The 64,808-nt window shown below is 40.8% G+C and overlaps 1 protein-coding gene across 3 annotated transcripts; it reads right to left on the bottom strand.

The window, feature by feature from the left end:
* Positions 1-15,903: 15,903 nt before the first annotated feature.
* Positions 15,904-63,233, bottom strand: ZNF420 (zinc finger protein 420). 3 transcript variants are annotated; one of them, XM_030942997.1, is made up of 6 exons: positions 63,078-63,233; positions 61,239-61,282; positions 42,679-42,767; positions 40,365-40,491; positions 17,389-19,167; positions 15,904-16,157 (listed from the first exon to the last, which is right to left on the bottom strand). In XM_030942997.1, the coding sequence occupies exons 3-6, from the start codon at positions 42,685-42,687 to the stop codon at positions 16,135-16,137; spliced, it is 1,938 nt and encodes a 645-aa protein (XP_030798857.1). In that variant the 5' UTR covers positions 42,688-42,767; positions 61,239-61,282; positions 63,078-63,233; the 3' UTR covers positions 15,904-16,134. The 3 variants fall into 3 exon arrangements, with proteins under 3 accessions (XP_030798857.1, XP_010383964.2, XP_010383963.2); XM_010385662.2 differs by lacking the exon at positions 15,904-16,157 and adding an exon at positions 33,234-33,318 and having other exon boundaries at positions 16,463-19,167; positions 63,078-63,230; XM_010385661.2 differs by lacking the exon at positions 15,904-16,157 and having other exon boundaries at positions 16,463-19,167.
* Positions 63,234-64,808: the final 1,575 nt, after the last annotated feature.

Below are 64,808 nucleotides of genomic sequence, written 5' to 3'. Positions count from 1 at the left end.
AGACCTTTTGATATATAGTAGAGACAGGGTTTGTACTAAAAATACCAAAAAATACAAAAATTTAGCTGGGCATGGTGGCACACAACTGTAGTCCTAGTTACTCAGGAGGCTGAGGCAGGAGAATCGCTTGAACCCGAGAGGCAGAGGTTACAGTGAGCCGAGATCCCACCACTGCACTCCAGCCTGGGCTACAGAGCAAGACTCTGTCTTAAAAAAACAAACAAAAAAAAGTAATTAAAATGACTCTGCTGAGTTTGTGTGTAAGGCAGGTGGAAGAGTCCTTGATTGTAAACATAAGCTTATGGTTCTGGGAATTGGCAGTCAGCTGCAGTCACTCAATGGAAGGCCGCAGTGCGGAATGTCGGGAATATGGGGCCAGCGTCCCAGGTCTCACCCAGGTGCTGTAATTTAAAGCTGTCTCTTCTGGCTTTGGAACAATATTGCAGAAGAATAAAAGTGATTCCACGCAGTCTCCAGTTTGGCCAAGAAGAAAAATGATTCATCTACAGGTGGGATGAGGGTCTCCCTCAATGGGAACTGAAAACTTCAAAGTAAAAGTAAAGAAGCTTCCAGAACCAAGGGTAGCTCCGGGCTTTCGGTTGCTGAAGCTTTGTAGCCAGGAACCCTATTCACCTGTATGACATATGTGATGGTTGTGGTTAACATCACACATGTCAAAGGAGAGGAGTATCCTTTGGAGGGTGCTATGAACTAAACTGTGTCCCCCCAAAATTCAGAGGTTGAAGCCCTAACCCTCAATGTGGCTATTTTGGAGATAGAGCTTTTAGGAGGTAATTGAAGTTAATTAAGGTCATAAGGGTGGGATCCTCATCTGATAGAATTGGTGGTCTTACAAAAATAGGAAGAGGGGCTCTCTCTCTTTTTTCTCTCTGTCTCCTGCATCTAGGAAAAGCCATATGAGGACGTAGCAAGAAGGCAGCCATCTGCAAGCCAGGAAGAGAGCCCGCACCAAAAGTGGACCATGCTGGCACCTTATCTTGGACTTTCCAGCTTCCAGAACTGTGAGAAAATTAATTTTTGTTGTTTAAGCCGCTGAGTATATGCAATTTTGTTATGGCAACCCAAGTTAAGATAGAGGAAACATTGATTAGGTAGGACCCAATGGAGCTACCCTTTTTACCTTCCCTTCGTGGGCCACTAAGTACTGATATGGATATGTTAACTTTAAGAAAAACCACAGTATTTTTTTCTTTCTTTCTTTCTTTCTTTTTTTTTTTTTTTTTTTTTTTTTTTTTTTTTTTTTTTTTGAGATGGAGTCTCACTCTGTTGCCCAGGCTGGAGAGCAGTGGTGTGATCTCGGCTCACTGTAACCTCTGCCTCTCAGGTTCAAGCGATTCTCCTGCCTTAGCCTCCCGAGTAGCTGGGATTACAGGTGCATGCCACCAGGTCTGGCTAATTTTTTTGTATTTTTAGTAGACATGAGGTTTCACATGTTGAAACTGTCTTGAACTCCTGACCTCAAATCATCCACCCACCCTGGCCTCCCCAAATGCTGGGATTACAGGCATAAGCCACCGTGCCTGGCCACACACTATTTAAATTTAAAAAACAGAGGAGACTTTATTTTTTATAAAGGGTTACAGCCAGCAAAGTGGCCGTCCACAGACTGGGAAGTGTACCTCTGGCCACGACCAGAAATAGGCATTCCGAAGGAGGAAGTGTTGGGGCAGGAGCCTGATGCTGAACAGGTTGACTAAACATACATATTCAACATATTATGCATTTGTCAAAACTCAGCAAATGGTACACTTAAGATTTATGCATTTTGTTGCATGCAAATTATACATAAGAAACATACAACAATCATTAAAAGACAGAGACTGTCAAAGTGCATGTAAAAATAAGACCCAATTATTTGTTGTCTACAAAAAAAACTCATTTAATTGCTTTTCTCTTTTTTTCCCCAAGTTTTATTTTGGATTGAACAGGTACATGTGCAAGTTTGCTAGATGAGTATATTGTGTGATGCTGAGGTTTGGGGTACACATGATCCTGTCACTCAGGTAGTAAGTTTACTACCTAATAGGTAGTTTTTCAGCCCATATCCTCCTTTCTCTCTCCCGCCTCTAGTCATCCCCAGGGACTATTGGGCCCATCTTTATGTCCAGGTGCACTCAATGCTTAGCTCCCACTTATAAGTGAAAACATGTGGTGTTTGGTTTTCGGTTGCCACGTTAATTAGCTTATGATAATGGCCTCCAACTGGATCAATGTTGCTGCAAAGGACATGATTCACTCTTTGCTGTGGCTGTGTAGTATTCCATGGTATGTATGTAACACATTTTCTGTATCCAGTTCACTATTGGTGGGCACCTAGGTTAATTCCTTGTCTTTGCTATTGTGAATAGCACTGCAGTGAAGATGAACATATGAGTGCATGTGTCTTTTGGAAGAGCAATTTATTTTTCCTTTGTGTATATACCCGGGAATGGGGTTGTCAGGTCAAATAGTAGTTCTAGGTTCTTTGAGAAATCTCCAAACTGCTTTCCACAGTGGCTGAACTAAATTTACATTCCCACTAACAGTGTATACGCATGCCCTCTTCTGCACAGCCTTGTCATCACCTGTTACCTTTTTTACAATCGCCATTCTGACTGGTGTGAGATGGTATCTCATTGTGGTTTTGATTTGCATTTCTCTAATGATTAGTGATGATGAACATTTTTTCATGTTTGTTGGACACATGTATGTCTTCCTTTGAGAAGTGTCCGTTCATGTCCTTTGCCCATTTTTAAATTGATTTATTTGTTTTTTGTTTGATTTGTTTAGGTTCCTTATAGATTCTGAATGTTAGATCTTTGTTACATGCATAGTTTGTTAATATTTTCTCTCATTCTGTAAGTTGTCTGTTTACTTTGTTAATAGTTTCTTTTGCTATGCAGAAGATCTTTAGTTTTATTAAGTCCCATTTGTCAATTTTTGTTTTTGCTGCAATTGCTTTTGAGGACTTAGCCATAAGTTCTTTGCCAAAGCCAGTGTTGAGGAGGGTATTTCCTATGTTTTATTCTAGGATTTTCATAGAGTGAGGTCTTTTTTATTTTCTTTCTTTTTTTCTTTTTCTCATCCTGTCACCCAGGCTGGAGTGCAGTGGCATGATCTTGGCTTACTGCAACTTTTGCCTCCTAGATTCAAACCATTCTCCTGCCTCAGCCTCCTGAGCAGCTGGGATTACATGCACCCACCATCACGCCCAGCTAATTTTTGTGTTTTTAGTAAAGACGGAGTTTCACCATGTTGGCCAGGCTGGTCTCGAACACCTGACCTCAGGTGCTCAGCCCGCCTTGGCCTCCCAAAGTGCTGGGATTATAGCTGTGAGCCACCGCGCCTGGCCTGAGGTCTTACATTTAATCTTTAGTCCACCTCAAATTAATTTTTGTACATTTTGAAAGGTAAGAGTCCAGTTTCATTCTTTTGCATATGTCTAGCCAGTTATCCCAGCATTGTTTATTGAATAGGGAATTCTGCTTTGCTTATTTTTGTCAACTTTGTCAAAGATCAGATGGCTGTAGGTGTGTGGCTTTATATCTTGGTTCTCTATCCTGTTCCATTGGTGTATGTGGGTTTGTGAGTTTTGTTTTATTTATTAATTACCAGTACCATGCTGTTTTGGTTACTGTAGCTTTATAGTAGTTTGAAGTTGGGTAATGTGATGCCTCCAGATTTGTTCTTTCTGTTTAGAATTGCTTTGGTTATTTGGCCTCTTTTTGGTTCTGTATAAATTTTAGAGTAGTTTTTTCTATTTCTGTGGAAAATGACAGTATTTTGATAGGAGTAGCATTGACTGTAGACTTCTTTGGCCAGTTAACTGGCTAGAACACATTTTATGAACAAAATAGATATATCAGTAAAGAAATAGAAAACATAAAAAAAGAGAAACTCTGGAGTACAAAAGCTGAAATGAAAAAGTCTCAAGGAGTTCAAAGGCAGATTTGAGCAGGCAGAAGAATGAATGAGCAAGTTTGAAGATATGAAAATTAAAATAATAAAGTCTGAGGAATAGAAAAAAAAAAGAGTGAAAAAAGTGAATAGACCTTAAGAGACCTTTGGGACACCATCATATAGACCAATATTTGCATTTTGGGAGTCAGTACTGTCTAAGGCAATCTACATATATTTTATGGAGAAATAGAAAAATTTATCATAAAATTCATATGGAATCTGAAAGGACCCCGAATAGCTAAAACAACCTTGAGAAAGAATGAGGTTGGAAGGCTCACATCTCCTGATTAAAAACTTACTACAATGCTACAGTAACCAAAACAGTGTAGTACTGGCAAACAAAAAGACATATAAACCAATGGAATAGGCCGGGTGCGGTGGCTCAAGCCTGTAATCCCAGCACTTTGGGAGGCCGAGACGGGCGGATCATGAGGTCAGGAGATCGAGACCATCCTGGCTAATACGGTGAAACCCCGTCTCTACTAAAAAATACAAAAAACTAGCCGGGCGACGAGGCGGGCGCCTGTAGTCCCAGCTACACGGGAGGCTGAGACAGGAGAATGGCGTGAACCCGGGAGGTGGAGCTTGCAGTGAGCTGAGAGCCGGCCACTGCACTCCAGCCTGGGCGGCAGAGCAAGACTCCGTCTCAAAAAAAAAAAAAAAAAAAAAAACCAATGGAATAATAGAGATCTCAGCAATAAACCCTCACATATACGGTCAAATGATTTTTTGGCAAGGGTGTCAAGACCATTCATTTCCCTCACTGGGGAAAAAAACAGCCTTCTGAACAAAAGTGTTTGGAAAAACTAGATACCAACATGCAGAAGCATGACTTTAGATCCTTACCTAACACCCTATACAAAAAATAACTCAAAGTAGAACAAATACCTAAATGTAACAGCTTAAACTATATAACCCTTAGAAGAAAACATAGGGCAAAAGCTTCAAGACGTTAGATTTGGTTCTTGGATATGACACAAAAAGCACAGGCAACAAAAGAAAAAAATAGAAAAATTGGCCTTCATTAAAATGGAAAACTTTTGTGCATCAGAGGATACTATCATTAGAGTAATATGGCAACCCACAAAGATGGAAACCAATCTACACCATTTGGAACCAGCCATGACCAGTCAGAACCAGCATTAACCAATTATGGTCATTCCAAACTGGTTGCCGCCAGTCAGAGCCAGGCTTAACCATTTGCAGTCAGTTGAAATTAATCCAAACCGATTGGAACCAGCCAAGACCAGTCACAATTAGCTCAAAATGTTTCTGACTTGGCTAGGTGTGGTGGCTCACACCTGTAATCCCAGCACTTTGGGAGGCCGAGGTGTGTGAATCACAAGGTTAGGAGTTCGAGTCCAGTCTGGCCAACATAGTGAAACTCCTTCTCTACTAAAAATACAGAAAGATTAGCTGGGCATGGGGGTGGGCACCTGTAATCTCAGCTACTAGGGAGGCTGAGGCAAGGAGAATTGCTTGAACCTGGGAGGCGGAGGTTGCAATGAGCCAAGATTGTGCCACTGTACTCCAGCCTGGGCAACAGTATGAGACTCCATCTCAAAAAAGATATGTTTCTGGCTTATAAAAACTAGTCAAAACCAGTGCTCAAAATTGTACAATTATTAGCAAACAGCAGGAGTTATGTTTGGGTCCCATTAGTTAATGCACAAAAGCCAATCAGTGAGACGAGTATTGCCAGGGAAGTAGGCTTATTATTTCCCAGGTGACATCAGCCTGTGAGATGGGAGCCAAATCTCAAATTCGTCCCTCCTCCTTGATTAAAGTTAAGGGTTTAAATAGCCCAGAATAAAAACAGGAGGGGAAAGAAGAGGAGTTGGTCAACAAGCAGCAAATATATTTCATTGTACAAATACAAGTTTCTCAAGCTTCAGTTTTATGGACATCCAGCTTGTTGGAAAATTGGGCTGGTTTCACAATGAAAGAGTGAAAAGTATTCCAAGTCTAAGGGAATGTAGAAGGTCTCCTTTAATCTACAATAGTGAAACTTTCTTCAAAGGGTTTTGAGTGTTTCTTGCTTGTGTGTCTAGATGTCTCTGATTTTGTAAGAAATATGTCAAAAAGAAACTGACAAGGCCTACATGATGCTATAGATTCTACACTGAAGTGATCAAAACCTGTTGAGGCTTGTTATACTCCATCTATACCAATTGTGGCTGGTTGAAATCAGTGTAAACCTTTCAGAACTGGCCAAGAGTAGTCAGAGCTGGCATATGCAGATGTTGGCTGGTCAAAACAGGTGCAAGCTGGTCAAGGTTAATTATAGCCCCTCTAAAGTGGTTGTAGCCAGCTGAAACCATTCTAAGTTGGTTGGAACCAGCTGTGACAAATTGGAAGTGGCATAATTGGTGCTTATTTTTTCAAGCCAGTTGTAGCCACTCAGAGCCAGTATCAGTCATTTTTGGATAGAGGAACTGATCTAAACTGGTCAGAACTGGCAAGACCATTCAGAATAGGCATGAACTGATTTTGCCCAATCAAAACTGCTTCAGGCTGGTCAAGGCCGGTAATACCCAGTACCAACCAGTTTTGACCAGTTGGAACTGGTCTAAGTTGGTCAGAACCAGCTTAGACTGATCACAATTGGCATAAAACAATTCCAGCTTGTGAAAACCAGTAAAAACAGGTGCTCAAAATTGTACAATGAAAGAGTGAAAAAGATTCTAAGGTCTAAGGGAAAATATGGAAGGTCCTCTTTCATCTACAATAATGATAATTCCCATGTAGGTTGTGAGTGGTTCTTGTTTGTGTGCTCAAGTTCTAATATTTCTCATGTCCCTCATTTGGTAAGAACTCTCTTATAAAAAATGACAAGGGTTACATGAAGATATAGATGATATAAGAAAGTGGTCAAAACCTGTTGAGGCCATTTTTACTGGGCATTAAACAGTTGTGGCCAGTTGAAATGAGTCTAATGTGATCAAAACCAACAAAGACCAGAACTGGCATAAACTGGTTTTGGTCAGTCAAAACAGGCCCAAGCTGGTCAAATTCACTATAGTCACACTAAACAGGTTCTGGTCAGTTGAAGCCATTCTAAACCAGTCAGAACCAGTCATGAAAAACTAGAACTGGCATAAACCAACATTTATTGGTCCAAACTGGCTGTAGCTGGTTTGTAAACTTTGTATATGTGTGTGTGTGTGTGTATTTGTGTGGGATGTGTTTGTGTGTGTGTCTTCTCTTTGTGGTATCTGGTGGGATAAATGTGCCTTGTGCACTGGAGGAGGTTTCTTTCAAGTCTGGATTCCTTCTGGTGTACCTCTCCTTGCGTTTCTGCTTGGGCTGTGTGTAATATTTTCTGTGTGGCTCCAGCTTGTGTTTTGTTAAGGCCCGGGGTAGGAGGGGGCCTGCCTGGCACCAGGAGGAATAAAAATAACCTTGTCTCTGGAGAGGCCAACTTTTCTAAAATAAGGTGACAATACCACATCCAACAACAGAAACCTCACAGGAACACGTTTTCCATGAGCAGAAGTAGTGTAGTCAGATGTCAGAGAAGATGCTTCTAACTCCATTCTTCCTTTCCCTTAATAGTCACATCAAAAGTCACCATGATTGAAGACTGAGAAGAACACAATAACGTGCGAACAATCTCTTTAAATCAAACTGCAGCCTTTCTGGCTAGGTCACAAGTTTTGCACTCATTCCTGCATCCACATGGCAGTGGCAGTAATTTCCCCTACATCGCCTCTGTTCTCTTACGATGCCCTCTATCTTTTATTGTCTTCCATATTTCTGATGGGTCTAGATGTTTTTGGTCTGGCTCAATCTTATCAACAAAAAATATTTCCCAGTTCACCAAGGACAATATTCTAGGGGATCCTTTTCATGAGTGTTTCCTTCTCCGCACATCTTTAATTATTGGGCAGGTGTGATGATCATGGAGCTCTAGGTTTTCACAGCTTTCACCAAATAAAAAACAAAAAAACAAAAAGATACCTTCTTGCAATATCCAACCAGATGACTGCATGATTCACATAGGATGAGAGGTAACACCCATGGCTGGCCTTTGCCTTCTAATTAAGGTTGTCTTTCATTTTTTTCACTCTTGAGGGGTATCTAACTCCCCTGTTCCTGGATGTGACTGCTTTCCAGCACTGAATCCTTTGGCTGCCACTTATTTTTTTTATTTAATAAAAGGGGCTGGGGATTGGCTGGATGCAGGTGAGGCTGTGTTAGGGGTCCCCCGTGTTGGAGTTGGGCATGGGTACACTTGGCAGAAACCTCATGGGTCTTGTGGCAAGAATCCCCAAAGGTGGTTTGGACTCCAGCACAGGCCCTTTTTCAGTCTCAGAAGTCCTTTGTTTCTTCTTTGTTTTCTTTTTAAAATTTTTTTTATTTTCTCAAATGTCTATTTTTCAAAAAAAAATTTTTTTATTATTATTATACTTTAAGTTCTAGGGTACATCTGCACAATGTGCAGGTTTGTTACATATGTATACATGTGCCATGTTGGTGTGCTGCACCCATTAACTCATCATTTACATCAGGTATATCTCCTAATGCTATCCCCCCCCTCCTCCCCACAATAGGCCCTGGTGTGTGATGTTCCCCTTCCTGTCTCCAAGTGATCTCATTGTTCAATTCCCACCTATGAGTGAGAACATGCAGTGTTTGGTTTTCTCTTCTTGTGATAGTTTGCTGAGAATGACGGTTTCCAGCTGCATCCATGTCCCTACAAAGGACACAAACTCATCCTTTTTTTTTTTTTTTTTTTTTTTTTTTTTTGAGACGGAGTCTTGCTCTGCCACCCAGGCTGGAGTGCAGTGGCCGGCTCTCAGCTCACTGCAAGCTCCGCCTCCCGGGTTCACGCCATTCTCCTGTCTCAGCCTCCCGAGTAGCTGGGACTACAGGCGCCCGCCTCGTCGCCCGGCTAGTTTTTTGTATTTTTTAGTAGAGACGGGGTTTCACCGTATTAGCCAGGATGGTCTCGATCTCCTGACCTCATGATCCGCCCGTCTCGGCCTCCCAAAGTGCTGGGATTACAGGCTTGAGCCACCGAAACTCATCCTTTTTTATGGCTGCATAGTATTCCATAGTGTATATGTGCCACATTTTATTAATCCAGTCTGTCACTGGTAGACATTTGGGTTGATTCCAAGTCTTTGCTATTGTGAATAGTGCTGCAATAAACATACATGTGCATGTGTCTTTATAGCAGCATGACTTATAATCCTTTGGGTATATACCCAGTAATGGGATGGCTGGATCAAATGGTATTTCTAGTTCTAGATCCTTGAGGAATCGCCACACTGTTTTCCACAATGGTTGAACTAGTTTACAGTCCCACTAACAGTGTAAAAGTGTTCCTATTTCTCCACATCCTCTCCAGCACCTGTTGTTTCCTGATTTTTTAAATGATTGCTATTCTAACTGGTGTGAGATGGTATCTCATTGTGGTTTTGATTTGCATTTCTCTGATGGCAAGTGACGATGAGCATTTTTTCATGTGCCTGTTGGCTGTACGAATGTCTTCTTTTGAGAAGTGTCTGTTCATATCCTTTGCCCACTTTTTGATGGGGCTGTTTGTTTTTTTCTTGTAAATTTGTTTGAGTTCTTTGTAGGTTCTGGATATTAGCCCTTTGTCAGATGAGTAGATTGCAAAAATTTTCTCCCATTCTGTAGGTTGCCTTTTCACTCTGATGGTAGTTTCTTTTGCTGTGCAGAAGCTCTTTAGTTTAATTAGATCCCACTTGTCAATTTTGGCTTTTGTTGCCATTGCTTTTGGTGTTTTAGACATGAAGTCCTTGCCCATGCCTATGTCCTGAATGGTATTACCTAGGTTTTCTTCTAGGGTTTTTATGGTTTAAGGTCTAACATTTAAGTCTCTAATCCATCTTGAATTAATTTTCGTATAAGGAGTAAGGAAAGGATCCAGTTTCAGCTTTCTACTTATGGCTAGCCAATTTTCCCAGCACCATTTATTAAATAGGGAATCCTTTTCCCATTTCTTGTTTTTGTCAGGTTTGTCAAAGATCAGATGGCTGTAGATGTGTGGTATTATTTCTGAGGGCTCTGTTCTGTTCCATTGGTCTATATCTCTGTTTTGGTACCAGTACCATGCTGTTTTGGTTACTGTAGCCTTGTAGTATAGTTTGAAGTCAGGTATCGTGATGCCTCCAGCTTTGTTCTTTTGGCTTAGGATTGTCTTAGCAAGGCAGGGTCTTTTTTGGTTCCATATGAACTTTAAAGCATTTTTTTTCAATTCTATGAAGAAAGTCATTGGTAGCTTAATGGGGATGGCATTGAATCTATAAATTACCTTGGGCAGTATGGCCATTTTCACAATATTGATTCTTCCTATCCATGAGCATGGTATGTTCTTCCATTTGTTTGTGTCCTCTTTTATTTCACTGAGCAGTGGTTTGTAGTTCTCCTTGAAGAGGTCCCTTACATCCCTTGTAAGTTGGATTCCTAGGTATTTTATTCTCTTTGAAGCTATTGTGAATGGGAGTTCATTCATGATTTGGCTTTCTGTTTGTCTGTTACTGGTGTATAAGAATGCTTGTGATTTTTGCACATTGATTTTGTATCCTGAGACTTTGCTGAAGTTGCTTGTCAGCTTAAAGAGATTTTGGGCAGAGACGATGAGGTTTTCTAAATATACAATCATGTCATCTGCAAACAGGGACAATTTGACTTCTTCTTTTCCTAACTGAATACCCTTTATTTCTTTCTCTTGCCTGATTGCCCTAGCCAGAACTTCCAACACTATGTTGAATAGGAGTGGTGAGAGAGGGCATCCCTGTCTTGTGCCAGTTTTCAAAGGGAATGCTTCCAGTTTTTGCCCATTCAGTATGATATTGGCTGTGGGTTTGTCATAAATAGCTATTATTATTTTGAGATACGTTCCATCAATACCCCATTTATTGAGGGTTTTTAGCATGAAGGGCTGTTGAATTTTGTCAAAGGCCTTTTCTGCATCTATTGAGATAATCATGTGGTTTTTGTCTTTGGTTCTGTTTATATGCTGGATTATGTTTATTGATTTGCCTATGTTGAACCATCCTTGCATCCCAGGGATGAAGCCCACTTGATCATGGTGGATAAGCTTTTTGATGTGCTGCTGGATTTGGTTTGCCAGTATTTTATTGGGGATATTTGCATCGGTGTTCATCAGTGATATTGGTCTAAAATTCTCTTTTTTTGTTGTGTCTCTGCCAGGCTTTGGTATCAGGATGATGTTGGTCTTATAAAATGAGTTAGGGAGGATTCCCTCTTTTTCTATTGGTTGGAATAGTTTCAGAAGAAATGCTTGATTGGAATCGTTTCAGAAGGAATGGTACCAGCTCCTTCTTGTACCTCTGGTAGAATTCAGCTATGAATCCGTCTGGTCCTGGACTTTTTTTGGTTGGTAAGCTATTAATTATTGCCTCAATTTCAGAGCCTACTATTGGTCTATTCAGGGATTCAACTTCTTCCTGGTTTAGTCTTGGGAGAGTGTAATACAAACTACCATCGGAGAATACTATAAACACCTCTATGCAAATAAACTAGAAAACCTAGAAGGAATGGATAATTTACTGGACACTTACACTCTCTTCTTTGCTTTCTTGGAGGTCTTCAGTGCCCCTTGATAGCATGCCTGGACACCACTGTCTGTCCTGGTATTACCCCAGCTGCCTCAGAGACACACTCCTAACCCATCTTCCCCTATGGAATGATAGTTCCAGGTGTGGTTGCCTTTGCCCCACCTTGCATTTGTCCTCATTTCCATATTTCCTGGACAGTAGTGAGAAGTGGGAGCCCCTGGGCTTTGAGGCCAGAGCAGGGCCCCGCTAGGGCCAGGTTGAAGGGAGGCAGTGAGCTCATGGGTCAGTGAATTTTTTGCTGATACCTTCCTTGGGGAACTCAGGTGTCTATGTGCCCCAACAGCCCCCTCTACACCTCACCAGATTTTATTCTCACCCCCATCTGACCCAATTTCTGCCCACACCATCCAATCCAGAATCAGATCCAAAGAGGATTAAGGAGTGCCCATCTCCTGTCCTGAAGCTCTTCCTCCACCAGGAACTCAGAAAGAATTCCAGTGAAGTGGGGGTTGAGGACAGGATGGTTAGGACAGGTCTTCTGTCCCGCACAACCTCTTTTCCTCCACCAGCGGAGCAGGAGCCCTCTGTGGCAGTTCATTGGCGTTGGGCTCTGGCTTGTCTTTTCCAGGGGTTCAACAGGATGGTCTTGGGATTCTAGGCATCGTGGAGGGCTGAAAAGGCTGAAGAAACATCAAGGGGAGCCCCAGAAATGCACTGTGGGATCCCAGCCTCAGGCCCACCTAGACGGTGTGTGAGTGAGTCTCCCCAAAAGTTGTCCCTCCTGTCACCTTGAGGACTGGCCTGTCTGTGTCTCAAGGCTGCTCTCTTCCTGGAGGGACTTCCTCACAGACAGCAGAACCCTGCAGCCTCAGGAGCTGCCTGAGTGTTTCTGTGTCACTGTTGTATGTCTGTGTGTGTGAATGTACTTTTGTGTTTTTGTGTGTCTATGTGTGGTGTCTAGTGAAATAGTCTTCATTTTGTGTTTGTTCCCAGTTCCGTATGGCAGTTGGCTGTGATTTATCATGGGTGAGCGCTAGCCTGTTCCATGACCTCCATCTTTTTTTGTCTTCCCTATTTCTGATGGGTCTAGATTTTTGTCAGGCTCAATCTTATCAACAAAAATCATTTTTTCCAGTACATCAGGGACAACATTCTTGGGGATCCACTTCCATAGTGCTTCTTTCTCCACATTTATTTGTTAATGATTGGGCAGGTGTGATTATTATGGAGTTGTGGGTTTCCATTCCTTTTACCAACAAGCTGACTCTGTCTCTGTGCCTGTTCAGATGGCTTCATTAGTCACAAGATGATTATCCAGCCATAGTCAGTCTTGTCATTCTCATAAACATTGTGTTTAATTTCATCGACATTTTTCTTTTCCTTTTTGAGTGATATGCACTTTTTCCCCTTTGTGACTGCACTGGGGTCAAGCCTTTTCAGGTCTGCAGTTCTTCTATTTAACCTACTCCTGTATTTCTGTTTGACCCTCGGCTTGTGATTTTTTTTCCATTATGGTTCCTGGTTGGGTATTTTAGAGCTTGCATTATTTGCCGTTTGCCTCTGATTTAAAGGGGAGTCCAAAAGGCATATCTTAAGCCCTAATTTTGACCTTTAATGGAGTGTCCAAGGCAACCCAGTTGTGGTTATTCAAACCTGAGTAAGGGAAGTAGCAGCCAGCTCTTTTTCTAGCACCAACTCCACCTTTCTCCTTGCTTCTGTGTGAGCCTGGTGTCTGGAAGTTCAAACTGATCCTCCAACAGCATACGTATGTGGCACTAGCAGTGAAATTGCGTCTCAGTGATCTCTGTGGTTGCCCTGGATGAGTCCCTGCAGCAATGGATCCAGGAACTCTGCAGCTGTATACTGGGTTTAGGTTCTGGCCTATTTCCTTCAGGAGGTCAAGCAGAAGTTGCAGGGATTCTAGGTATTGAGGAAGCTGACCAGGCTGACAAAACTTCAGAAGCAAAGGATACACCATGGGATCCTTCCCTCAGACCGATCTGAGGGTGTGCATGTGACTCTCCTGCAGTGTTTCCACTGTTACCTGGAGGCTGGGCTAACATGTGTGCCTGTGGCTTGCTGTGTCCCTCATGCAGTGTTCTCTATACTCATCCTCAACTATCTTTTCAAGCTTTTGCTTCTGTCACTCCAAAGTCAATCCACCAGAAATCAAGAAAAAAAACCTGTGTTCTTCTCAAGGTTACTGATACGGAAAATGATAGCCATTTTCAATAGCCATTTCAAACCTCGTGTTGTATAATCAGTCTGCCAAAGCTATCTGATACCTGTTGATTCTCCTTCAATTCACTTTTATTTGGCTTTTGTGATTCCACAGTTTCTCGGTTTTCCTCTATTATTGGTTCTCCTTCTTAGCTTTTTTTTTTTTTTTCTTGACAGTCTTGCTCTGTAGCCCAGGCTGGAGTACAGTGGTGCAATCTTGGCTCACTGCAAGCTCTGCCTCCCGGGTTCACACCATTCTCCTGCCTCAGCCTCCCAAGTAGCTGGGACTACAGGCACCCACCACCATGCCTGGCTAACTTTTTGTAGTTTTTTTAGTAGAGACGGGGTTTCACTGTGTTAGCCAGGATGGTCTCGATCTCCTGACCTCGTGATCCGCCCACCTTGGCCTCCCAAAGTACTGGGATTACAGGCGTGAGCCCCCACGCCCGGCTCTTAGTTTCTTTTTTTTTTTTGAGACGGAGTCTTGCTCTGTCGCCCAGGCTGTTCTCAGCTCACTGCAAGCTCCGCCTCCCGGGTTCACGTCATTCTCCTGCCTCAGCCTCCCGAGTAGCTGGGACTACAGGCGCCCGCCACCTCGCCCGGCTAGTTTTTTGTATTTTTAGTAGAGACGGGGTTTCACCATGTTAGCCAGGATGGTCTCGATCTCCTGACCTCATGATCTGCCTGTCTCGGCCTCCCAAAGTGCTGGGATTACAGGCTTGAGCCACCGCGCCCGGCCGGCTCTTAGTTTCTTTAGTGTTGTTCTTTTATTTTGAACTCTTAATGTTTGAATGCTCCATGATTCAGTCCTTGCTGTTCTTTACCTTTTCTATACTAAAATCCTTAATCATTTAAATGAATATGGGCAATACCTACTAAAGTAATATAATATCAATTTTGGTATATCTCATACATCAAGTGCCTATTCCCTACTGCCATTTTTGTGTCTTAAAAGACATCTAAAGATTCAACATATTCAAAGTTGAACTCTCAATCTTCCCCTAAAACCCTGCTGGAACTGAAGTTTTCCCCATCTTGGTTGAAGAAAACCTTGTATTCCCAGATGCTCAAGACTAAAACCTTTGAGTTAAAGTCACCCTGGACTTGTCTCTTTTACTTCTAGCCCTTAAACAAATCTTGCTTGCTGTCACATTTACTATATACCTAGAATACAACCAATAACCACTATACCCATTGTTACCTCTTCTTCCTAAGCCATGACATCCTCTTTCATCTGAGCTACTACAATCTCCTCCTCGATTTTTTTTTCAACAGCCGTGTTTCCCTCAAAATAAAGTATCTTTACAATGGCTTGCACGCTTGGCAAGATATGGCTCTCTGTTCTCTCTCTGTTCTACTCTAGCAACCATCCCTTTGCACAGTGTTCTTCAATAACTTCCCCAATTTTCCTAAAACACTTCAGCATAGTTCCATTGTAGGACCTCTCTCATCTGCCTGGAGTCACCACACTCCTTCAAGTCTTGGCTCAAGTCTATCCTTCTTGATGGTCTACCTTGATCTCTGTATTTCACAAAGCAACCTAAATGATCATATCCCTCCATCTTTTGAATGACTTTCCCCCCATAACACTTATGTTCTAATGTATTTTGTATGTATGATTATCTCCTCCTGTTAGAATTGTTCACTGACAAATATCCAAAACACCTAAGATAGTGGCTGGAATATATTAAGTACCTAATAACTGACTACCTTTAGAGCAATAGGCTACAGTGAGGAAAGCGTAACCATGCTTACTAGAAGACTGCCTTTGTATGCATTGGCACTGGTCTAATTTCTTGTTCAGGTTGTCACATTAAATCATTGTAAGTGGATTAAGGGTAGAGGACTGAGGGCCTGCCATCATAGATAACATCTTACCAAAGCAATATTGCTTTCAATTGCTGCTAGTGGGCTGCCTAGGTCTACTCTCAATTTATCTCGTTCACAAGACATTACTGAAAGCAGCAAGAAACATGTAACACACATATTCTGAATCACTTCTAGCATTTCTTCTAACATTACAGCATCGACTTGATATAAAGCATGCTTGTAAGAGTGGGAGGCAGTGACAAAATGTCCTATTACAAGGATCTTCCAATTCCTAGTTTAATTTGGGCAGTTCCTCATTCTCAATGGCCCTAAGTCAATACCCCATTTGAGATTTCTTTTACCCATAGCATCCCACTTCCAGGTACAAAATTTTATTTCCTTGAGAATTTTTATTGTCAATAACAGAACTACAATAGCATCAACAAATAAGAAGTTTAATTTCATTTAAAGAAACACAGGAGGCAAGCAGACCAGAGCTAGTATGGCTGTTTCACAAAGTCATCTGGGTTGCAGACTCCTTCTGTATTTCTGCTCCATGATCCATAACACCCAGATACCATTCTCAAAGTCCTCATGACAGTGTCAGAGCTCCAGCTTAGATGTCCACATTGTAGGCAGGGAAAAAAGACAGGAAAAATGGATTTCATAAATCTCCTACTCATATAAATACCACTTCTATCTTGTTGACCTGCAAGAAAGGCTGAGATAGTTTTTCAGCCCAGAATTTTGTTAATAAAAAAGAGAAAAAAAAAAAAATAAAAAAAATAAAAAAGAGAAAATAGATATAGGGTAGGAAAAAAGCAGTCTCTATCACAAACTCTCATCATTTTTCATTGCAAAATAGTCTGTAATATCAGTTATTATTTTGTTTACTTCAAAAGCAATACATTCAAGTTTTAAAAAATTTCGTAGATTAGACTTTGGATCTTAGACTTTGTTAAAAATCACTTCACACCTTGCCCCAATTCTCTAACAGCTGTGCTCAATAATCACTGATTAAATCCCCTTTTTTTTTTTTTTTTTTTTTACAGTATGAATTTCCTCTTATAGCACTAATGGATGAGATTTAAATGACAGCTTTCTCACATTCATTATGGCATACAGTACTTTCCACCCAAGTTATCTAGGATGTGTTGATAAAAGATTTCTCAATATTCATTAAACTCATAAGTGCTGTCCTCTCATGCAAATTCTCTAAAATAACACTAGTGAAAATGGTAGCTAATATTTGTGGTATGCTATGTTCAAGGCACCATTCTAAGAGCTTTTACATGTAATAACTTAATACTTCCAAGACTCTTATAATAAAGGTAATATACTTAGGTCTATCTTAGAATGATTAAACCAAGGTAGAGGTTAAGTATCATGATCCATATAACAAAAAGATCAACTAGTAGAGCTAATAATGTTGAAAAAGATATTTGTTTTCAATATGGCTAAAGGGCTTCCTACATTTACTATATTAAAACTATTCTCCAATTTGCTAATGTGTAATAGGTTTCCAGTAATGATAGGTTTTTCTATATGAATGACACTAACATTTTTTCTCTCACATAAATTCTCTGATGCTGTGCTTTATGAGGCAAATACATGCCCATATTCACATTTGTGAGAATTCTTTGCTGATAACAACCAGAGAACCTCTTCATAGTGATCTCAAAGAATCAGACAATTCACATGTAAACTTGAGAGCCACGACTAACGTCAATCCCACATTCCTTATATTCAAAAGATTTCTCACTGATATGAATTCTCTGATGTTGAGTTAGCTGTGAACCACGAGTAAAGGCCTTCCCACATTCCTTACATTGATATGGTTTCTCACCAGTATGAATTCTCTGATGCCGAGAAAGATGTGAGCTCTGAGTAAAGGCCTTTCGACATTCTCTGCATTCATAGGGCTTCTCACCAGTATGGATTCTCTGATGTAGAGTAAGCTGAGAGCCATGACTAAAGGCCTTGCCACACTCCTTGCATTCATAGGGTTTTTCTCCAGTGTGAATTCGCTGATGTTGAGTCAACTGTGAACCACGAATAAAGGCTTTCCCACATTCCTTACATTGATACGGTTTCTCACCAGTATGAATTCTCTGATGTTGTATAAGTAGTAAGCCACGCGCAAAGGCCTTTCCACATTCATTACACACATAGGGTTTCTCACCAGTGTGAAGTCTTTGATGTTGGGAAAGATGTGAACTCTGAGTAAAGGCCATTCTACATTCTTTACATTCATAAGGTTTCTCACCAGTATGGATTCTCTGATGTTGAGTAAGCTGTGAGCCACGAATAAAAGATTTCCCGCATTCCTTACATTCATAGGGTTTCTCACCTGTGTGAATTCGCTCATGTTGAGTAAGTTCTGAGCCACGACTAAAGGTTTTTCCACATTCTTTACATTCATAGGGTTTCTCACCAGTATGAATCCTCTGGTGTCGTGTAAGGAGTGAGCCACGATTAAATGCCTTTCCACATTCCTTACAGTGATAGGGTTTCTCACCAGTATGTATTCTCTGATGTTGAGTAAGTTGCGAGCCATGACTAAACATCTTTCCACATTCCTTACATTCATAGGGCTTTTCATTGGTGTGAATTCTCTGGTGCTGAGTAAGTTGTGAGCCACGGATAAACGCCTTCCCACATTCTTCACATTTATAGGGTTTTTCACCAGTATGAATCCTCTGATGTTGCATAAGTAGTGAGCCCCGAATAAAGGCCTTTCCACATTCCTTACATTCATAGGGTTTTTCTCCATTATGAATTTTCTGATGTTGAGAAAGCTGTGAGCCACAAATAAAAGCTTTCCCACATTCCTTACATTCGTAGGGTTTCTCACCGGTATGAATTCTCTTATGCAGAATAAGTTGTGAGAGCTGAGTAAAGACCTTCCTACATTCTTTACATTCATAGAGCTTTTCACCAGTATGCAGTCTCTGGTGTAGTGTAAGTTGTGAGTTCTGAGTAAAGGCCTTCCCACATTCTTTACATTCGTAAGGTTTCTCACCAGTATGAACTTTCTGATGTCGGGTAAGTTGTGAGCTACGAATAAAGGCTTTCCCACATTCTTCACATTTATATGGTTTTTCACCAGTATGAATTCTATGATGTAAAATAAGTTGTGAGCTTTGAGTAAAGGCCTTCCCACATTCCTTGCATGCATAGGGTTTCTCACCAGTATGAAGTCTCTGATGAAGACTGAGTTGTGAATCACGACTAAAGGCCTTCCCGCATTGCTTACATTCATAGGGTTTTTCACCAGTATGAATACTTTGATGTTGTGTTAGGTGTGAGGCTCGTCTGAAAGCTTTCCCACATTCCTTACATTTATAGGGTTTCTCAGTAGAATGACATCTTGAATGTTGAGATAAGTAAGTATGCTGGTTGAAAATGGACATTTTGTCATATATGATCATCCCTTGCCTGAAATATTCCTTCTGATTTTCTTGTTGCTTCTCCATCTTGCCTTTGGCTTCCAAATAATCCCTGGATTTGGACTCTTCAAGATCACAGTTTTCAAGTCTGTCGTTCATTTCCCATTGGGATAATTCTGTTTCATAAGTGTTCTTTTCTGGAGATAAGTCCTTACTTGCACACCTTGAAGGCAAGTCTGAAAGATGAGAGAATAAAAAAATTGAGAAATATAACTTCTATAGCAAATACAAATAATAGGAAAATAATACCCATAAGAAATAACAGACACACGAGTTTCTTTCAAATATTACTACGAACCATGATACCTACCTTTCACATCACAATGTACTATATACATACAGTTTCATAAAACAGTACCTCCCCTGCTTTCTATTCTGTTCTGCAATATTTCTACTTTTTTCAATTTCTCTCTCTCATACACAGACAAAACCCACTAAACTGATTTCATGGTACAGTAATGTTCCTATCTAGAATTAAAAAAAAATTAGCTTAGAAGGATCTCATATATTAATATATGAAAAGGGCATCTGAGAGATTAGAGAATAATGAAAACTCACCTGAGAAGATAAGGGAAGAGATTAAGAAAAATTTTAAAGTGAGTAGTTCCCAAGCTTTGGTGGGGATCAAAATCACCTGGGGAGCATGCTAAAATTACAGCTGTCCAACATACACCAGACTAACTGCTAATGAATCAGAAAAAGATCCTGGAGATCTCTACTTTTAATACTTCCTATTAACTGATTCAGATTCAGACCATGATTTTCTGTATCTGCGTAATACTTTTTAGTAGCTTCCATGTTAAACTTAATATAAAATCCAAACTCTTCAATGACTTTGACTTATTTCTCCTTCCATAGTCTTGTCCTTGCTTACGTATCTGTTGAGCCTTCTCAGCTGTGCTCCTTATTTGCCAGAAAATCTAGCTTCCTTTCAACTCTGAAAAAGTCAGACCTTTTTCAATTAAAAGGCAGCCAGAGCCTATTCCATTCCTTTGAACTGCTCTGGATGAGACTACACAAATGCTCTTTCTCATTCTTCAGGTCTCAGTTTAATAATCAGTCCCTAAATCTTAACCATTCATTTCTTGTAATTTAGGTAACTTAGATCAACCTTCTAGATGACAGCAATTACACAAATTGAACAAATTATAAAATGCACCTGAGTGAAGGCACTGGCACGTTAATATAAGAATAAAGAGTGGGCGGCTAAAAGTTGAAAAATATGAGAAGTCAAAGAGATGAGCCCAACACTTGGGTCCATGTTTCCACTTAGAGAAGTCTTACAATTCTAGAAAAAGCACTTAAGGGGGAGAAACTAAGCAGTGTTTTGGACTGTGTCACAGGGCTGGGCAACAATAACTGGAGGACAGGGCCTGCCATAAATGTTTTATACTTTGGGCTGGGAACCCTGAGGACTACACTGAGGAATAAAGGAGAAACAGCAGACCAATCTGGACAGAGTCTGAAGTCAGAATCATCTTTGAATCGTCTCAAATTCAAAAATTTGGATTAAGGTGATTCAAGACTGTTTGCCATAGCAAACTTAAATCTTTATGGATTTTGTATAATGTTATCCAAGGACTGAAATTTTGTAACTTTTCTTTGTGATGTCTAGCACTCAATAAAAACCAGTGAATGAAAGCATAAGACAACTGAAAAACAGAAGAAAAAACAAACAAAAGAAACTTTGACCTATAAGGACTCAAATCATGTATCCACCCACCATCATACTTCTGTCGCTCCTAAATACCCTTGTCCTGTTCTCCTCTGTAATGATCCCTTCATACCACCCTAGTGGTATATGCCTAGAAACCAGTAATCTGTGGTTTCCCTATAACTTCCTTATAGATAGAAACAAAAGCACCTCCATACTAAATCTATGATCCTATGTGCCTCTCCAATTGCTCTTTAGCTCTCCCTATCCCTTTCAAATAGGACACTAAGTTACTTTTGTTTACTTATCCTTACTTCACAGTTTCCTTTGTTCCTTCATGCCTTGCCTCATGTCTTCTCTTATTTGCTTGTCTATTCAAGGACAATTCTGTGTGTTCTGGGAAGAATACATCCTAGAGTTCCCAATCACTACTACAGGTCTAAAACATAATGAAAGGGTTCTATAATCTCATGGAATGTTGGAGAGAAAAAAGGCAATTATTCAGGCCAGGCGCAGTGGCTCATGCCTGTAATCCCAGCACTTTGGGAAGCCAAGGCAGGTGGATCATTTGAGGTCAGGAGTTTGAGACCAACCTGGCCAACATGGTGAAACCTTGTCTCTACTAAAAATACAAAAAGTTAGCCAGGCATGGTGGTGGGTGCCTGTAATCCCAGCTACTCAGGAGGCTGAGACAGGAGAATCGCTTGAACCTGGGAGGTGGAGGTTGCAGTGAGCTGAGATCTGGCCACTGCACTCTGGTCTGGGTGACAGTGTGAGACTTCATCTCAAAAAAAAACAAACAAAATACAAAATCAGCTGGGTGTGGTGGCAGGTGCCTGTAATCCCAATTACTTGGGAGGTTGAGGCAGGAGAATCACTTTAACCAGGGAGGCGGAGGTTACAGTGAGGCAAGATCTCACCACTGCACTCCAGCCTGGGCAACAGAGTGAGACTCCTTCTCCCAAAAAAAAAAAAAAAAAAGAAAAGAAAAGAAATTATCCAATATAAGGGAAGGAGTCTGCAGTGATAAAGAATATTTCAGTTGGAAATACAAATCAAGAAACAGAACACAAAAAAATCTCAGACACTGTTGCTAAGAATGCAAAACACTGTAACTCTGGTAAAAAAAAAAAAAAAAAAAAAAAAAAGAGTGTGGTAGTTTCTTATAAACATACATATAGCATATGATACAGTTGTCATATTAGTAGATATTTACACTTATGCTCACACAAACATCTATATGTCAAAGATTATAACCACTTTATTCAGAAGTGTCCCAAACTGGAACTACCAGATGTCCCTCAAAAGGCGAATGAATCAACAAACTTTGGCACTTCCAGATATTGGAACATTACTCAGCAATAACAAAAACAAAGTATTGATTCATGCAACATTACTCAACAATAACAAAAAATTACTGATCCATGCAACAATATGGATAAATCTTAAATATATTTTGCTAAGTGAAAAACACCTTATTTTGATTCTATTTATATGACATTCTTGAAAAAGCAAAACTATATAGATGGAATTTGGTGAGTACGTTTCATAGGCTGGGGATGGGGAAAGGGGAGGGGTTGACAATGAAAGGAGAAAGCATGAGGGAATTTAGGGATGGTTAATAGAACTGTAGTATATTATGACTGTGATAGTAGGTAGATACACTTGGTATCTGAATGGTATATCAGATTTCCAAACAAACACCAATAACTGGTGGATAAATATGACAAACACCCTTTTAAAAATATAGACAAGATTAAGGCTGGGCACAGTGGCTCATGCCTGTAATACCAGCACTTTGGGAGGCTGAAGCGGGCGGACCACGCGGTCAGGAGATTGAGACCATCTTGGCTAACAGGTGAAACCCCGTCTCTACTAAAAATACACACACACACAAATTAGCCAGGCGTGGTGGTGGGCACCTGTAGTCCCAGATACTCGGGAGGCTGAGGCAGGAGAATCACTTGAACCTGGGAGGTAGAGGTTGCAATGAGCCAAGATTGCGCCACTGCACTCCAGCCTGGGTGACAGAGCGAGACTCCATCTCAAAGACAAGGTTAAAAGAAAATAGTCCGGGCGCGGTGGCTCAAGCCTGTAATCCCAGCACTTTGGGAGGCCGAGACGGGTGGATCACGAGGTCAGGAGATTGAGACCATCCTGGCTAACATGGTGAAACCCCGTCTCTACTAAAAAAGAAATACAAAAAACTAGCCAGGCGAGGTGGCGGGCGCCTGTAGTCCCAGCTATTCAGGAGGCTGAGGCAGGAGAATGGCGTGAACCTGGGAGGCGGAGCTTGCAGTGAGCTGAGATCCGGCCACTGCACTCCAGCCCGGGAGACAGAGCGAGACTCCGTCTCAAAAAAAAAAAACAAAAAAGAAAATAAAGAAGATCAAGCAATGAAGTGAGAGCCGGAAACTGGAGAGGTGAACATGCTCTGAAGTTAGAGCCTTCATGTCCTACCCTTGGGACATTTGCTGGTTTCAATAGCCTAAGGTTGTATCTTAGTGTTCTGAAAAAAATTCAAGAGACAAGCCCTTCACCCACAAAAGGGCAGGGGTTAGAAATAAACTACTTTACAACATTGGAACCTATTCAAGGCCTAAAGTTCAGAGACAGGACAAAATCCATCTGACCTCAGTCTTGGCCATTTTTTAAAAAATTGACTTTTACTCTGAGTTGGGGAGCCAACACTAATAAATACAAAGATATTTAATGAGAAAGTGCAGAAGCTAGATGGATAGAAATTAGGTGGCTACAACAATAATGCACCTTGCTCAGACCAGATGATCATGGAGGTAAGGGTGGAGGAAGTGAGGTATCATTAGATAGTGGATATATTTTGAAGGTATACTAAAGAGGATTTGTTGGGGGAATGGACATGTAACATGAAAAGAGAAGACAAGGAAGACTATGCATGTTTTGCCTGAAAGGCTGGAACAATGGAAGTGCTACTTACTGAGAGTTCCTGACTGTGATAGGGGCAGATCTGGGAGAGAATGTGAAGAGTCTGGTTTTGAACTATTAGATATCAAATGAAGAGTTCAATAGACACATATGTACAAGCATGTGACTAGGGAGGTGTTTGGATTACAGATATAAGTTTGAAAGTCATCACGAAATAACATTTAAAGCTACAAGATTTGATGAAGTCACCCAGGGCATACCTTTATATACAAAACAGAAGGGGAAGGATGAAAAAGAGAAGTTTGAGGATTGAACCCTGGGTCACTTCAGGTAGATGAGAAGGAAACAGCAATGGAGACTAAGGAGCAGTAGCCAATGAGGAAGGAGAAAAATTAAGACAGCACAGAACCCCAGAAGCCATGTGAAAAAAGTGTTTTAAGAAGGAATGATCGGTTATGTCAAATGCTGAGAGATGAGGTGAAATGGTGCAGTCTTTTTTTTTTTTTTTTTTTTTTTGAGATGGAGTCTTGCTCTGTCGCCCAGGCTGGAGTGCAGTGGTGTGATCTCCGCTCACTGCAAGCTCCGCCACCTCCCAGGTTCATGCCATTCTCCTGCCTCAGCCTCCCAAGAAGCTGGGACTACAGGCGCCCGCCACCACGCCCGGCTAATTTTTTTTTGTGTGTGTGTGTTTTTAGTAGAGACAGGGTTTCACCATGTTTGCCAGGATGGTCTTGATCTCCTGACCTTGTTATCTGCCCACCTTGGCCTCCCAAAGTGCTGGGATTACAGGTGTGAGCCACCGCCCCCGGCCTCTTTATTTTTTTTTAAATGGAGTCCTCTGTCGCCCAGGCTGGAGTGCAACGGTGTGATCTCAGCTCACTGTAACCTCCACCTCCTGGATTCAAGTGATTCTCTTGCCTCAGCCTCCACAGTAGCTGGGAATCCATGCGTGTGATCACACCTGGCTTTTTTTTTTTTTTTTGTATTTTTAATAGAGATAGGGTTTTGCCATGTTGGTCAAGCTGAGGTCTTGAACTCCTGACCTCAGGTGATCCCCCTGCCTTGGCCTCCCAAAGTGCTGGGATTACAGGTGTGAGCCACTGTGCTCGGCCTAAATGGTGCTTCCTAAATTAAAAATGGCTTTATTAGCAATATGGAGATTACTGGCAATCTTCACAAAAATAGTTTTGGCAGAATAATGGGAGCAAGTTCTGACTGAACCAGATTCAAAAGAATGAGATAAGAGCTAGAGTTAGGGAATATGGAAAATTCTTTTGTATTTTTCTGTAAAAAGTAGCAAAGAAATGGAGCTATATCAAGAGGAAAATGTGTGTCAAAAGATTTTTGTTTTTTTTTCCTTTTAAGATAGAGGAAATTATGGCATGTTTGTATGCTGATGAAAATTATTGTAAAAGATATGGACAAGTTCATGTTAGAGGAGACAAAGGGCAATTGCTTCAACAGTGTCAAAATATGAGAAGGAATGGAATTCAGTATACAAGTGAGGGTACTGGGCTTAAGTAAAGGCACAAAAAGGTTACATGTCAATAGGAAAAGAGGTCGAATGAATATAGATGAAGGTAGGCAAACAGACAAGGAAGCAGGAATCTTTCTTCTCTTCTGCTAGCTTCAGTTTTCTCAGTGAAATCAGCTCAGGGACATCATCTAAGAGCCAGGCAAGAGAATAAATAGTCACGACCATTATGTAACTAACAACTTAGCTCCTAAATAAACAAAAACTAGCAGACATACAAAGAAATTAATTACAATCATAGTAGAGAATAGAATATAAACAGACCAAAAATAAAAACAAGGAAGACTATAACATAATTAATAATATAGGTAGAGAAAACTGACATAAAATGTTTTCAATTATCACATTAGCATAAAACTAAAAATTATAAAAACATAGAAAAAACGTATAATCCTAGAATTAACTAAAACACTTCCATATGATGTTTGTTATAGATGGAAATAAAAATAAAATTTTAAAACAATTTAGAACTAAATAGCAAAAGAAACTTTGTGTGAAATTCCATGAAATCAGCTAAAATTGTACCCAGGGAAATTTACAGTCTTAAGTGCATTTATTAAAAAACAAGAAATATTATAGTTAAAAACAAGAGAATTAAGATTTCACCTCAAGAAGAAGTGAGCAAAAAGCATAACTAAAACCCAAAATATGAGATAAAAATCAGAAAATGAGTAAATCAGAAATGTAGAAACAGCAGAAATAATTAGCAAAACCAAAATACCAAAATTCTTTGAAAATATCCATAAATAATACAAAAAAAGGGATGTGTAGAAAAAAATTAGATTGAGCACAAATCCAAAGCACTGGAGAGAAAAAAGAAACCATAAATTTAGGAGTTAAAAAGTATTTATGAGAGATTATGGGAGTGACATCAGCAAGATGACAGAAATAGGAGATAACCCACTCATATCCCCTCACAACAAGAATTCTGCACCCATCCACAGATCAAAGTCTCTTTCCAGAAGCGTTGGAATTCAGGTAGGAGGTTGTAAAACTCGGGTAAAGCCCAAGACCTAGGAAAGTCATTTTGAGAGTGCAGACTGGCACCCAGGTGGCTGATCTCCCAGGCTGATCCCAGGTTCAAGCTTGAAAATGGCCCCATTCCCCAGAGGGCTTGGCCACAGCTCCATTTGGCCTTGGGCGTGCAATCAAAACCATCTGCCAAAAGGTTCAGGAGGAATCATGCACACTAGTGTCTAGGTGGAAAGTCTCTTATGCCTGCTGACAATAGTCCTGGTAGTGAACCTCACAGTTGCTCTGTGGCTTAGCTCCAGCCTCCTCAGCTGGGGTGCCAGCTCAGAACTGCTCATACAAGGATCCAGAGTAAGATTCATCCGTATTTCATGGTTTGGGAGTTGGAGTCTTCACAATGGGCTCACCAACCTCTGTCCCACAGCAGACCTTGAGGAAGCCCAGTCTTTGCCTTAAGCCCTGCTGCAATAATTGGAGAACCATCCCCTCTAGGTAGACATGGTGGGAGACACACCCATGTAGGCTGAGATGGGCTCATCAGCTGCCATCCCACAGCACATCCTCAGGGGGTCCAGTCACAGCTCCAGCACTTCCCACTGCAGTCAGGGAACTATCCCATCTGTGTGTGGAAGCCTCTGTCCCACAGCAGATCCTGAGAGGGCCCAATCTAAGCTCTAGCCCCTCTTGTTGTCATAGAACTACCCCATCTGTGCAGAGACATGCTGGGAGATGTGGACCTGTCTAAGCCAACAAGATAGGCTTGCCAGCCTCTGTCCAACAGCAAATCCTGAGGGGGTCCAGTCTCAGCTCCAGTCCTCTCACTGTAGTTAAGAGACCTATCTTGCCTGTGCAAAGACTTGCTGAAGGCACACCTATCTGGGCCACCAGGACAGTCTTCTGGGCTCAGGTCCCTGTCTGGACTCCCATATAGCGCCAGGTGGAGAGCCACAACAACCTTGGAGCCCTTGCAAGTCTAGCAGGAAGCCTGGGCTTATGCCCTCTAATGCTGAGATGGATGCAGTGGTTACAGGCTCAAGGGAATACAACAGAAAGTCTATTTAGAATGTCTGGAAGGCCTTTGGAAGAAGGATGGGCACAAACAAAGCCACACTGCGAACTTTTTTTTTTTTTTTTTTTTGAGATGGAGTCTTTCTGTGCCGCCCAGGCTGGAATGCATTGGCATGATCTCGGCTCACTGCAACCTCTGCCTCCAGGGTTCAAGCAATTCTCCTGTCTCAGCCTCCTGAGTAGCTGGGACTACAGCCACACACCACCATTGGCCGGCTAATTTTTGTATTTTTAGTAGAGATGGGGTTTCACCATATTGGTCAGGCTGGTCTCAAACTCCTGACCTCAGGTGATCCACCCGTCTCGACTTCCCAAAGTGCTGGGATTACAGACATGAGACACCAGGTCCAGCCTGTGAACTCTTGAATAAATTGCTCAGTGCGCAGACATCATCACGTGTCCATAAACATCAAGAACATTCAGGAAAATATGAGCTCATCAAATGAACAAAATAAGGTGCTAATGACTGACAAAATCAATGTACAAAAATAAGTAGCATTTCCATACACCAACAGGAAGCTGTGAAAAGAAAATCAATCCCATTTATGATAGCAAAAAAAAAAAAAAAAAAACCACCAAAAAACACAAGGAATAAATTTAACCAAAGAGGTGAGAATTTTACAATGAAAACTATAAACACTGACAAAAGAAATTAAAGAGGAAACTAATAAATGGAAATATATTCCATGTTCATGGATCAGAAAAATTAACATTGTTAAAATGTCCATACTATCCAAAACAATCTACAAATGTTATGAAATCCCTATCAAAATACCACCAATGACACTTTTCACAGAAATGCAAAGAACAATCCTAAAATTCATATGGAACCACAAAAGTCCCCAAACAGCCAAAGCAATTTTTTTTTTTTTTTTTTTTTTTTTTTGAGATGGAGTTTTGCTCTTGTCGCCCAGGCTGGAGTGCAATGGCACACTCTCGGCTCACTACAACCTCTACCTCCCAGGTTCAAGTGATTCTCCTGCCTCAGCTTCCTGAGTAGCTGGGATTACAGGCACCCGCCACCATGTCCAGCTAATTGTTTTATTTTTAGTAGAGATGGGGTTTCACCATGTTGGCCAGGCTGGTCTCAAACTCCTGGCCTCAGGTGATCCACCTGCCTCAGCCTCCCAAAGTACTGGGATTACAGGCGTGAGCCACTGTGCCAGGCCACCAAAGCAATTTTGTACAAAAAAAACAAAGCTGGAGGCATCACACTCCATGACTTGAAAATATACTACAAAACAACAGTAACCAAACAGTATGGTATGGCACGAAAACAGACACATAGACCAATGGAATAGGATAGAGAACTCAGGAAAAAAAAAAAAATCCAAGTATTTGCAGCCAACTGATTTTCAACAAAAAAGTCAAGAACACACATTGGAAAAAGAACACTTTCTTGGGTAAATGGTGCTGGGAAAACTGAATATCCACCTGCGAAAGAATGAGACTAGACCCCTATCTCACCACTCAACTCAAAACGGATTAAAGACTTAAATGTAAGACTAGAAACTATGAAACTAGTAGAAGAAAACACAGGGAAACAGACACTGATCTGGGCAAGGATTTTTTAAGACCTCAAAAGCACTGACAAATGCAAAAACAGATAAATGTACTACATCAGAGTACAAAGCTCTGTACAGAAAAGGAAATGAGAGTAAAAAGACAACCTACAGGCTGGGCATGGTGGCTCACGCCTATAATCCCAGCACTTTGGGAGGCTGAGGCGGGCAGATCACGAGGTCAGGAGATTGAGACCATCCTGGCTAACACAGTGAAATGCTGTCTCTACTAAAAATACAAAAAATTAGCTGGGCGTGGTGGCACGTGCCTGTAGTCCCAGCTACTCGGGAGGCTGAGGCAGGATTATCACTTGAACCTGGGAGGCAGAGGCTGTAGTGAGCAGAGATCGCACCACTGCACTCCAGCCTGGGTGACAGAGCGAGACTCCATCTCAAAACAAAAAATAGACAACCTACAGAATGGGAGAAAATATTCACAAACTATGCATCTAATAAGGCGTTAATACTAAGAATATATAAGAAAGTCAACTCAACAGCAAAAAAAAATCTGATTTAGTCAAAAGATTTGAATAGACATTTTTCAAGACATACAAATAGCTAACAGGTAAATGAAAAATTGCTCAGCATCACTAATTATAAGGAAATGCAAATCAAAGCTACAATCAGATATCACCTCACTGCTGTTAGAATAGCTATTAAAAAGACAAAAGATAACAAATGCTGGTAAAAATGTGGAAAAAAGGGGAACTCATACACTTTTGGTGGGAATGTAAATTAGCACAGCCATTATGGAAAACAGTATGGAGGTTTCTCAAAACAGTAAACATAGAACTACCGTATCATCCAACAATCTAACTACTGGGTATATATCCAAATGAAATGAAATCAGTATGTCAAAGAGGTATCTGCATTACCATGTTTACTGCAGCACTATCCACGAGAGCAATAACATGGACTCGAACTCAGTGTCCATCAAAAGATAAATGCATTTTCAAAAATGTGGTATATATGCAGAATAGAATACTATTCACCTATAAAAATGAATAAAATCCTGTTATTTTTGACAACTTGGATGAAGCTAGAGAACATTATATTAAGTGAAATACGCCAAGAACAGGACAAATATCACATGATCTCACTCATATGTGGAACCTAAAAAAGTTGATCTTATGTAAGTAGAGAGTAGAGTAATGGTTACCAGATGCTGAGGGGGTGGCTGGGAAGAGATTGGTCAATGGGTACAAAGTTATAGTTAGATAGGAGAAATAAGTTCTGATGTAATATTGCACAATAAGGTGACTATATAGTCAACAAAATGTCCTGAATGCTTGCAAATAGCTAGAAGAGAGCATCTTGAATGTCCTAACCACAAAGAAATGACAAGTGTTTGAGGTGACAGATATGCTAATTATCCTGATTTGATAATTACACAATGTACCTATGTATAAAACATCACACTGTGGTCCATGTATCAACTAAAAATAAAACTTTTAAAAGTGTTTATGAAAAAAACCTATTAACAACGCAACAGTAAATTAGAACTGGATGAAATAGATGAAAAACATGAAAAATAACCCATGAAGATAAAATAACTGATATACATCAATAACTACATAAAAAGTTTAAATTTGAGCTCAGTGTCTGTGCTCCTAAAAGGCAATAGATACCTACAACTGATGATCATTTGTATCTGCTGGTCATTGTACCTGTTGTATCTAATATTCAAGGCAACAGATTCCAGTGACTGGTAGGTTTACTGGCAATATTATCCAAACATTAAAGAATATATAGGCCAGGTGTGGTGGCTTATACCAGTAATCCCAGCACTTCGAGAGGCCAAGGCAGGTGGATTGCCTGAGCCCAGGAGTTCGAGACCAGTCTGGGCAATGTGGCAAAACCTCATCTCTACAAAAACTATAAAAATTAGCCAGGCGTGGTGGCACGTGCCTGTAGTCTCAACTAGGATCATCTGGGCTTAGGGAGGTGGAGGCTGCAGTGAGCTGTGATTGGGCCACTGCACTCCAGCCTAAGTGACAGAGTGAGACCCTGTCTCAAAAAGAAAAACGGATATATAATTGTAATCATACATAGCTGTTGTTGAACATATAAAAATATGGTAATCTACCCGAGTCATTTTACAAAGTTAAATTAACTCATATAACAACATTGAAAAATGACCTCAGGAAAACGAAGCCAATCTCATGAACAAAGGTAAAATTTTAAAAGAAAATATTAGCAACATAGAATCTAGCTGTGTATTTAAGGGATAACACTTCATGATCATATAAACTTTATCCCACAAATGCAGGAATAATTAAACATCAGAGTCCATTTTCCCACATAAAGAGCTTAAAGAATAAAATAGCATTATTTCAAGAAATGCAAAAATGTTTTAAACATATTCTAAGACCCTTTATTAAAAGTTCTCTAAAACTAGAATTAGGTAAAAACCTAGTTAAGAGTATTTACCAGATGCCTATAGAAATGTATTTAATAAACACTAGAAACACTGCCAATAAAGTTTGAGAAAAGAATGATTTGTTTTCAAATTCCGCTAGAGGGTCCTGCTGAATACAGTTGCCTTTTTTTTTAAAAGTACAAACAGAAAAGGAAGAGACCACATATTGCATGTAGAGAGCAAAACTGTCTACCTAGAAATCCACTATTATCCACTGAAAAACTATTAGATATTTCCATGAGATTTTCAATTTATAGAAATCAATACTTTCTCATACATAATATACATCAGTATTAGCCATTTAGAAAATGTTACAGAACAAGGCCGGGCGCGGTGGCTCAAGCCTGTAATCCCAGCACTTTGGGAGGCCGAGACGGGCGGATCACGAGGTCAGGAGATCGAGACCATCCTGGCTAATATGGTGAAACCCCGTCTCTACTAAAAAATACAAAAAACTAGCCGGGCGACGAGGCGGGCGCCTGTAGTCCCAGCTACTCGGGAGGCTGAGACAGGAGAATGGCTTGAACCCGGGAGGCAGAGCTTGCAGTGAGCTGAGAGCAGGTCACTGCACTCCAGCCTGGGCGGCAGAGCAAGACTCTGTCTCAAAAAAAAAAAAAAAAAAAAAAAGAAAATGTTACAGAACAAAATATTCCTATTCATAATATAAACAAAATGTACTGAGAAATTGCTTAAGAAATGTGCAAGGTCTTTTAAGAAAAAAACCATGAAACTAATCCCAGCACTTTGGGAGGGCGAGGTGGGCAGATCACAAGGTCAGGAGTTCAAGACCAGCCTGGCCAACATAGTGAAACCTGGCCAACATAGTGAAACCCTGTCTCTACTAAAAATACAAAAATTATCTGGGTGTGGTGGTGGGTGCCCGTAGTCCCAGCTACCTGGGAGACTGAGGTAGGAGAATTGCTTGAACTGGGGAGTTGGAGGTTGCAGTGAGCTGAGATCGTGCCACTACACTCCAGCCTGGGTGACACAGAGAGACTCTGTCTCAAAACAAAACAACACAAAAACAGAAAAAACCATAAAACTTTACAGAGAACATAAAAAGAAAAGCAGATTTAGCATGTTCAACAATAGAAGGATTCAATATTGTTAATATGTAAATGGTGCATCAGATTTCTTAAAAAACACCAATAAATACTGGAAAAATATGACAAATGTCCTTTTATTTTTATTTATTTATTTTTTTTGAGACGGAGTCTGGCTCTGTTGCCCAGGCTGGAGTGCGGTGGCTGGATCTCAGCTCACTGCAAGCTCCGCCTCCCAGGTTTACGCCATTCTCCTGCCTCCGCCTCCCACGTAGCTGGGACTACAGGCGCCCGCCTCGTCGCCCGGCTAGTTTTTTGTATTTTTTTTTTAGTAGAGACGAGGTTTCACCATGTTAGCCAGGATGGTCTCGATCTCCTGACCTCGTGATCCGCTCGTCTCGGCCTCCCAAAGTGCTGGGATTACAGGCTTGAGCCACCGCGCCCGGCCGACAAATGTCCTTTTAAAAGTATGTGAAGCATAAAAGAAAGTAAAGAAGATCCAAGGGTGCTACAATGAAGTAGGAACCAGAAAGCAGAGGGGGTAAATATGCTCTCAAGTTACAGTTACCCTTGGGATATTTGTTGATTTTAATTACCTAAATGTTTGTATCTTAATGGTCTGAAAAAATTCAACAGACAAGACCTTTCCTCAACAAAAGAGCAGGGATTACAAATTAACCTCTTTACAAAATTGGAAATATTCAAGGCATAAAGTTCAGAGAAAGAAAAGCAAATCCATCAAACCTTAAAGGAAAATGACAAGGGACTTCTCAGTCTTGGCCTGGACTCTCAAAGAAAAAGAGAAAAAAAGTGCTATGGATGATTCATCATTACACAAGAGTCCCCATGGATACAAGAAACAGCAAAATTAGATCTGTTTCCCAGAAATTGGGATTGTATGACACATAAGTGCTGGAAATATATGAAAGTATAAGATAAAAACCACGAGAAAGGGACCAGTTAAAAACAAAAGACCTGGGAGAGGGAGAATGTCAAACATCTAGAAGTGAAACAATATAACCAATTATGTTTAAATCTTAAAGAAAAAAATCTTAAAAGCAGCCAGAGAAAATACAGATTACTTACAAAAGGAATAACAATGAAACAGATGGCAGACTTCTCAAGAGCAACAATAGAAGCCAGAAGACAGTGGAATAATATCTTCAGAGTGCTGAGAAAAAAATAATTGTCAGTATAGAATTTTATACCTAGTTAAATCATCAGGCAAGAATGACAGTGAAACAAGGTTATTTTGCAACAACAACAAAAATAAACACTTATAGCATTTATTAACAATAAGACAGTCCAGGGGTGGTGGCTCACACCTGTAATCCCAGCACTTTGGGAGGTGGAGGTGGGTGGATCACCTGAGGTCAGGAATTTGAGACCAGCCTGGTCAACATAGTGAAACCCACTCTCTACCAAAAATAAAAAAATTAGCTGGGCGTGGTGGCGGGCGCCTGTAATCCCAGCTAGTGGGGAGGCTGAGGTAGGAGAATTGCTTGAACCCAGGAAGCGGAGGTTGCAGTGAGCTGAGATCACGCCACTGCACTACAGCCTGGGCAACAAGAGCAAGACTCCATATCAAAAACAAAAACAAAAACCAATAAGCCTTCCCTAATATATTTCATAATAAATAAAATATCCCAGAAGGAAGGTATAATGAAAGAGGAATAGCATACAAATAAAAAATAATTATGTCAACAATCCACAAGCAAACATTGTCATTATGAAACAAAAATAACGCCCATTTTGTAGGTTAAAAAAAGAACAGAACTAAAATATCAGATAACAGTACCAGACTGGAGAAATAGATCAAAGTTAAAGCATTCCAATATCCTTTACATTATCTTAAGGAAAGTTAGACATGAATTTTAGACTTCGCTAAATTACATATGTATTTGTCAAGTAACACAAACAATAATGATAACTGAAGTACCAAAACAGGCAGAAATACCCCCAAAATATTTAAATTCACCGGCAATGGCAGAAATGCTCTCCTGTTTTTCATCTACAAATCAACAAAGATATTTCTTTCCTTTTTTTTTTTATTTTTATTTTTGAGACACAGTCTTGCTCTGTCGCCAGACTGGAGTGCAGTGGCGCAATCTCAGCTCACTGCAACCTCTGCCTCCCAGGTTCAAGCTATTCTCCTGCCTCAGTCTCCTAAGTAGCTGGGATTACAGGCATGCACCACCACACCCAACTAATTTTTGTGTATTTAGTAGAGATGGGGTTTCATCATGTTGGCCAGGATGGTCTTGATCTCTTGACCTCGTGATCTGCCTGCCTCAGCCTCCCAAAGTGCCGGGATTACAGGCGTGAGCCACTGTGCCTGGCCTCAACAACGATATTTCTAAGTCATAATAGCCACTATTGATAAAGTTTATAATAGGTATACTTTGCTGGTATACTTCTGATAAGAATTCTGTGACAATAAAATATATATTTGACATAGAGTTGTCAATTATCTCTCCTTAGAACCTCAACTAATTGCCACAATGGTTACCAATTTATTTCACGGTAGATACTATTATTGATATGTATGTTTTTCAACTTGCTGGCCTTGAAATCCCAGAGGTGGAGATAGAGCAAGTTTATTGCAAAGCAATATGCAAACCAAATATTGTATATAGACTGAATAAATGCATTTTAGTATCCATCGAAATATATAATGTCCATTGAATATATAATTTTTCAGATGCAATTACAATGAATAAAAACTACAAAATATCATGGGTATTAAAAGGAATTAAGTACACATGATAAAAATTTAAAGATAACTTTCAAAAATATATAAATATTGTATGTTTTCCAAACAAAACAAGGGGGAAATGGAGTTGCAAAAAAACCAAAACAGGATTGTGTCCACCCTGATTAAGGAGGGAGAAATTTTTTTAAGCCCATAAGATAAAAAGAGGAAACGAAAAGCATAAAATAGGGGATCAATAAATCCAAGAATATTGGTAATAAATTAAATGGAGTGAACATTCAATTAAAAAAGTTCTCAGATAATACCACAGTGCAGTGGTTATTAAACATGGCTAAACATTTGAAAAACCTAGAGAATTTCAAAAAACAATGATACTTGTGTACCATGCCTAGAGATTATTATTTAATTAGTCTGGGGTGTGGCTTGGGCTGTGAAATTTTTTAAAAGACCATAGCTATTTCTAAAGTACACACAAGTTTGGCAACCATTTCCATATTATTTCTGCACAATTCAATGGCTTTTAGTATACCCACTGAGTGTGCAACAATCACAACAATCTAATTTTTAAACATTTTTCACCCCCAAAAGAAATGCTGTCTGTGCTCATTAGCAGTTACTTCTCATTTCCCCACTCCCCATTCTCCATCCGTTCTACCTCTTCCCCATCCCCAGTGCTGGGTAACTAGTAACCTACTTTCTGTCAGTATAGATTTGCTTATTGAGGACACTTCATATAAATACAATCATATAATATGCAGTGTTTGTATCTAGCTTCTTTCACTTGGCATGGGATATAGTTTGGATGTTTTTTTCTCCAAATCTCATGTTGATGTAATCTAATGTTGAACGTAATCCCCAGTGTCAGAGGTGGGGCTTGGTGGGAGGTGTTTGGATCATGGGGATGGATCCCTCATGAATAGCTTGGTGCCATCTTTGTGGTAAAGAGTGAGTTCTTGGCCGGGTGTGGTGGCTCACACCTGTAGTCTCAGCATTTTGGGAAGCAAAGGTGGGCGGATCATGAGGTGAGGAGTTTGAGACCAGTTTGGCCAACATGTTGAAATACCATCTCTATTGAAAATACAAAAATTAGCTGGGTGTGGTGGCAGGTACCTGTAATCCCAGCTGCTCGGGAAGCTAAGGCAGGAGAATTACTTGAGCCTAGGAGAAGGAGGTTGCAGTAAGCAGAGACTGGGCCATTGCACTCTAGCCTGGGTGACAGAGTAAGACTCTGTTGTGAGTTCTTACGCTATGAGTTCACGCGAGATCTGGTTGTTTAAAAGAGCCTGGAACTTCCTCCTCTGTCTTGCCATGTAATGCACCGACTCCCCTTCCCTTCCACCATGACTGAAAGCTTCCTGGGCCTCACCGGAAGCCAAGCAGATGCTAGTGCTACGCTGGTACAGTCTCCAGAAGCATGAGCTAAGTAAATCTCTCTTCATTATAAATTAACCAGCCTCAGGTATTTCTTTATAGCATGTTTCCAAGGTTCATCTGTGTTAAAGCATGGATCAGAACTTCATTCCTTTTTATTGCTGAATAATATTTCATTGTAAGAAAATAGCAAATTTTATTCATCCATTCGTTGATGGACATTTGGGTTGTTGCCACTTTGTGGCTATTGTGAATATCAAGATATAGTACACTTCTGCCTCCAAATCTTGAGAATGCCTGGTACTGTCAAGCATCTTAATTTTTGCCAATTTACAGCATGTGCAATAATTATATCATTGTGGTTTTAATTTGTTTTTTTTTTTTTTTTTTTTTTTGAGATAGTCTCCCTCTGTCACCCAGGCTGGAGTGCAGTGGCATAATCTCAGGTCACTGCAACCTCTACCTCCTAGGTTCAAGTGATTCTCCTGCCTTAGCCTCCTGAGTAGCTGGGATTGTAAGCACCTGCCACCATGCCCAGCTAATTTTTGTAATTTTAGTAGAGACGGGGCTTTCCCATGTTGGCCAGGCTGGTCTCCAACTGGCCTCAAGTGATCCACCCGCCTCAGCCTTCCAAAGTGCTGGAATTATAGGCATGAGCCAGCACGCCCAGCCTAATTTGCATTTTTTTCCCTTTGAACTGCCAATAGATACCTTTTACCAAATTTTTCAGTATTGTTATTTATCTTGTTCTTATCAATCTGTAAAAGCTTTTTCTATTCTGATACTAATTTCATTGTTGTCTAATATGCAGTGCAAGTATCTCCACCCAATTCATGGCTTGTCTTTTACTGTCTTTATAACGTCTTTTGATGAAGAGAGTAATTTTCATGTAGCCAAATTTGTCAATCTTTTAATGATTATTTTTAAAAAGAACTAAATAGAACCTTTAGAAATTATTTGGTTTCCTTTCAAATCTGTCCCTTTATGAAAATCTATTAGTCATCATTTTTGTGGTTTAATTTCTTTATTTCTTTAAACTATCACCAAGAGCTTATAGCTGCATCTAATCATCCTACTATGTAAAGATTTTTGCCATGTAATATGTTGTTTCTTCAGATTACCTATCACTCATCTGTGACCCATTTCCCTGTGGGTTTGATGACCTTTATGAGCTCACCTTTTGTTGATCTTAACTTATGAGAATTCTAAAGGCCTCTTACTTTCCTCTGGAGATTTGCAGTTGCTTTAAATGGGAGTCAGAAAGCACCACCTTAGAGAATAAAATTTCAGTCCTTTTTTTTCCATCGCCTAACCATCTTTATTATTCTAGTATTCACTTTTCTCTGGACATAATGTTTCTCTGTTCCTCCTACGAAGTTAATACCCACTCCAATGCCTTTACACTGTTCTCTCAGATACTGGCTTGACTCATGCCCTTTAGTCAAGTTTTTGTTCAAATATTACCTCTTCAGAGAGGATTTTCCAAAATCTACCAATCTAAAATAGGCCATTCCAACCCCTCATTATTCTTTACTTGCCTACCTTTCTTTACCTTTATTTGTACTGCTTATCACTACCTGTTGTTATATTGATATTTATTAAATACATGTATACATATGTATATACATACATACACATATACATAGAATTTTGTTTCCTCATGTATTTTGTATTTCTCCCACAAGAAAGTGTTTCAGCAGAGTAAGAACCTTTACTAGACCATTATTTCCCCAATGGCTACTACAGTCCTTGGCAGAGAATAAGCCTTCAATAGATATATTTTGGATAAATGAACAATATATTAAAAGAATAAAGACAGGCCGGGCGCGGTGGCTCAAGCCTTTGTAATCCCAGCACTTTGGGAGGCCGAGACGGGCGGATCACGAGGTCAGGAGATCGAGACCATCCTGGCTAACACGGTGAAACCCCGTCTCTACTAAAAAATACAAAAAAACTAGCCGGGCGAGGTGGCGGGCGCCTGTAGTCCCAGCTACTCCGGAGGCTGAGGCAGGAGAATAGCGTGAACCCGGGAGGCGGAGCTTGCAGTGAGCTGAGATCCGGCCACTGCACTCCAGCCTGGGCGACAGAGCAAGACTCCGTCTCAAAAAAAAAAAAAAAAAAGAATAAAGACAGTAAGTCTAAATTCAAAGAAACAATCTGGAAAGGAATTGACTCCCAAGTTGACATAAAAGTGTTGTCATTGGGGAAGAGGAAGAACCATTCCCTCTTTTGTTTTGTTTTATTTATTTATTTGAGACTGTGTTTTGCTCTTATTGCCCAGGCTGGAGTGCAATGGTATGATTTCGGCTCACCACAACCTCCACCTCCCGGGTTCAAGGGATTCTCCTGCCTCAGCCCCCTGAGTAGCTGGGATTAACAGGCATGTGCCACCATGGCCGGCTAAGTTTTTGTATTTTTACTAGAGATGGGGTTTCTCCATGTTGGTCAGGCCAGTCTTGAACTCCCGACCTCAGGTGATCTGCCCGCCTTGGCCTCCCAAAGTGCTGGGATTATAGACGGGAGCCACTGCGCCTGGCCAACCATTCCCTCTTTTGAAAGTGGGAAGAATTATAGTAAAAGACCAACGGGAAAGGAGGTAGTAGAAATTAGGTAAGAGTCTTTAGGAAGATCATGCTGAAAAACCCTTGCTTTTCTCCTCAAGTCACAGGTTTTTTTTTTTCCCACACAACTTGGGTCCTCTAGGGACACGTATTAATCAATAACTTCCTAAATGCTTCAGAGGAGAAAGGAAGGAAGAGTCATGAAACAGTTTATTCCACCACAAGGAATAAAGTGATCATCTAGGTTGGAAAATCACTTATTAAAGTTGTAATTGATACGGATTTTGTTTCATATAAGAATACTACAGAGGAAAACAATAAAGTTTCTTAGACAATCACAAGTTTCCCCTCAACTATTTTCCAGTAAAAGATGATTCTAGCATAGTCACATTCAATGTCCAATGCAAAGTTCTTTTTTTTTTTTTTTTTTTGAGATGGAGTCTCGCTCTGTCACTCAGGCTACAGTACAGTGACATGATCTCAGCTCACTGCAACCTCCATCACGGGTTCAAGTGATTCTCCTCCCTCAGTCTCCCGAGTAACTGGGATTACAAGCACACACCAGCACGCCCAGCTAAATTTCTGTATTTTTAGTAGAGATGGGGTTTCGCTATGTTGGCCAGGCTGGTCTTGAACTCCTGACCTTGTGATCTACCCACCTTGGCCTCCTGAAGTGCTAGGATTACAGGCATGAGCCATCACGCCCAGCCCAAAGTTCTTAATATGTAATATTCAACTACCAAGAACATATAAGACAATGTGTTTGTTCTAATAAATGGGTTGTGTTTGAGTTGTTGGTGAAATGCACTGATCCACTCTATCACTATACAAATGATGTAAACTCTTTTATCAGAAAAAACATACATCTCCGCATCTATTTTTTTAATCTGTGACTGGGCCTGTTAATTATTTAGAGCTCATTTAGCAGATCTAAACTGTAACCATGTATAAGCTGTTTTATCTGCCAATATTCCAAGTATCCCAAACTTCAAATCTAGCCCTTCGATCATCAAGGAAGATGGCAGAAAGATGGTATCAGAAGGCAGTAGTAAGGCTTTCTGAAGAATGGAAAAGATAAAGGTGCCCTGAGAAACCATGTCTACTTCCAGTAATTTCAAACTCCTCCTTTGAAAAGAATAAGAAATTCAGTTAATTACTTAAAAAAGAACCTGGAGGCCGGGCGCAGTGGCTCAAGCCTGTAATCCCAGCACTTTGGGAGGCCGAGACGGGCGGATCACGAGGTCAGGAGATCGAGACCATCCTGGCTAACACGGTGAAACCCCGTCTCTACTAAAAAATACAAAAAACTAGCCGGGCGAGGTGGCAGGCGCCTGTAGTCCCAGCTACTAGGGAGGCTGAGGCAGGAGAATGGCGTGAACCCGGGAGGCGGAGCTTGCAGTGAGCTGAGATCCGGCCACTGCACTCCAGCCTGGGCGACAGAGTGAGACTCCGTCTCAAAAAAAAAAAAAAAAAAAAAAAAAAAAAAAAAAAAAAAAAAGAACCTGGAAATAACAGCAGAGAAAGCAGCCATTCCAAAGGTAGATCCTGAAACATGAAGGCCAGATTCCTTACCTAGTGATACCAAGTTGCTGTAGTTCTCCAACATCACATCTCTATACAAATCTCTCTGAGCGGAGTCCAGGCATTCCCACTCTTCCTGAGAAAAGTCAATGGCAACATCCCTGAACATCACTAATTTCTGAAACAACAAACAAAATGTTAGTTTTGGAAATTAAAAAAATGCTTTTTCTTTTCTTTTTTCTTTTTTTTGAGATGGAGTCTTGCTCTGTCACCCAGGCTAGAGTGCAGTGGCACAATCCTGGCTCACTGCAACCTCCACCTCCCAGATTCAAGCAATTCTCCTGCCTCAGCCTCCTGAGTAGCTGGGATTACAGGCACCTGCCACTGCACCCAGCTAATTTTTGTATTTTTAGTAGAGACGAGGTTTCATCATCTTGGTTAGGCTAGTCTCGAACTCCTGACTTTGTGATTCACCCGCCTCGGCCACCCAAAGTGCTAGGATTACAGGCGTGAGCCACCGTGGCCGGCCAAAAAAAAAATACTTTTTCAATGGAGAGGGAGATGAAAGGGACCCCTCCACAAAGGAAGCAACACAGCACACGGGCTGAAAAGTACAAGTATGTTCCTGATTATTCCTATCGCTATAGTTTTGTTGTTGTTATTGTTGTTTTGGAGACAGGGTCTCACTCTGTCACCCAGGCTGGAGTGCAGTGGCGCCATCATAGCTCACTGCAGCCTCGAACTCCTGGGCTTAAGTGATCCTGTCTCAGTCTCCTGAGTAGTTGAGACCACAGTACATACCACTGTGCCCTGATAATTTTCAAATTTTTTTTGTAGGGACAGGGGTCTTGTTACTTTGCCCAGGCTAGTCTTGAATTCTGGCCTTAAGGGACCCTCCTGCTTAGGCCTCCCAAAGTGCTGGGATTATAGGTGTGAGCCACTGCTCCTGACCTGCTATACGTATTTTCTGCATATAGAACATCTTACTTTACAGATAAGTCTGGGAATAAAGTAAATGCTATGTCCCAATTAAAAGAAATAGCATACACAAGCATTCTATACAATATATATATTGTGTATCATACATTCAAAATAAATGTAAGTTTCTTTCTTCACTATGTAAGGAATAAACAAAATAACTGGGAAAATTTTCCTGTAAAACCTTATAAAATAAGATCTGTATAAAATTAAAGAATTTATTGAAGCTCCAGGTTCACCACTAGATCAGACTACCATATCATAAACATTTTCCTTGTCATCAATAATTTAGTAAATATTTTATAGGCTACAGAATAGCTCCTATATAATGAATATATCTGACATAATGCTCATATTTGAACATTTTAGGTTGTAAAAATCTTGTATTTCTTGATTCTCAGAGTTTATTCTTAACTTCTGCTGGTGAATGATCACCTTCATTATGATCATACTTATCGTTCATCTGTAAATGTAACTTTTCATCATTCTAAGCAATAGAAAGGTGAAAAACATAATCCAAATTTATACATTCAAGACCAGCACATAATGTCAAATTTCAAATTGATCCATATTAAATTATATATTCCTGGGGAAGATCCCTGATCCCTCTGTATTCAGTCCCTAATCATCTTCCTAATCTTAAAACCTCATAAAGCGGCCGGGTGCGGTGGCTCAAGCCTGTAATCCCAGCACTTTGGGAGGCCAAGACGGGCGGATCATGAGGTCAGGAGATCGAGACCATCCTGGCTAACACGGTGAAACCCCGTCTCTACTAAAAATACAAAAAAAAAAAAAAACTAGCCGGGCGAGGTGGCAGCGCCTGTAGTCCCAGCTACTCGGGAGGCTGAGGCAGGAGAATGGCGTGAACCCGGGAGGCGGAGCTTGCAGTGAGCTGAGATCTGGCCACTGCACTCCAGCCTGGGTGACAGAGCGAGACTCCGTCTCAAAAAAAAAAAAACAAAAAAAAAAAAAAAAAAAAAAAAAACTCATAAAGCATGAGCTCTTGCCACATATCAAGAGTGAGCCCAGTCAAGACCAACTCCTGTCTTGTCTACCTGGGAACTTAGATCTCAAGAGAAGTTCAAAAGGTTTTCATGTGTCGTGCCATTTAACAACCTCCTCAACCTTATGAAATCAGGGAACTCTGCTTTTGTTAGATCAATGTTCCTAGTCAAAGATGCTGAACGGATTGTTGAGTAAGTATGTGACTAAAGGTTAGATTAGAAAGACACACTTAGGGAAGACACTATCACTTATCAGAATGGGACAAACTGAGGAGCATATTCCTGAGTGAGTTCAGTTAGGAATGAAGCTTCAGGAGTGAGGAATACACACACATACTCTGTAAAAAAGTAAATGAAGAGAGCACAAAGAAACTCCAATTTACCCGAGCCATGGTTTTTAGAGCTGCAAGAAATGATCAGTCCTCTTCTGGGTTCCTATCTTAGGAAAGCACAGAGTCTGGAGAATGCAGAGCTAGGGAGGAGAAAGCAGAACCGTGAGACCAGGTGTTTTGCAAAGTAACAGATGATTCAGTTGGAATTATCTTTGTTGTTCTTTTCTTCCTGTTTCTCCCACCCCCAAAACACACACTAAGGCGGACAGATATATGTTGTGGTTCTTACCTTGATCAAACTCAATGCTTCCTATATACAAACAGAAAATATAATAACCTCTCTACCACTTCTGAAATGAAACTCATAGGTAATAACAACACATCTATAGATGTCAAAAATGGAGATAATGAACAACTTAGTATTTCAATATATTTATGATCGTACACAACTACATTAGAAGGCACAAATAATTAAATGCTTATGCTTACAATTACTTATAATGAAGAAATTTAGACTTATAAAATGACAATATGTAACTAAGTATTGTTGACACATTTTATATTTGACGTTTTGAAATAAAGGCTAAATGTATGTGTTCATGTGTATGTATAGAATAAGTAGAAATGCATTATCTATAAATGGAGGTTTCTCTACGTATTTGCCATGGGCAAGACAAATATCACAGCTAGCGTTGCCATCAATACTGTAACTTTTTGAAATGGTTAAAAAAAGAACTCAGTAAATTTCTTAAGCAAAGTACAGCCTTTTTCTCAACCAAATCATGGTTGCATTCCTGGAAGATACAGCTAATAGTAAAACCATCCAATAATAGGAAAGTAGATAAATTCAGCAAATTGAAAAAGTCATGCACAAAAGCATTATGTAAGATATTCCAGACCCGGATAATTATAAACACACTTTTTCCAGGTATGGTTCTCAATTTTGCAAATCACAGACAATTTTTTGTTATGCACTGATGGACAGCTAAATCATAAGTTGGTAAACTACTGTTTACCAACTAGTTTTGTAAATAAAGTTTTATTGGAATACGTCCATACTGATTCAGTTATGTAGTGCCTTTGGCTACTTTCACACTACAGCAGCAGAGCTGAAGAGTTGCAACAGAGACCATGTGGCCCACAAAGTCATATGAAATGTCTAGCTCTTTACAGAAAAAGTTGGGTAATCTCTAACCTAGATCCGAGACCTCACTCCTTCAAAAGCTAGAAGTCGGCCGGGCGCAGTGGCTCACGCCTGTAATCCCAGCACTTTGGGAGGCCTAGGCGGGGGGATCACGAGGTCAGGAGATCGAGACCATCCTGGCTAACACAGTGAAACCCCCGTCTCTACTAAAAATACAAAAAATTAGCCAGGCGTGGTGGCATACGCCTGTAGTCCCAGCTACCCGGAAGGCTGACGCAGGGGAATGGCATGAACCCAGGAGGTGGAGCTTGCAGTGAGCTAAGATCACGCCACTGCACTCCAGCCTGGGCGACAGAGCGAGACTCCGTCTCAAACAAAAAAGCTAGAAGTCTTTACCCTCAACCCTGTTACTTTAACATTCAACAGGACCTAGATGTATTTCCAAAACACCCTCTAGGGAGAATAACTGCCCCTGCAGAGAATCATTGATATAGGTACTGAATACATTTTTAATTGAAAATTCGACTTCTTCAACATATAGATTTAGATAAGATGAAAAATCATTAATTTCTTTTAAATTCATCAGAGAGCTGAGGGCACAAATTTAAAAGACCTAAATTCCAAAAAAGTGCCAAGCTCTTTATTTAAAAAAAAATTTTTTTTTTGAGACAGGGCCTCACTCTCTCACCCAAGCTGGGGTGCAGTGGCATGATCATAGCTTACTGTAACCCTGAACTCCTAGGCTCAAGTAATCCTACCTCAGCCTTCGAAGTAGCTAGGACTGCAGGCATGTGCCATCATACCCAGCTAATTTTTACTTTTTTTTGTTGAGAGGGGGTTTTGCTACATTGTCCAGGCTGGTCTTGAACTCCTGGTCTCAAGCAGTCCTCCTGCCTCAGCCTCCCAAAGTGCTAGGATTATAGGTATGAGCCACCACATGTGGCCCTAAGCTCTTCTTAAGAGCCACATATGGATGCTCCCATCTCTGGCAGAGCTTAAACTACATTGTATCAATAATAGTGCAACCATTCCAATAAAAATACAGTATTAAGATAAAAACTCAAGTTCCAACTATATGCTCTTTACAAGAAGCACATTTTAAATATAAAGATGGGCTGAAAGTAAAATGGGAAGATACACCATACAAACACTAATCACAAGAAAGCTTGTATGCCTATATTAGTATAAGACAAAATAGACTTCAAGATAAAGAGAAATACTAGCAATAAGGAGGATCAACTCATCCAGAAGACAGCAATCCAAATGTAGAGATTTAACAATGAAGCTTCAAAATGTGTGAAGCAAAAATTGACAGAACTAAAGGAAGAAAGAGACAAACCCACAATCAGAGTTGGGAATTTTAAGATCTTTTGCTCAGTAACTGATAGAATGAGTAGACAATAAAATCAATAACAATATAGAGGATTTATATACCACTATATCAAGTACCTTGGCCAAGCTGATAAATATCTATTAATAGCATACCACATCCACTTACCAAAAGCTAAGGTGGGCTGAAGAGAACTGAGCTGCAAGGTGTTGGAATAAGTGATTAACACAACCAGACTTTAATCACTTAGTAATCACTTAATGTAAGAGGCTAACCCAGAGAAAGCGCTGAGTACTCCACTGTTTCACTCCCCCAACCCCAACCATGAAATAGCACCTGGAGAGGGTCAGAGAGGGTCAGGCAGGTCAGTGCAAATGTGGATCAGTGCAGAAGTGAGTCTCTCACTGCTAAGGGAATGCAGAACAAAAGGCTCCTGTCATTCATTTTATGGACCGGAACCAAAGGACAAGAAGACAAGGGAAGGGCTAAGAGTGAAAAAGTAGTGAGTACTGGCCAAGCATGGTGGCTCATGCCTGTAAGCAACCCCAGCACTTTGGAAGACCGAGGCAGGAGGATTGCTTGAGGCCAGAAGTTTGAGACCAGCCTGGGCAACATAGTAAGAATCTGTCTCTACAAACTAATAATAAAACTTCAGCCAGGCATTGTGGTGCAAACCTGTAGTCCTAGCTACTTGGGAGGCTGAGACAGGAGGATTGCCTGAACTGCCCAGGAGTTCAAGGCTGAAATGAGCTATGATAACACCACTACACTCCAGTCTGGGTGACAGAGCAATACCCTGTCTCCAAAAATTGTTTTAAAAAAGAAAAGAAAAGAAAGAAAAAAGAAATAAAGAAAAAAATTAAAACTACGGAGTACTAAGAGTGGGAAAAAAAGTGTCTTCAAGGTTTCCCCTCTCCCCTAGATTAGGATGTCCTCTTGGCAGAGGCACCTGATAAAGAGGCCTCCTAATGGAGATGCCTGGGTTAGGAATGTAAACACGCGTAACAGCATAGCTGGTCCAGGAGGCCTGAGTCCTGAACTGCAACTCCCTTTAGAGACTGTAATGCACTAGATGTGCACCAAGTCTGCTGCGGGGAGGCCAGCTTTCCCCTGTGTGACCTGTCAGGAATGACTTGGTGAGGCCTGAGGGCCCACACATAGGATTTTGGCAAGAGTCAGACTCTTCATTAACAACTGCGTATGGAAAGGCCATCAAAATAAACCAGATGCTGGGTCATAAAACAAGTATCCATAAATATTTTAAAAACTGAATTATACAGAGAATGTACGATGGTCAGTGTCCACACAGTATTAAAATTGCAAACTTGTAACCAGAATCACTAAATATTTGGAAATTAAACATACTTCTAAATAACCCATGCAAAAACACATTGGAAATATGCTGAAATGAGTGACAATGGAAACACACGTATCAGATTCTGTGAGCTGCAACAAAAGCAGTATTTAGAGGACAATTTATAGTGTTAAATGCTTATGTTAGAAAAATGATTTAGGCTCCCACTTTAGAAAGCTGGAAAAAGAGGAGCAAATGAAGACCAAAGTAAGAAGAAATAATAAAAATAAGCACAAAATCCACAATATAAAGTAGATTACAATAGAGAGTATCAACAAACTCAAAAATTGATTCTTTCAAAAGATTCATACAGTTTATAAACCCCTACCAAGTTTTCAAAAAAATATACTACCAAAGTACAGACTGGACCACAGATTTTTTAAGGCTTTAATTAAAAAGATAATACAATTCTATGCCAATAATTTTGGCAATTTCAACGAGATAGACAAATTCCTTAAAACAAAAATTGCCAAAATTCACACAAGAAAAAACAGAAGGCCGGGCGCGGTGGCTCAAGCCTGTAGTCCCAGCACTTTGGGAGGCCGAGATGGGTGGATCACGAGGTCTGGAGATGAGACCATCCTGGCTAACACGGTGAAACCCCGTCTCTACTAAAAAATATAAAAAACTAGCTGGGCGAGGTGGCGGGCGCCTATAGTCCCAGCTACTCCGGAGGCTGAGGCAGGAGAATGGCATAAACCCGAGAGGGGGAGCTTGCAGTGAGCGGAGATCCGGCCACGGCACTCCAGCCTGGGCGACAGAACCAGACTCTGTCTCAAAAAAAAAAAAAAAAAGAAAAAACAGAAGTAAAAATCATCCCATGGATATTAAAGAAACTGAATGTGTAGAAACAAACTGCCCACAGAGAGGCCCAGATGGCTTTACTGGTAAATTCTACCAACAATTAAGGCAGATACTCTTTCACAAATGTTTTCAGAAAACAGAAAAAGGAGATAGCACTCTGTTCTACATCTTGAGGCCAAATAATCATAATACTAAAACCTCACAAAGATATTGCACGAAAAAAAATTACAGTTCAATAGCCTCTAGGAAGACAGACATACAACAAAGTTATAAAGTATTATCAATCAAATCTATTTGACTTTGGAACCACAAGTATGTTTTCTATAACTATAATCACAAAATTAAATCAAAATGAAAAAAAATCTCTAAGAACCAAAAGCAAAATGAAACAAATTTATCTGTGTATACAAAGCTGGAAGGTTAAACATATAAAGGAGCGAATATTTTCAGGAACTTTAAAATATAGTCATTTGACATTAGACCCAATATAACCTACAAACAAAATAACTATAAACTGTTTTTCAAAGTTGTCTTAAGAGTTTATGTTATGTTATAACTTTAAGAAGTTATGTCTTAGAGTTTTTCAGTAGTTATACTGTTATTAATATTGGCATTGTTAGTCTAAAACTAATATACGTATATAACCTGAAATGATTATACACACACATATATCAGTGAGAATCTTAGTATCATTAATCATTACGAATTAAGATTTTTCTCAGATTATAAAAGAAACAAATATAAAATCAAAGATAGTGAGAAAAACTATAATCTTTTAATTCAATTGGAAATATCAGTATACAATCAGGATTTTTTTTCTCCTTCTAAAAAATTTGTATTTCACCAGCTCTGTTAAGGCTATAAGCAATGGCAATGAGAGTTCCTACTATCCTGGTTGTGACTTCTTCTTTTTTTTTTTTTTTTTTTTGAGATGGAGTCTCGTTCTGTCGCGCCGGGGCTGGAGTGCAGGGGCCAGATCTCAGCTCACTGCAAGCTCCGCCTCCCGGGTTTACTCCATTCTCCTGCCTCAGCCTCCTGAGTAGCTGGGACTACAGGCACCCGCCACCTCGGCCCGCTAGTTTTTTGTATTTTTTAGTAGAGACGGGGTTTCACTGTGCTAGCCAGGATGGTCTCGATCTCCAGACCTCGTGATCCGCCCGTCTCGGCCTCCCAAAGTGCTGGGATTACAGACTTGAGCCACCGCGCCCGGCCGGTTGTGACTTCTTAAAAACACTTCTTATAAAAGGAACCAGGGCCCCATAAATAAATGGCTGATTTTATGTTTGGGACAGGAAATTGTACAAAATGAGCCTAGAATACTCTGTCAGAACAGAAAGTCTGGAATCTGCCAAAGACTACTAGGGTCATGTCAAAAAGAATAAAAAGGAATCCAAAAGTAGACAAATCGGAGAGGGTAAACCTTCCACTTGCCATACATGGAACAATGTGAGCGTTAATAAGAACAGTTATTGTTACAGATCGAAACATAACAGATATGTTTTAATCCACAAGTTAATAATAATAGTTTAAAAGAAAAACATGGAATAAGCTTTGAAAGATGCTGAAAAATAATAAGAGAAAAACCAATCTTTTATTCTAGTTTTGTTTTTTTTTCTTTTTGCATAAACTATTCTTCAGGTAACCAAGAATACCTGACATTGAGAAAGGATGGCTCTCTTTATAGATATATTCCAGCTTATAAATGCAGAAGAATTAGAATATCATTCTGTAACCCCTGAAAAAATAACATATTCACATAAAGATATCAATAGCTGGCTGTTAACATCACATAAAGGAAAACAACCAAATACTATGCACCACTTCAGAGACGTGCACATCACTATATATGATGGATTAGTGTTAAAAAAAAAAAAAAAAAAGGCCGGGCGCGGTGGCTCAAGCCTGTAATCCCAGCACTTTGGGAGGCCAAGATAGGTGGATCGCGAGGTCAGGAGATCAAGACCAACCTAGCTAACATGGCGAAACCCCGTCTCTACTAAAAAATACAAAAAACTAGCCAGGCGAGTTGGCGGGTGCCTGTAGTCCCAGCTACTTGGGAGGCTGAGGCAGGAGAATGGCGTAAACCCGGGAGGCGGAGTTTGCAGTGAGCTGAGATCCGGCCACTGCACTCCAGCCTGGGCGACAGAGCAAGACTCCGTCTCAAAAAAAAAAAAAAAAAAAAAAAAAAAGCAAAAATGGGGCCAGGCACGGTGGTTCACACCTGTAATCCCAGCACTTTGGGAGGCCAAGGCTGGCAGATCAGGAGGTCAGGAGATTGAGACCATCCTGGCCAACATGGTGAAACCCTGCCTCTACAAAAATACAAAAAATTAGCTGGGCATGGTGTCGTGTGCCTGTACTCCCAGCTACTCGGGAGGCTGAGGCAGGGGAATTGCCTGAACCCAGGGGGCGGAGGTTGCAGTGAGCCAAGATCACGCCACTGCACTCCAGCCTGGCGACAGAGCAAGACTCTGTCTCAAGAAAAACAAACAAACAAAAATCAAGCACAAACAAACAAAACTCTTAAATCTGATCAAGCCTTTAAAATTAAATACTGGTTTACAAGAAATACAGTGTCAGAGGAACATGTTAAATGACCCCACAGACCAGCTATCAACAAAATCCAGAATATGGGTAACTCTACAGGAAAATTCTGTTTCTGGCACAAATAAACTGTAAGAAAGAAAAAGTGAAAGAACCCAGAGATTAGAATAATATTTAAGAAACATATTGCATTATTACAACAAATAGACATTGTTTGGATCTTGATTCTAAAAAAAATCATAAAAAATATTTACAGACAATGGGAAAATCTGAACACTGATTGGCTCATGACATTAAGACAGTATTGCCTGTTTTGTTTTTTGGGTTTTTTTTTGAGACAGGGTCTCACTCTGTTGCTCAGGCTGGAGTGCAGTGCTGTGATCTTGGCTCACTGCAACCTCTGCCTACAAAGCTCGAGTGATCCTTCCACTTCAGCCTCTCAAGTAGCTGGGGCTACAGGCATGTGCCACCATGCCCAGCTGATTTTTGTATTTTTGGTAGAGACAGGGTTTCACCATGTTGTCCAGGCTGGTCTCAAAATCCTCACCTCATGTGATCCACCTGCCTTGGTCTCCCAAAGTGCTGAGATTACAGGCATGAGCCACCACGCCTGGCTTTTTTCTTTTTAGCAGTAATGATACTATGGTTATATATTTTTTTAATTTAAAAGTTCTTACCTTTTACAGATATGTATTAATATATTTAAGGATGAAATTATACATCTGAAATCCACTTCAAGATAACCTAGGTGGCGCCCAAGATGGCCGAATAGGAATAGCTCCAGCCTCCAACTCCCAGCCTGAGCGACACAGAAGACAGGTGATTTCTGCATTTTCAACTGAGGTATCGGGTTCATCTCACTAGGGCGCGTCGGACAGTTGATGCTGGTCCACTGGTGCAGCCTGACCAGCGAGAGCTGAAGCAGGGTGAGGCATCGCCTCACCTGGGAAGTGCAAGGGGGAAGGGAATTCCTTTTCCTAGCCAAGGGAAGTTGAGACACACAACACCTGGAAAATCGGGTAACTCTCACCCTAATACTGCGCTTTACCAAGGGTCTTAGCAAATGGCACACCAGGAGATTATATCCCACAGCTGGCCCAGATGGTCCCATGCCCATGGAGCCTCCCTCATTGCTAGCACAGCAGTCGGAGATCTAACTGCAAGGTGGCAGCAAGGCTGGGGGGGCGCATGTCATTGCTGAGGCTTAAGTAGATAAACCAAGCCACCAGGAAGCTCGAATTGGGTGAAGCCCACTGCAGCTCAAGGAGGCCTATCTGCCTATGTAGACTCCACCTCTGGGGACAGAGCATAGCTAAACAAAAAGCAGCAGAAACCTCTGCAGATGAAAAAGTCCCTGTCTGACAGCTTTGAAGAGAGCAGTGGATCTCCCAGCACGGAGGTTGAGATCTGAGAACGGACAGACTGCCTGCTCAAGTGGGTCCCTGACCCCTGAGTAGCCTAACTGGGAGACATCCCCACTAGGTGCAGACCGACACATCACACCTCACACGGCTGGGTATACCCTGAGACGAAGCTTCCAGAGCAAGAATCAGACAGTAACAGTCGCTGTTCAGCAATATTCTATGTTCTGCAGTCTCCGCTGCTGATACCCAGGCAAACAGGGTCTGGAGTGTACTTCAAGCAAACTCCAACAGACCTGCAGCTGAGGGTCCTGTTAGAAGGAAAACTAAAAACAGAAAGGACACCCACACCAAAACCCCATAAGTACGTCATCGTCATCAAAGACGAAAGGCAGATAAAACCACAAAGATGGGGAAAAAGCAGTGCAGAAAAGCTGGAAATTAAAAAAGTCAGAGCATATCACCCCTCCAAAGGAACGCAGCTCATCACCAGCAACGGAACAAAGCTGGACAGAGAATGACTTTGACGAGTTGAGAGAAGAAGGCTTCAGTTGATCAAACTTCTCAGAGCTAAAGGAGGAACTATGTAACCAGCACAAAAAAACTAAAAACCTTGAAAAAAGAATGGATGAATGGATAACTAGAATAATTAATGCAGAGAAGACCTTAAAGGAACTGATAGAGATGAAAACCATGACACGAGAATTACGTGACAAATGCACAAGCTTCAGTAACCGACTCGATCAACTGGAAGAAAGATTATCAGTGATTGAAGATCAAATGAATGAAATGAAGCGAGAAGAGAAATGTAGAGAAAAAAGAGTAAAAAGAAATGAACAAAGCCTCCAAGAAATATGGGATTGTGTGAAAAGATAAAATCTACGTCTGATTGGTGTACCTGAAAGTGACAGGGAAAAAGGAACCAAGTTGGAAAACACTCTGCAGGACATCATCCAGGAGAACTTCCCCAACCTAGTAAGGCAGGCCAACATTCAAATTCAGGAAACACAGAGAACACCACAAAGATACTCCTCAAGAAGAGCAACTCCAACAACAGGTACCAGCCATTGCAAAAAAATGTCAAAATGTAAAGTCCATTGATGCTAGGAAGAAACTGCATCAACTAATGAGTAAAATAACCAGCTAATACTGTAATGACACGATCAAGTTCACACATAACAATATTAACCTTAAATGTAAATGGACTAAATGGTCCAATTAGAAGACACAGACTGGCAAATTGGATAAAGAGTCAAGACCCATCAGTTTGCTGTATTCAGGAGACCCGTCTCACATGCAGAGACACATATAGGCTCAAAATAAAGGGATGAAGATCTACCAAGAAAATTGAAAACAAAAAAAAGCAGGGGTTGCAATCCTAGTCTCTGATAAAACAGACTTTAAGCCATCAAAGATCAAAAGAGACAAAGAAGGCCATTACATAATGGTAAAGCAATCAATTCATCAGGAAGAGCTATCCTAAATATATATGCACCCAATACAGGAGCACCCAGATTCATAAAGCAAGTCCTTAGAGACTTACAAAGAGACTTAGACTCTCATACAATAATAATGGGAGACTTTAACACCCCACTGTCAACATTAGACAGATCAACGAGACAGAAAGTTAACAAGGATATCCAGGAATTGAACTCAGCTCTGCACCAAGCAGACCTAATAGACATCTACAGAACTCTCCACCCCAAATCAACAGAATATGCATTCTTCTCAGCACCACATCGCACTTATTCCAAAATTGACCACATAGTTGGAAGCAAAGCACTCCTCAGCAAATGTAAAAGAACAGAAATTATAACAAACTATCTCTCAGACCACAGTGCAATCAAACTAGAACTCAGGACTAAGAAACTCAATCAAAACCGCTCAACTACATGGAAACTGAACAACTGAACTGCTCCTGAATGACTACTGGGTACATAACAAAATGAAGGCAGAAATAAAGATGTTCTTTAAAACCAATGAGAACAAAGATACAACATACCAGAATCTCTGGGACATATTTAAAGCAGTGTGAAGAGGGAAATTTATAGCACTAAATGCCCATAAGAGAAAGCAGGAAAGATCTAAAACTGACACCCTAACATCACAATTAAAAGAACTAGAGAAGCAAGAGCAAACACATTCAAAAGCTAGCAGAAGGCAAGAAATAATTAAGATCAGAGCAGAACTGAAGGAGATAGAGACACAAAAAACCCTCCAAAAAAATCAATGAATCCAGGAGCTGGTTTTTTGAAAAGATCAACAAAATTGATAGACTGCTAGCAAGACTAATAAAGAAGAAAAGAGAGAAGAATTAAATAGATGCAATAAAAAATGATAAAGGGGATATCACCACCAGCCCCACAGAAATACAAACTAACATCAGAGAATACTATAAACACCTCTACACAAATAAACTAGAAAACCTAGAAGAAATGGATAATTTCCTGGACACTGACACTCTCCCAAGACTAAACCAGGAAGAAGTTGAATCCCTGAATAGACCAATAGCAGGCTCTGAAATTGAGGCAATAATAGCCTACTAACCAAAAAACGTCCAGGACCAGATGGATTCACAGCTTAATTCTACCAGAGGTACAAGGAGGAGCTGGTACCATTCCTTCCGAAAATATTCCAATCAATAGAAAAAGAGGGAATCGCTGGACGCAGTGGCTCAAGCCTGTAATCCCAGCACTTTGGGAGGCCGAGACGGGCGGATCACAAGGTCAGGAGATCGAGACCATCCTGGCTAACTTGGTGAAACCCCGTCTCTACTAAAAAATACAAAAAACTAGCCGGGCGAGGTGGCAGGCACCTGTAATCCCAGCTACTCGGGAGGCTGAGGCAGGGGAATGGCGTAAACCCGGGATGCGGAGCTTGCAGTGAGCTGAGATCCGGCCACTGCACTCCAGCCTGAGCGACAGAGCGAGACTCCGTCTCAAAAAAAAAAAAAAAAAAAGAAAAAGAGGGAATCCTCCCTAACTCATTTTATGAGGCCAACATCATCCTGATACCAAAGCCTGCCAGAGACACAACAAAAAAAGAGAATTTTAGACCACTATCCCTGATGAACATCGATGCAAAAATCCTCAATAAAATACTGGCAAACCAAATCCAGCAGCACATCAAAAAGCTTATCCACCATGATCAAGTGGGCTTCATCCCTGGGATGCAAGGCTGATTCAACATACGCAAATCAATAAACGTAATCCAGCATATAAACAGAACGAAAGACAAAAACCACATGATTATCTCAATAGATGCAGAAAAGGCCTTTGACAAAATTCAACAGCCCTTCACGCTAAAAACTCTCAAAAATTCGGTATTGATGGAACGTATCTCAAAATAATAAGAGCTATTTATGACAAACCCACAGCCAATATCATACTGAATGGGCAAAAACTGGAAGCATTCCCTTTGAAAACTGGCACAAGACAGGGATGCCCTCTCTCACCACTCCTATTCAACATAGTGTTGGAAGTTCTGGCTAGGGCAATCAGGCAAGAGAAAGAAATAAAGGGTATTCAGTTAGGAAAAGAAGAAGTCAAATTGTCCCTGTTTGCAGATGACATGACTGCATATTTAGAAAACCCCATCATCTCAGCCCAAAATCTCCTTAAGCTGATAAGCAACTTCAGCAAAGTCTCAGGATACAAAATCAATGTGCAAAAATCATAAGCATTCTTATACACCAGTAACAGACAAACAGAGAGCCAAATCATGAATGAACTCCCATTCACAATAGCTTCAAAGAGAATAAAATACCTAGGAATCCAACTTACAAGGGATGTAAGGGACCTCTTCAATGAGAACTACAAACCACTGCTCAGTGAAATAAAAGAGGACACAAACAAATGGAAGAACATACCATGCTCATGGATAGGAAGAATCAGTATCGTGAAAATGGCCATACTGCCCAAGGTAATTTATAGATTAAATGCCATCCCCATTAAGCTACCAATGACTTTCTTCACAGAATTGGAAAAAACTGCTTTAAAGTTCATATGGAACCAAAAAAGACCCTGTCTTGCTAAGACAATCCTAAGCCAAAAGAACAAAGCTGAAGGCATTACGCTACCTGACTTCAAACTATACAAGGCTACAGTAACCAAAACAGCATGGTACTGGTACCAAAACAGAGATATAGACCAATGGAACAGAACAGAGAGCGCCCTCAGAAATAATACCACACATCTACAGCCATCTGATCTTTGACAAACCTGACAAGAACAAGAAATGGGGAAAGGATTCCCTATTTAATAAATGGTGCTGGGAAAATTGGCTAGCCATAAGTAGAAAGCTGAAACTGGATCCTTTCCTTACTCCTTATACGAAAATTAATTCAAGATGGATTAGAGACTTAAATGTTAGACCTAAAACCATAAAAACCCTAGAAGAAAACCTAGGTGATACCATTCAGGACATAGGCATGGGCAAGGACTTCATGTCTAAAACACCAAAAGCAATGGCAACAAAAGCCAAAATTGACAAATAGGATCTAATTAAACTAAAGAGGTTCTGCACAGCAAAAGAAACTACCATCAGAGTAAACAGGCAACCTACAGAATGGGAGAAAATTTTTGCAATCTACTCATTTGACAAAGGGCTAATATCCAGAACCTACAAAGAACTCAAACAAATTTACAGGAAAAAAACAAACAGCCCCATCAAAAAGTGAGCAAAGGATATGAACAGACACTTCTCAAAAGAAGACATTCATACAGCCAACAGATACATGAAAAAATGCTCATCATCACTCGCCATCAGAGAAATGCAAATCAAAACCACAATGAGATACCATCTCACACCAGTTGGAATGGCAATCATTAGAAAGTTAGGAAACAACAGGTGCTGGAGAGGATGTGGAGAAACAGGAAAACTTTTACACTGTTGATGGGACTGTAAACTAGTTCAACCATTGTGGAAAACAGTGTAGCGATTCCTCAAGGATCTAGAACTAGAAATACCATTTGACCCAGCCATCCCATTACTGGGTATATACCCAAAGGATTGTAAATCATGCTGCTATAAAGACACATGCACAAGTATGTTTATTGCGGCACTATTCACAATAGCAAAGACTTGGAATCAACCCAAATGTTCATCAGTGACAGATGGAATAAGAAAATGTGGCACATACACACCATGGAATACTATGCAGCCATTAAAAAGTATGAGTTTGTGTCCTTTGTAGGGACATGAATGCAGCTAGAAACCATCATTTGCAGCAAACTATCGCAAGAACAGAAAACCAAACACTGCATGTTCTCACTCATAGGTGGGAATTGAACAATGAGATCACTTGGAGACAGGAAGGGGAACATCACACACCGGGGCCTATTGTGGGAAAGGCCGCCATGACCTATTAACCCTCCACTTCCCGTCTCAGAATCTCAACGTGGTCACCTTCGAGTAGAGAGGCCCACCCGTCGCCCACTGTGGGCAGTGCCACCCGCAGATGACACGCGCTCTCCACCACCCAATGCAAACCATGAGAATTTGCAACGGGAGGAAAAAAGAACCAAAACTTCCAAGGACCTGCTTTTTTTCTTAAAAGTACTTTAAAAAGGAAATTTGGGCCGGGCGCGGTGGCTCAAGCCTGTAATCCCAGCACTTTGGGAGGCCGAGATGGGCGGATCACAAGGTCAGGAGATCGAGACCATCCTGGCTAACACGGTGAAACCCTGTCTCTACTAAAAAATACAAATAACTAGCCGGGCGAGATGGCAGGCGCCTGTAGTCCCAGCTACTGGGGAGACTGAGGCAGGAGAATGGCCTAAACCCGGGAGGCGGAGCTTGCAGTGAGCTGAGATCCGGCCACTGCACTCCAACCCGGGCGACAGAGCGAGACTCCGTCTCAAAAAAAAAAAAAAAGGAAATTTGTTTGTATTTTTTATTTACATTTTATACTTTTGTACATATTGTTAGGGTCAGCCATTTTTAATTATCTCGGATGACCAAACCAGCCTTTGGAGCATTCTCTGTCCTACTTCTGTCTTTACTTGTGGTGTGACCATGTTCATTATAATCTCAAAGGAGAAAAAAAACCTTGCAAAAAAACCAAAAATGACAACAAAAAAAAATCTTATTCCGAGCATTCCAGTAACTTTTTTGTGTATGTACATAGCTGTACTATAAGTAGTTGGTTTCTATGAGATGGTTAAAAAGGCCAAAGATAAAAGGTTTCTGTTTTTCCCTTTTTTGTCTATGAAGTTGCTGTTTATTTTTTTTGGCCTGTTTGATGTATGTGTGAAACAACGTTGTCCAACAATAAACAGGAATTTTATTTTGCTGAGTTGTTCTAACAAAAAAAATAAAATAACCTATGTTGTTTTTTAAAGGGGCGTGTGGGAGAGGTGGGACAAGAAATAGGGGTATAGATGAAACATGTTTAGCCATAAATAGGTATGTGTTGAAGCTGAGTGATGGGTAGGGTACATGGGATACATGACACTACACTTACTTCTGCATATGTTTTAACTTTTTCCATAATAAGTTAAAGAAAAAGACTTGAAGAATGGATTCCATATATGAACGATTCATTCCAGAGGATGGTTTTTCCAGTCATTGTTATTTTCTCCTTTGCGTCTTTCTTTTTGTATTTTCTGAATCATGTTGGCATGATTTAGAAACTACTTTGATATCAGAAAACAAAGACACAGCAGCCTCCTGAAACTCTAAACAAGGTAATGTAATAGTTTTAAAAACAAAAGATTGGGCCGGGCGCGGTGGCTCAAGCCTGTAATCCCAGCACTTTGGGAGGCCGAGACAGGCGGATCACAAGGTCAGGAGATTGAGACCATCCTGGCTAACACGGTGAAACCCCGTCTCTACTAAAAAATACAAAAAACTAGCCGGGTGAGGTGGCAGGCACCTGTAGTCCCAGCTACTCGGGAGGCTGAGGCAGGAGAATGGCGTAAACCCGGGAGGCGGAGCTTGCAGTGAGCTGTGATCCGCCTCTGCACTCCAGCCTGGGCGACAGAGCGAGACTCTGTCTTAAAAAAAAAGAAAAAAAAAAAAAGTTAGGTAATGGAGGAAAATATTAGAAAGGAGAAAAATGAAGAAGTGTACCAACTTTATTATGACAGAGTTGCAATTTATGCAGAACTTACAAAAAGCATTAAAATAAACTAAAAGTAGGCCACTTCTACAAACTTGCCCCAAATATAAACTTCCACAGATAGAGACAACATATAGTTATTGATTGCTACATTATGTTAAGGGAAAATACTAGAAAAAAACAAATGGCCATCCATTGGAGACAGGCTGAATAACTATTCTACCCACACAATAGAACATGCAGCTATAAAAATAAATGAGGAAGACCTTTATAGGCTCCTATAGACTTATCTCCAGGATACAGTAATGTGTGAAAAAGAAAAAAGGTACAGAATGGAGTACACAGAATATTCCTTTTAATTAACAATAAAAATTGCATACATACATACACATATATAAACACATATCATTTAAAAGAAAAAAGTAAAAACCAATGAGAAATACAAGTAGTTATCTATAGAGGGAAGAAGGAAGCAGGTAGAGGGGACAGAAATGGACACCAGACTTCTTCAAATTCATCTTATTCTGTTGTTTTTTGGATATATGTTATGTAATTTTAAAACAAAATTAAATCATAGTGGGAGAAAAGCAATCCCTAAACATGAAAAGCAATACAAAACCAATGAGCCTAACTGCATTTCCAGTTGGCAGCTTAACCATATGAGAAGTGTTATTTTAGATGACTTTTAAACACAGTAATTTGATTATAGATTCCTAGTGGGCTATATCCTATCAAACTCCAACAGGACTTTATATTGTTTTTCTATATTCATATGGTTGGTAAAAATATTGGTATTGTTATTTTGAAACTCTTTCTTTCAACCCAAGAGAAGGCAGAAAAGTGAGAACAGGAAATAAAGAACAGATAGGATAAATATAAAACAAATGGCAAAATGATAGATTTGAACCAAACCATATCAATAATCACACTAAACATAAATGGACTAAATACTCCAATTAAAAGATGGAGATTGCTAGTTGGGTGTGGTTGTTCACGCCTGTAATCCCAGAAATTTGGGAGGCCGAGGCAGGCAGATCACCTGTGTTCAGGAGTTTGAGACCAGCCTGGCCAACATGGCAAAACCTCATCTCTACTAAAAATACAAAAACAGTAGCTGAGTGTGGTGGTGCGCACCTGTAATCCCACCTACTTGAGAGGCTGAGGCAGGAGAATCACTTGAACACAGGAGGAAGAGGTTGCAGTGAGCCGAGATCGCGCCACTGCACTCCAGCCTGGGTGACAAAGCGAGACTCCATCCCCCTCCTCCAAAAAAAAAAAGATGGAGATTGCAAAGTTGAATAAAAACACAGACCCAATTACATGCTGCCTATAAGAAATACACTTGAAATATCAAAACACAAGCAGGTTAAAAAGGATAGAAAAAGATATACAATGCTAATATTAAGGAAAAGAAAGCTGGAATGTCTACATTAAATATCAAGCAAAGTAGATGTTTGGAGCAAAGAATATTATGAGGGATAAGGAAGATCATTTCCTAATGATAAAGGGGTCAATTCACCAGAAGGATGTAAAAATCTAAAACCTTCCTATACCTAATAACAGAGCATCAAAATGCATGAAGCAGGCCAGACACGGTGGCTCACACCTGTAATCCCTGCACTTTGGGAGGCTGAGGTGGGCAGATCACCTGAGGTCAGAAGTTCGAGACCAGCCTGGCCAATATGGTGAAACCCTAGCTCTACTAAAAAAAAAAAAAATACAAAAATTAGCTGCGCACGGTCGTGCCTGCCTGTAATCCCAGCTACGTGGGAGGCTGAGGTAGGAGAATCACTTGAACTTGGGAGGTGGAGGTTGTAGTGAGCTGAGATCATGCCACTGCACTCCAGCCTGGGTGATAAAGTAAGACTCTGTCTCAAAAAAAAAAAAAAGAAAAAAAAATACTTGAAGCAGAAACTGAAAGAAACTACAAGGAGAAAAATCCAACAAACAGAAAATCAATAAAGATATGGAAGATTTAAAAAATACTATCAACCTACCTGACCTAGTTGACATTTATAGAACATTCCACCCAACAACCACAGAATATAGTCTTTTCAAGTGCACATGAAACATTTACTAAGATGCATCAAATTCTGGGTCATAAAACAAATCTTAATAAATTTAAAAGGATTCAAATCATACAAAGTATATTCTGTGAACACAATGTAACGAAATTAGAAATCAGTAACAAAAGATCTCTGGAAGATCCTCAAAATATTTGAAAACACAACAAATCAAAATAACCTATAAGTCAAGAAATCAAAAGGGCAAATTAGAAAGGATTTTTGAACTGAAGGTGGAATAAATGAAACAAGATTGGAAAGTGATCGCTTTTTTTTTTTTTTTTTGAGACAGAGTCTTGCTCTGAGGTCCAGGCTGGAGTGCAGTGGCGCGATCTGGACTCACTGCAAGCTCTGCCTCCCAGGTTCACGTGATTCTCCTGCCTCAGCCTCCGGAGTAGCTGGGACTACAGGCGCCCACCACCATGCCCGGCTAATTTTTTTTTTTTTTTTTTTGTATTTTTAGTAGAGACGGGGTTTCACCTTGTTAGCCAGGATGGTTTGATCTCCTAACCTCGTTCCGTCCTCCTCGGCCTCCCAAAGTACTGGTATTACGGGCGTGAGCCACCGCTCCGGGCCGTGATCGTTTTTAAGCTAGGAATATTCATTATACTTTTATGTACATTTGAAACTTTCCATAAAAAGTTAAAAAACCAAAATGGTGCTGTATCAGAAATAACACAATAGAGCTCTTTCCCTTTTTAAATAACACAATGGAGCTATTTCCCTCTTCCCCTTTTTAAATCCATGAGTCTCGAATCCATTCTTCCTAAACTTAACCACTATTGCAAAGTATCAATCCCAATTAATGGCACATTTTCTTTGCTCTCAATCTACCAAAAATTGCCTTGCCCCTCTATCATTTGAGAAGGCAGGAAATTTCAAAAGGAAAACAAAAATGTCTATGTCCTGTAATAACAAATGTATTTCAGGAAACAAAGAGGAAATACTCACCTTGGACATTGCTACTGAAACAGCCATTCTTTCTCCTCTGGGCTCTACTCTCAGAAAAAGAAAAATGGAATGAGATATTAGGCCTTTTCTTGGGGAATATGCTAAATTATAACATATCCTCTTCCTCCATCCTCAATCTCATTTAACATAAAGAAAAGTCAGGAGGAGACTAGAACAGGTCTTCTACCTTCTGTATCAGAAAGAAGGGCCAGGTCAAAGCTGTCTTGGGCTTGAATTTACTTCTGGATTCAAAGCTGTACACTGGAGACAGCCCTGCAGTGGAGTGCTTCAGGTTCAGAACTGGGTTGCTGTCTCCTAAAGCACTCCCTCTGAAACTATTCCCACTCCTGGAATCCCATTACATTTCCAGTGACCTTTTTATTTATTTTTATATATATTTTTGAGACTGAGTTTCGCTCTTGTTGTCCAGGCTGGAGTGCAGTGGCATGATCTTGGCTCACTGCAACCTCCACCTCCCCGGTTTAAGTAATTCTCCTGCCTCAGCCTCCTAAGTAGCTGGGATTACGGGCATGCGCCACCACACCCGGTTATTTTGTATTTTTAGGAGAGACAGGGTTTCACCATGTTGGTCAGGCTGGTCTCCAACTCCTGACCTCAGATGATCCACCTGCCTCCGCCTCCCAAAGTGCTGGGATTACAGATGTGAGCCACCACGCCCAGCATCCAGTGGCTGTCTTGAAGGTATTATCAGCCCTAAAATTCTCATCCCAAGACCAGGTCTGTGGCTCGCAAATAACTCCTATTCTTCACTCAGGTGTCCAAATGTCTGACTTCCTTACTTCTTGCCACTTCCTTGCATCCAATTCCCTTAAGGCTATAAGGCAAGAGGACGCAGGGAAGAAGTCGTGAACCCATAACTACATTTCCCAAGGTGAACCGAGGATGGATACAGAAATAAAGCAATGCAAGCTATGTATGAAAGGGCAGCCACTGTGGTCAAAACAAAAAGTCCTTAAGTCCTCAGAGCCACATGGGAGGAGCACAGAGCCACATGGCACTCATAATCCATAGGCCGACCTCAGCCCCAAATGAACCCCAGAAATACCAAAAAGAAATTTACTTCTGTACTGAACTAAACCCCCATAAGGTCACAGAATATACAAATGGCCACATAAAGTCACACATAATCACATTTCCACAGTCACACAGCTCGAGGCACAATCACCCAATTATGCTACATTGTTAGACCACCTCGTCTCAAACAAAATCCCTTTAAATAAAGGCATATAATTACATCCAAGCACCTTGTCAGAGGCACCGCCAAAAACACCCTTTCAAAGCTGCAATTTTAGTCTCTTTACACAGGAAAACAGCACACACAACCCCACAGTCACACACAATCAGACAGTCACCTAACCAAGTACCAGATCAGGGAAACACGCGGTCACAAACACCATGTCACAGCAACACTGTCACACACCTTAAATTTACTGGCAAATCCGTCACACGATACCAGGTTTATACACAACCTCAAAGTGACACAAGCACATCCAAACACTTGTCACAACTGTCGCACACTTCATAGTCACAGGCAAACTCCAATTATACACGTGGCACACACACAATCACAGTCACGTAAGTATATCTCAGCCAGGTAAGCAAACAGTCACAAACACCCTCAGAGTCACAAACAACTCACAGTCACACAAATGCTCATACACAAAACCACAGCCACACACGTCCAGTAGAGTATGCACAGGCAGTCGCCAATACCAGGCAGGCTGTAGCCTGCACACAAAACCGGAGACACGGCCACACGAGTAACCCCAGCGACGCTTTCTCCGTGCATGTCCGCTCTGGCATCCCGGACACTCCTACCTTGAGAGAAATGCAGTTAGGGTCCAAGATCTGGCGCCCAGGTTCCAAGCCCGATTTCGGGTTCGCCAGCCCAGCAGGTGCTGAGCCAAGCTCCTCCACAGACGCGGCCCTCTCCGCACACGAGGCCTCCAAATGTCGCAAACTAACGGAAATGAAGCAGCGCTCCGGGCGCGGTGCCTCTGGGAAATGTAGTCCAGCGCTCTGGACACAGTGCCTCTGGGAAATGTAGTTCAGCGCCTGGCTAGCCAGCCAGGACGTGAGGAGCCCGGGCAGCTCACCTCTCGCGGGCTAGTGGACTCTGCCTGCCGCGCCCCAGAGGTTTCTGGGAGTGCCCGCCCGCTCGCGTTCCGTGCGCAGGCGTCAGGCGCAGGCCTCAGGGCCTGCGAGAGCGAGCTCTGAGTGGTCCCGGGGTCTACCCCTGGCAGGAGAGAGGGTGGGACCCGCCGTCCAGGCAGGTGCGGGGGAGGAGCCGGGGCCGGCGCGGGGACCCACCGGAACCTCGGATTTGCAGAGGACCCTCTGTGTGCCCTGCCAGGCTCTTGGGGTGTGTGTGCGTGTGTGTGACAATGGGAGATGCCGGGTGGACTGAGAGTCTTTCCGTGACCGGGTATGGTTGTGTTTCTGCCTGTGTGTGATTCTTCGTGCTGTGGGGTGTGAGGTGATTTGTACTTTAAGCTGCGTAGTAATGGGATTTTATAACTGTGTAGAATCGTCTGACAGAGTAAGACGATTCTACACAGCTCTCTACTGTGGTTTGCTTATGAAGGGTATCTGCATGTATATCTGCTTTTTTGTGTGTGTCCGTAATCGACTGGTGATTTGTGTTATATAAACGTGCTTTCCTTGTGCTTGTATTTCAGTGTCTGTAAGGGTGCCAAAAGCAAATGTGCTGTGTGTGATCGCGTGTGACAATGAAAATACTATGGCCAAGTTATTTCTTCCTTAAGTAGTAATGTAATAATCTGGAAAAGATAATCAATTTTTCTGACAAGTGATTTAGACATGATTTTTCTATTGGATCAAATATATGTGGTATGGGGAAGAATCCAAAATTAACGTAGTTTTTTCTTTGTTTTTAGAAAGATTATTGCAAAACCAGCCCTAGGGTAACTGCCTTTTCCTCTGCCACAGTAGGCCAAAAGTAGATACCCATTATTTTCTAATTAGAGGGTAAAGTTTCTCCTATTACTGGGTAAGATTGAGAGGCCATCAACTAATAAAACAATAAAATTACGTTGTAATAAGAAGAGTGAATTTTAGGACAGTACAGCACGAGTCAGATTTCCCAAATTCTAGGTCAAGCACTTGTCCTCATTTTTGATGAGAAAACCTTGGCTGGCAGAAAGTAACTTAAGGCTGTAGAGTTTGTTGGTAAACCTGAACTTATTTTTACTTACTTCAAGACCTCTTGACCTTTTACGATTTCTGAATAATCAAAAACTTGTGAACTTCCAGCACAGTTAGAGTATAATTTCACCACTCCTTCAGAGGGAAAAAAAAATTAATAAAAGTTGGTCTTTCAAGACCATATATCAAATACATTGATCTCTTCCCGGTAATGTGACTGGAATAGCAAATTTGGTGACCAGAATTCCTGAGTGAATGAACCTGTGAGTGTGATCAGGCACAGCTATGTGAAATATAGATAATTAAATTGCACTGAGATAGAGTGGGTCAAAGTCGGGCAAGAATTGTGTCCGATTCACATGCACACATATGTTTACTGCAGCA

The sequence above is a fragment of the Rhinopithecus roxellana genome, chromosome 12 (assembly GCF_007565055.1).
Source record: "Rhinopithecus roxellana isolate Shanxi Qingling chromosome 12, ASM756505v1, whole genome shotgun sequence".
In the NCBI taxonomy this organism is placed as follows: Eukaryota; Metazoa; Chordata; class Mammalia; order Primates; family Cercopithecidae; genus Rhinopithecus; species Rhinopithecus roxellana.
Note: the sequence above shows the minus strand (reverse complement) of the source record. Positions and strands in the feature narration are given on the sequence as shown.

What these genes read in the sequence shown, in the direction of transcription:
- ZNF420 (XM_010385661.2), bottom strand. An exon ending in CAGCAACTTGGTATCACTAG is followed by an intron (nt 19,168 to 40,364) that starts GTAAGGAATCTG and finishes CTCATCTTTCAG; the next exon opens with ACTTGCCTTCAAGGTGTGCA.